The sequence below is a fragment of the Hemitrygon akajei genome, chromosome 2 (assembly GCF_048418815.1).
Source record: "Hemitrygon akajei chromosome 2, sHemAka1.3, whole genome shotgun sequence".
Taxonomy (NCBI): Eukaryota; Metazoa; Chordata; class Chondrichthyes; order Myliobatiformes; family Dasyatidae; genus Hemitrygon; species Hemitrygon akajei.
In genome coordinates, this window is record NC_133125.1 from 191863718 (window position 1) to 191935806 (window position 72089).

At 46.0% G+C, this 72089-nt stretch overlaps 1 long non-coding RNA gene across 1 annotated transcript; it reads left to right on the forward strand.

Annotated features, from left to right (window-relative positions):
* Positions 1 to 10906: 10906 nt before the first annotated feature.
* On the forward strand, positions 10907 to 41548 carry LOC140738137 (uncharacterized). The gene is made up of 3 exons (XR_012101315.1): positions 10907 to 10949; positions 33799 to 33821; positions 40748 to 41548. It is a non-coding gene; the product is annotated as an uncharacterized lncRNA (long non-coding RNA).
* The last annotated feature ends 30541 nt before the right edge of the window (positions 41549 to 72089 follow it).

The window sequence follows — 72089 nt, forward strand, 5'->3', positions numbered from 1 at the left end:
CAATGCCTCTCATCATCTTATACACCTCAGGTCCCCTCTCATCCTCTGTTGCTCCAAAGAGAAAAGGCCGAGTTCACTCAACCTATTCTCATAAGGCATGCTCCCCAATCCGGGCAACATCCTTGTAAATCTCCTCTGCACCCTTTCTATGGCTTCCACATCCTTCCTGTAGTGAGGCAACCAGAACTGAGCACAGTACTCCAAGTGGGGTCTGACCAGGATCCTATATAGCTGCAACATTACCTCTTGGCTCCTAAATTCAATTCCACGATAACGAAGGCCAATACACCGTATGCCTTCTTAACCACAGAGTCAACCTGCACAGCTTCTTTGAGTGTCTTGTGGACTTGGATCCCTCTGATCCTCCACACTGAAGAGTCTTACCATTAATACTATATTCTGCCATCATATTTGACCTACCAAAATGAACCACTTCACACTTATCTGGGTTGAACTCCATCTGCCACTTCTCAGCCCAGTTTTGTATTTTATCGATGTCTCACTGTGACCTCTGACAGCCCTCCACACTATCCACAACACCCCCAACCTTTGCATCATCAGCAAACTTACCAACCCATCCCTCCACTTCCTCATCCAGGTCATTTATAAAAATCTTTCTGCTTTCCAAAAGCTCCAGCACATCTTCTTTCTTAATATCTACATACTCAAGCTTTTCAGTCCACTGAAAGTCATCACTACAATCACCAAGATCCTTTTCCATAGTGAATACTGAAGTAAAGTATTAATTAAGTACCTCTGCTATTTCCTCCGGTTCCATACACACTTTCCCACTGTCACACTTGATAGTGTATTCTTTCACGTCTTATCCTCTTCACATACTTGTAGAATGCCTTGGGTTTTCCTTAATCCTGTCCGTCAAGGCCTTCTCATGGCCTCTTCTGGCTCTCCTAATTTCCTTTTTAATCTCCTTCCTGTTAGCCTTATTATCTTCCAGATCTCTAACATTACCTGGATCTCTGAACCTTTTCTTTTAAGCTTTTCTTTTCTTCTTGACTAGATTTATTACAGCCTTTGTACACCATGGTTCCTGCACCTTACCATAACTTCCCTGATTCATTAGAACATACCTATGCAGAACTCCACACAAAAATCCCTTGAACATTTGCCACAGTTCTTCCGTACTTATCCTGAGAACATCTGTTCTCAATTTATGCTTCCAATTTCCTGCCTGATAGCCTCACAATTCCCTTTACTCCAATCAAATGCTTTTCTAACTTGTCTGTTCCTATCTCTCTCCAATAGAATTATGATCAGTATCTCCAAAATGCTCTGCCACTGAGAGATCTGACACCTGACCAGGTTCATTTCCCAATACCAAATCAAGTACAGTCTTTCCTCTTGTAGGCTTATCTACATATTGTGTCAAGAAACCTTCCTGAACACACCTAACAAACTCCACCCTATTTAAACCCCTTGCTCTAGGGAGATGCCAATCGATATTTGGGAAATTAAAATCTCCCATCACAACAACTCTGCTATTATTACACTTTTCCAGGATTTGTTTCCCTATCTGCTCCTCAATATCCCTGTTACTCTTGGGCGGCCTATAAAAAACACCCAGTAAAGTTATTGACCCCTTCCTGTTCCTAACCTCCACCCACAGAGACTCCGTAGACAATCTCTCCATGACGTCCACCTTTTCTGCAGCTGTGACACTATCTCTGATCAAGAGTGCCATGCCCCCACCTCTTTTGCCTCCTTCCCTGTCCTTTCTGAAACATCTAAAACCCAGCACCTGAAGTAATTATTCCTGTCCCTGAGCCATCCAAGTCTCTGTAATGGCCACCACATCATAACTCCAAGTACAGATCCATGTTCTAAGCTCATCCACTTTGTTCACAACACTCCTTGCATTAAAATAGACACATCTCAAACCATCAGTCTGAGCATGTCCCTTCTCTATCACCTGCCTATCCTCCCTCTCGCACTGTCTACAAGCTTTCTCTATTTGTGAACTAACCTCCTCTTCCCCAGTCTCTTCAATTTGGTTCCCACCTCCCCAACCATTCTAGTTTGAACTTTCCCTAGTAGCCTTAGCAAACCTCCCTGCCAGGATATTGGTCCCCCTGGGATTCAAATGCAACCCGTCCTTTTTGTACAGGTCACACTTGCCCCAAAAGAGGTCCCAATGATCCAGAAATCTGAATCCCTACCCCCTGCTCCAACCCCTCAACCACGCATTTATCCTCCACCTCATCCTATTCCCATACTCACTGTCACATGGCACAGGCAGTAATCCCAAGATTACTACCTTTGTGGTCCTGCTTCTCAACTCCCTTCCTAACTCCCTCTGGTCTTGTTTCAGGACTTCTTCCTTTTCCCTACCTATGTCATTGGTACCAATATGTACCATGACCTCTGGCTGTTCTCTCTCCCACTGCAGGATATCTTGGACGTGATCAGAAACATCCCGGACCCCGGCACCTGGGAGACAAACTACCATCTGAGTTTCTTTCCTGCGTCCACAGAATCGCCTGTCTGATCCCCTAACTATAGAGTCCCCTATCACTGCTGCCTTCCTCTTCCTTTCCCTACCCTTCTGAGCCACAGGGCCAGACTCTGCCAGAGGCACAGCCGCTGTTACTCCCCCCAGGTATGCTGTACCCCCAACAGTACTCAAACTGGAGTACTTATTGTCAAGGGGTACAGCCACGGGGGTACTCTCTAGTACCCTTCCCTTTCCTCTTCCCCTTCCCTCTCCTGACTGTGGCCCACTTGTCTGTCTCCCGTGGCCCCATTGCGACCACCTGCCCATAGCTCCTCTCTATCAACTCCTCGCTCTCCCTGACCAGGGAAAGATCATCGAGCTGCATCTTCAGTTCTTTAACTCGGTCCCTTAGAAGCTGCAGCTCCACACACCAGTTGCAGATAACGGCCGTCCGGGAGGCTGGGAGACTCCAGGACTTCCCACATCTGACACCGAGCATAGGACACCAGCTTCACACACATTCTACTTCCTGTCCGCAATTAGCACAGGTAAACCTATCTCACCTCGTCCCGTTACCGCCTAAACCCCTTCACCCAAAGCCCCACCACTCTGCTGCCCGCTCTGAACGCTGCCTGCTGGATATGGCAATCTTCTTCTTAAACCTTTCACGCTGTACTGGCTGATGTCATGTGCCTGCACAGTCTTGCCTCTCTTTTACCCCGAGTAGTAAAACTGCCTTCGCTCCAGAAATCCTTAGCTGTACACTCGCAACCTTCTTGCTCCAAATTTTCACCATGGATGTCCAATTATAACTTCTATCCCCCATCAAGGCCTTAGAGCTCTCTGTTTCTTTCTTAATAAAAGAACAAACCGGTTCCCCTCCATCTGGAAGGACTGGTGCTCATACTCAACAATTTTCCTTCCGCTCCTCCCACTTTCTCCAGACTCGAGGGCTATCCACGGGCATCTGCATGAGCCCCAGTAATGCCTGTCTCTTTGTTGGCTACGTAGAACAGTCCATGTTCCAGGCCTTCCCCAGTAACACTCCCAAATCTTCCTCAGAAACATTAATGACTGCATTGGTGCTGCTTCATGCACCCATGCTGAGTTTATCAATTTCATCAACTTTAACTTCCACCCTGCACTTGAACTCACTCGGTCCATTTCAAACACCTCCCTCCCCTTTGCCCTTCTCTCTGCCTCCATCTCTGGAAACAAACTGTCAACCGACATATTTTATAAACCTACTGATTCCCACAGGTAGCTTGATTATGCCTCTTCCCACCCTGTCTCCTGTAAAAAGGCTATTAGCTTTTCTAAATTCCTACATTTCCATTATATCTGTTCCCAGAATGCAGTTTCCCCTTCCAGAACATCAGGTATGTCCTCCTCTGCAAAGAACAGGGTTTCCTTTCCTCCACTATTGACGTTGCCCTTACCTGCATCTCCTTCATTTCACAAATGTCTGTGCTCACCTCATCTTCCCTCTGCCTTAACAGTGATTGAGTTCCTCTTGTCCTAACCTACCAGCACATAAGTGTCCGCATCCAACACATCATCCTCGGAAACCTCTTCCATTTCCAAAGAAATCCGACCACCAAATGTATCTTTACCTCCTCCCTTCTCTACTTGGGGACTGCTTTGTCAAACACCTCTGCTCCATCTGCCAAAGATGAAACTTCCTGGTGGCCAAACATTTTAATTCCAATTCTCTGCCCATTCCAACCTGTCAGTCCATGGCCTTCTCTTGTGCGAAGGAAAAACTACGTATATTATGTTTGGGTAGCCTCCAACCTGATGGCATGAATTTTATTTCTGCTTCCAGAAAAAAATTCCGTCCCCCTCCCCTCTTCATCTGTTCCCCACTCTGGCATCTTACCTTTGCCTAACTGACTGTCATCTCCCCCTGCGTCCCCTCCTCCTTCCCTTTCTCCTATGGTCCACTCTTCTCTCATATCAGATTGCTTCTTCTCCAACCCTTTATCTTTCCAACCTACCTGCTTCACCTATCACTTTCCAGCTATCCTCCCTCCATCCCCCCCAGCTATTTTATTCTGGGGACTTCCCCCTTCCTTTCCAGTTCTGAAGAAGGATCTTGGCCTAAAATGTCATTTCCATAGATGCAGTCTGACCTGCTGAGTTCACCCAGTATAGAACAGAGAAAATCTACAGCAAATAACAGGCCCTTCGGCCCACAACATAGTGATGAACATGTAACATACTCTAGAAGCTGCCTAGAATTTCCCTACCGCATAGTGATCTATTTTTATAAGCTCCGTGTACCAATCTAAGAGATTTTTAAAAGACCTTATTGTACCTGGCGCTACCACCTTCACTGGCAATGCATTCCACGCTCCCACCACTCTCTGTGTGGAAAAACTTAACCCTGGCATCCCCTTGTACCTTCCATATAATATAACCATATAACAATTACAGCAATTCCATATAACATAACCATATAACAATTACAGCATAGAAACAGGCCATCTCGGCCCTTCTAGTCCGTGCTGAACGCTTACCCTCACCAAGTCCCACTGACCTGCACTCAGCCCATAACCCTCCATTCCTTTCCTGTCCATATACCTATCCAATTTTACTTTAAATGACAATCTTGAACCTGCCTCTACCACTTCTACTGGAAGCTCGTTCCACACAGCTACCACTCTCTGAGTAAAGAAGTTTCCCCTCGTGTTACCCCTAAATGTTTGCTCCTTAACTCTCAACTCATGTCCTCTTGTTTGAATCTCCCCTACTCTCAATGGAGAAAGCCTATCCACGTCAACTCTATCTAACCCCCTCATAATTTTAAATACCTCTATCAAGTCCCCCTCAACCATCTACGCTCCAAAGAATAAAGACCTAACTTGTTCAACCTTTCTCTGTAACTTGGTGCTGAAACCCAGGTAACATCCTAGTAAATCTTCTCTGTACTCTCTCTATTTTGTTGACATCTTTCCTATAATTCGGTGACCAGAACTGTACACAATACTCCAAATTTGGCCTTACCAATGCCTTGTACAATTTTAACATTACATCCCAACTCCTATACGCAATGCTCTGATTTATAAAGGCCAACATACCAAAAACTTTCTTCACCACCCTATCCACATGAGATTCCACCTTCAGGGAATTATGCACCGTTATTCCTAGATCACTCTGTTCTACTGCATTCTGCAATGCCCTACCATTTACCATGTATGTCCTATTCTGATTATTCCTACCAAAATGTAGCACCTCACACTTATCAGCATTAAACTCCATCTGCCATCTTTCAGCCCACTCTTCTAACTGGCCTAAATCTTTCTGCAAACTTTGAAAACCTACTTCATTATCCACAATGCTACCTACCTTAGTATCATCTGAATACTTACTAATCCAATTTACCACCCCATCATCCAGATCATTAATGTATATGACAAACAACATTGGACCCAGTACAGATTCCTGAGGCACACCACTAGTCACCGGCCTCCAACCTGACAAACAGTTATCCACCACTACTCTCTGGCATCTCCCATCCAGCCACTGTTGAATCCATTTTACTACCTCAGTATTAACACCAGGCACCTTAAAACTATATCCTCTCGAGTTAACCATTTCAGCCCTGGGAAATGCCTCTGGCTATCCACATGATCAATGCCCCTCATTATCTTACACACCTCTTGCACACAGGTAACCTTTCATCCACCATCACTCCTAGGAGAAAAGGCCAAATTCACTCAACCTATTCTCATAAGGCACACTCTCCAATCCAGGCAGCATCTTTGTAAATCTCCTCTGCACTCTCTCTATAGTATCCACATCCTTCCTGTAATGAGATGACCAGAACTGACCACAGTATTCTAAGTGGGGTCTGACCAAGGTCTGATATAGTTGTAACATTACCTCACAGTTCTTGAACTCAATCCCACAGTTGATGAACCTTCTTAACCACACTGTCAACCTGCGCAGCAGCTTTGAGTGTCCTATCGACTCAGACCCCAAGATCTCGCTGATCCTCCACACTGCCAAGAGTCTTACCATTAATATTATATTCTGCTTTCAAATTTGACGTATGGAAATAAACCACTTCACTCTTATCTGAGTTGAACTCCATCTGCTACTTCTCAGCCAGTTTTGCATCCTATCAATGTCCTGCTGTAACCTCTGACAACCTTCCAGACTATTCACAACATCCCCAACTTTTGTGTCATCACCAAACTTACTAAACCACCCTTCTACTTCCTCATCCATTACTTTCTGAATGAGCTTTGCATGGGGAACCTTATCAAATGCCTTACTGAAATCCAGATACACTACATCTGCTTCTTTACCTTCATCAATGTGTTTTGTTACATCCTCTAAGAATTCAATCAGGTTCATAAGGCATGACCTGCCCTTGACAAAACCAGGCAGACTATCCCTGATCAGATTATGTCTCTCCAAATGCTCATAATTCCTGCCTCTCAGGATCTTCTCCAACAACTTGCCCACCACTGGGAAAAGGGGAAGGGATGGTGAAGGAGATGTGGGGGGCATTGCCATGGCCTCCTCCACTGTCGTGTTGAGTCCACGATTATATTCTGTCTGGGTAGCCTCCAGCCTGATTGCATCAACATCAATTTCTCAAACTTCCGGTAATGCCCCCAATGCCTCTCCTTCACCATTCCCCATCCCCCTTTTCCCTCTCTCATCTTATCTCCTTGCCGCCCATCGCCTCCGTCCGATGCACCTCCCCCTTTTCTTTCTTCCATGGCCTTCTGTCCTCTTCTATCAGACTCCCCCTTCTCCAGCCTTATACCTCTTTCACCAATCAACTTCCCAGCTCTTCATCCCTCCCCCTTCAGGTTTCACCTTATCACCGAGTGTTTTTTCTCCCTCTCCCCACTTTTTAAATCTACTCCTCAACTTTTTTCCCCCCCAGACCTGCCGACGGGTCTCTGCCCGAAATATCGACTGTACTTTTTTCCATAGCAGCTGCCTGACCCGCTGAGTTCCTTCAGCATATTGTGTGTGTTCACTGTGAACATCGAGTCCTTCCTGGTGACTTGTGGTCAGTGGTGTTAGTCTGGAGGAACTGTGCCCAAGTTCATTAACGCAAAGTTCACATGCACAGACGATAAACAAAGTTACTGGCAGGAGCTTCCTGTGATTCTGAGAACAAACTCGGCGCTTCCATCAGACTGAGATCCCCAGCTCATGGAGGCGTTCCGTCAGTCAGCAGGACCGGCTCTCATCGGCCGAGGAGTGAGTACCACCCAGTGGGCCGTCCATTGCCACCGGGAGCGAGTGGGTCCGGGACAGGCCGCAAATCGGTAGCTGCACCTCGGGCAAACCGCAGCAACACCGACCGGGGCTGCGAATCTTTTCAGTGGTGGAGGTGAGGAGATTCCGTGAGATGTTCCAGCTACATGGAGGGTGGCCGGCCTTTCCCCGCCGGGGATCTGGGCCTGTTGTCCGCAGCTGCCTGAGGGTGCCCGGCCTTTCCCCGCCGGGGATCGGGGCCTGTTGTTCGCAGCTGCCTGAGGGTGCCCGGCTTTTCCCCGCCGGGGATCGGGGCCTGTTGTCCGCAGCTGCCTGAGGGTGCCCGGCCTTTCCCCGCCGGGGATCGGGGCCTGTTGTTCGCAGCTGCCTGAGGGTGCCCGGCTTTTCCCCGCCGGGGATCGGGGCCTGTTGTCCGCAGCTGCCTGAGGGTGGCCGGCCTTTCCCCGCCGGGGATCGGGGCCTGTTGTCCGCAGCTGCCTGAGGGTGCCCGGCCTTTCCCCGCCGGGGATCGGGACCTGTTGTTCGCAGCTGCCTGAGGGTGGCCGGCTTTTCCCCGCCGGGGATCGGGGCCTGTTGTCCGCAGCTGCCTGAGGGTGGCCGGCCTTTCCCCGTCGGGGATCGGGGCCTGTGGTCCGCAGCTGCCTGAGGGTGACCGGACTTTCCCCGCCGGGGATCGGGGCCTGTCGTCTGCAGCTGCCTCAGGGTGGCCGGCCTTTCCCCGCCGGGGATCGGGGCCTGTCGTCTGCAGCTGCCTGAGGGTGGCCGGCCTTTCCCCGTCGGGGATCGGGGCCTGTGGTCCGCAGCTGCCTGAGGGTGACCGGACTTTCCCCGCCGGGGATCGGGGCCTGTCGTCTGCAGCTGCCTGAGGGTGGCCGGCCTTTCCCCGCTGGGGTTCGGGGCCTGTTGTCTGCAGCTGCCTCCAAAACCCGCCTCCTGCTGCTGGGAGACCGGAGTTGCTGATGGATCTCTGGTGCTCTCACCTCTCTCCTGTGCAATCCGACAGACTGAAGGGCGAGGGAGGACGGGGACCGATGACCCTTTCTGCTGTCCTCAACCCTCCTCCTCTCCCTGGTCACCCCGCTTGGGTCTTGAGCCTCCTCTGGATCTTTTCATTGCAAACAGCCGACGGGACATCAACCATCTCTACTTCACCACTCCTCTCTCCAATTCCAACCTCACTATCTCTGAACGCTCTGCTCTTCACTCCCTCAGCACGAATCCTAACCTCACCCTCAAACCCGCGGATCAGTGGGGTGCTGTAGTAGTCTGGCGTACCGACCTCTACTGTTGAGAGGCCCAGCGACAATTCTCAGACACCTCCTACTTACTTACCCCTCGAACAGGACCCCACTAACGAGCACCAGGCCACTGTCTCCCACACCATCACCGACTTTATAAACTTGGGGATCTCCCATCCATTGCTTCCAACCTCATAGTTACTGCACCTCCCCTTTCTACCTCTTACCCAAGATCCACAAACCTGCCTCTCCAGGTAGACCCATTGTTTCAGCTTGTTCCTGCCCCACTGAACTCATATCGACACACCTCGACTCTGTTTTATCCCTCCTGGTCCAGTCCCTTCCTCCCTACAACAGTGACACTTCACACACTCTGGATCTTTGCAATGATTTCAGGTTCCCTGGCCCCAATCATCTGATTTTCACTCTGGTTGTCCTGTGTCTATACACCTGCACACCCCACCAGGAAGGCCTCAAAGCTCTCCATTTCTTACTGGACACCAAAACCACCCAGTTCTCCACCAGCACGCTCCTATATCTGGCAGAAATTGTCCTCACTCTCAGTAATGTCTCCTTTGACTCCTCCCACTTCCTTCAAACAAAAGGGGTAGTGGCCATGGGCACTCGCATGGGTCCCAGCTGTGTCTGCCTTTTTATTAGCGACATGGAACAGTTTATGTTACAAGCCAACACTGGTGACTGTCCCCCACTTTTCCTACGCTACACTGATGACTGCATTGGTGTTGCTTCCCGTACCGATTCCCAGCTCTTCGACTTCATCAACTTTGCCTCCAACGTCCACCCCGCCCTCAACTTTACCCGGTCCATTTCCAACACCTTCCTTCCCTTTCTCGATCTCACTGTCTCTATCTCTGGAGACACCTTATTTACTGATGCCTGTTATAAATCCATGGACTCTCACAACTACCTGGACTGTACCTCTTCCCACCCTGTTACTTGTAGAAACACCATCCCTTCTCTTAGTTCCTTTGTCTCCACCGCATTTACTCTCAGGATGAGGCTTTTCATTACAGAATTAGGGAGATGTCCTCTTTCAAAAAAAGTGGCAACCCTTCCTCCACTATCAAAGCTGCCCTCATCTGCATCTCTTCCATTTTGTGCATGTCTGCCCTCACCCCATTCTCCTGCCACCCCACTGGAGATAAGGTTCCTCTTGTCATCACCTACCACCCCACCAGCTCCTGCGTCCAGCACATAATTCTCCATAACTTCCACCATCTCCAACAGGATCCCACTGGCAAGCACATCTTCCCTCCCCCTCACTTTCTGCTTTCCACAGGGTTCTCTCCCTACGTGACTCCCTTGTCTATTCGTCCCTCCCCACTGATCTCCCTCCTGCAAACAGAATATGTGGTACACCTCCTCCCTCACTACCATATTGGGCCCCAAACAGGTGAGGCGACACTTCACCTGTGACTCCTGGTGTGGCCTCTTGAACATCGGTGAGACCCGGCGTAGATTGGGAGACCGTTTCGTTGAGTACCTATGCTCCATTTGCCAGAAAAAGCAGGATCTCCCAGTGACCACCCATTTTAATTGCACTTCCCATTCCCATTCCAACATGTCAATCTATGGCCTTTTCTACTGTCGCGATGAGGCCACACTCAGGTTGGAGGAGCAACACTTTATTCTACTTGGGTATCCTCCAACCTGATGGCATGAACATCGATTTCACACCCCCTTCTTCACCATTCCCAATTCCCATTCCCTCTTTTCCTTTATCTCCTTGCCTCCCATCACCTCCCTCTGATGCTCCTCCCCCTTTCCTTTTTCCCACGGCCTTCTGTCCTCTCCTATTGGATTTCCCCTTCTCCAGCCCTGTACCTCTTTCACCAATCAACTTCCCAGCTTTTACTTCACCCCTCCTCCTTCCCGGGTTTACCTCTCACCCTGTGTTTCTCCCTCCCTCCCCCCACCGTTTAACCCTGAATCCTCTTCTGTTTCTCTCTGGTCTTGATTCTGCTGAATTCCTCCAGCATTTTGTGTGTGCTGCAAAGGTAAACTTATGTTTTGAGAAATTAAACTTTATTTATAATAAAATAACTGCAAGAGATTTAAACAGTTCCAATGATCTTTGACATTTTTAATGTCATATGGTCAATACATTCGGTAGTGTTAACACTGTTTAAACTATTGCCATTCAGATCATCTCAGGGATGTTACAACATTTCAGTGTTTGTGGGGCTTCCCCACCTGACCCAGGCCCTCCATGTGAGGTAGCAGAAGGAGCCTCAACAGTGGTCCTCTGCCCAGAGACTTTGCACTGTCTGCCCCGAGATCCTCTGTGTCCCTCAGCACGTCCTCCTGCAGCCTGGACTGTGCCTGTCGACGGCATTCCCTTCCAGACATCTGGCTGTGCTGGGAGACCAACAGGTTTCGGGCAGAACAAAGAGCGTCTCTCACAGAGCTGATGATCTTCCAGCAGCAGTTCCCGTGCTGAATGACTCAATGGAGAACGTGGTGGAGGGATTGTCTACTGAGTCAGTGTGGGTGGAAGTGAGAAACAGGAAGGGAACAAGCCCTCTGTTTGGAGCGAGAGGATTGGGAAGATTTTCAAAACTAACAGAAGGCAATGGAAAAAAAGGGTGATAAAGATGAAATATGAAGATGAGCTGGTCAATAATATAAAGGAGGATATCAAAAGTTTTATCAGATAAATAAGAGGAAAGGAGGGGTGAGAGTGAATATCGGACCACTAGAAAGTTACATTGGAAATGGTGGACAAAGTCATGAAGTACATTGTGTCTGTCTTCATTGTGGAAGACATCAGCAGTGTGGCAGAATTTTGAGAGTGTCAGGGCAGAGAAGTGAGTGTTGTCACTATCACTATGGAGAAGGACCATGGAAAACAGAAAGATCTGAAAGTAGACAAGTCACCCGGAGCAGATGAGTGAGACCCAGAGGTTCTTAAAGAAGCAGCTTAAGTGATTGTGGAGACATTAGTGCTGATCTTTCAGTTTTCACTGGTGGTTTTGGGGGACTGGAAAATTATAATGTTACTCCACTCTTTAAGAAGGGAGGGAGACAAAAGACAGGAAATTATAGGTGATTTCTTCTGACTTCACTGGTTGGCGAGAGCCTGTTATTAAGGATGAGGTTTCAGAGTAATTGACAGCATGTGATGAGCTGAAATCAGCATGGTTTCCTAAAGGAGAAATCTTGCCTGACCAATCTGTTGCATTCTTTGAGGAAATAACAGGAAGGATGGACAAAGGAGAGTCAATAGATGTTGTTTACTTGGATGTTCGGACGGCATTTGACAAGGAGCTGCACATGAGGCTGCGAAACAAGATGGGAGTCCATAGAATTACAGGAAAGATACTAGCATGGATAGAAGATTGACTCTCAGGAGATAAAGAGGTCCTTTACTGGTCGGGTGCTGGTGGCTAGTGGTGTCCGCAGGGGCTGGTGTTGGGACCACTTCTTTTCATTTGATCAGTCAGTGATACGGGTGGCAGAATTGCTGGTTTTGTGGATAATACAAAGATAGTTGGAGGGGTAGGGAGTGTTGAGGAAGCAGGGAGTCTGTAGTGGGCCTTAGATTGCAGAATGGCAAAGAAGTGGCAGCTGGAATGTAGTGTAGGGAAGTACATGGTCCTGCATGTTGGGAGAGGGAATAAAGGTATTGAAGGAATTAGGTGCTTGCAACTAGGTACAGAGGAGATGTCAGGGGTAAGTTTTTTTACTCAGAGAGTGGTGAGTGTGTGGAATGGGCTGCCGGCGTTGATGGTGGAGGCAGATATGATAGGATCTTTTAAGAGACTCCTGGATGGGTACATGGAGCTCAGAAAAATAGAGGCCGATGGGTAACCCTAGGTAATTTCTAAAGTAAGTACATGTTCGGCACAGTATTGTGGGCTGAAGGGTGTGTATTGGGCTGCAGGTTTTCTATGTTTGTATTAAATGTGCAGCAAATTCAGAAATCGGAGGTGGAGGGAGACTTGGGAATCCTGGTGCAGTTTTATTCAAAGCTTAACATGCAGGCTGAGTCAGTGGTCAGGAAGGCAAATGCAATGTCAGCATTAATTTTGAGGGGACAAGAATGTAAAAGAAAAGATGTAATGCTGAGCCTCGATCGTATCAGAAAGGATGTGGTGACATTGGAGAGGGTCCAAAGGTAGTTCAGAAAAATGATCCTGGTAAAGAACGGGTTAGTTAGAAGATGGTTCTGTGCCTGTATTTGCTGGAGTTTAGAAAAATAAGGAGTTATCTCATTGTGACCAATCAAATATTGGATGCCTACAGAGAGTGGAGTTGGAGAGGATGTCTCCAACAGTGGGAGAGTCTAGGGCCAAGGCGCACAGACCCATAATACAAATACATCCCTTTTGTACAGTGGTGATGGGGAATTTCTTTAGCCAGAAGACTGTGAAACTGGAATTCATTGTCACAGAGAGATGTGGGGGCCAAGTCATTGAGCGTATTTAAAGTTGAGGTTGATGGGTTCTTGATTAGGCAGGGCGTCAAGTTATCGGGGGAAGGCAGGAGAACAGGATTGAGAGAGTAAATAAGTCAGCCATGGTGGATTGACACCGTAGACTTGATGGACCAAATGGTGTTATTCTGCTCCAAAGTTCTATGTTCTTCTGGTCAAACTCAGTTTGATACTGTCTGTCAGAAATTTTCCCATCACAGATGTTGGGCTCAGTGGCCTGGAGTTCCCTGGATTGTCCTTCTGGCCCTCCTCATGTTCAGCCACCCTCCAGTAGTCCGGCCCTTCACCTGTGGCTAAGTACGAAGTAAATTTCTCTGCCAATTTTGACCTAGTTTTGATGTCTTCACATGCCCTTGATCAGGCTCCGGGGATTTATCCACCTTAATCGGCTTTAAGATCATCAGTATCTACTCTTCTGTAATGTGAGATTTTCTAAGATGTTAATGTTCATTTTCCTTCATTCAGTGGGTTCCATGATGTTTTCCCTGGGGAACAGAGATGGGAAATATTGATTTCAGACTACTCCCCTCCCAAGCTGCTCCACCTGTTGATAACCACATCAGTGCTTAAGGAAATCTATTCTCTCACTAATTACTCTTTAAATCTCAATGTGCCTGTCATTTGAATGTCATTCAAATTATCTGACAGAGCTATTGCGTGTTCTCCTCCCATCCTCTTCGGTAAGAACAGCAGCATACTCATCCAGCTTCGAAGATGGATCACTGAATACAATCCAGTCCACTGATTTAAAGTAGTCCTGTAGGCACTTCTGTGTTTCCCTTATCCATACCTTCTTGGTCCTCACTGTTGGTGCTGCAGTCTTCAGCCTCTGCCTATACTCAGGGAGTAGAAGTACAACCAGATGATCAGACTTCCCGAAGAGAGGGCATGGAATAGCATGGTTGACATTCTTGATGGTGGTGTAACAATGGTTCAGTGTGTTGTTTCCTCTGGTATTGCAAGTGATCCGTTGATGGTAGTTGCTTAGTGATTTTTTTCAGACTGACCTGGTTAAGATCTCCCAAAACAATGGTGAAGGCGTTAGGGTGCGCTGTTTCGTGCATGTTGATCCCATTGCTCAGATCATCTAAAGCCTGCTTGACATTGGCCTGAGGTGGAATGTAACTGCTACCAAAATGACCCCAAAGAACTCCCATGGTAGGTAAAAAGAATGGCACTTTACTGCTAGATATTCCAGGTCTGGTGAGTAGAATTGAGACAACACTGATATATTTGTGCACAAGAGAAGTTGATCATGAAGCATACTCCTCCACCTCTGTTTCTGAGAGACTCTATAGATCTATCCTGACGGTGTATAGTAAACCCGTCAGTCTGAATCGCTGCATCCGGTATGGAAGGGGTTAACCAGGATTCCATGAAACAAAGGACACACACTCTGATTCAGCACCCTAGCTCTGAGATCACTGATTTTATTTACCAGTTTAAAACCCCGTTTCTTTAAATGCACTTGTAACCCCGCTCTGCACCCGCACTTCCTCTGAGGTGCCCTCCGTGGGTGCTTCCAACCACAACCGGTGTTGTTTCCGACTCCTTATTCCTCACATTGATGTTGTCTCACTTTGTGATGTATGCACGGATTTGTTGTCGCACGGCAACAGAGGCTGGTATCTCATTGGCTGCTGGGTGTCGTGTCGTTAGCAAACAAAGTCCAAGGATCTGGTATAACTCCGTGACCAGTGCACTGAGTCATGTGACATACAGTGCAGAAACAAGCCCTTTGGCCCAGCTCATCCATGCCAATCTATAATGTCCCATTTACCTGTGTTTGACCTATATCCATGTTCCTGTCCAAATGTCTGTTAACTTGAACACTCAATACTCAACACAATAGTACAAGACAGTGCAGGTGCTTTGGCCAATGACATTCTGCTGACTTTTTAATCTGCTCTAAGATCAACCTAAACCTTCTCTTTCACATACCTCTCCATTTTTCTTTTGTCAATATGCCTCTGAGTATCTTAAATGCCCCGAATAAATTTCCCTCTATCACCACCCTTGCAGAGTATTCCATGCACCCACCAGCCACTCTCGGTGTAAAAAAAACCTACTTCTGGCATTCCCCCTATACATAAAGGGCATATAAGGTAGCAAAAGTGAATGGGAAGTTGGATGATTGGGAAGCTTTCAAAATCCAACAAAAGACGGCTAAAAAAGCTATAAAAAAGGGAAAAGAAGAAATATGAAGGCAGACTAGCCAATATTATAAAGCAGGATACCAAAAGTTTTTTTTTCAGTTATATGAAGAGTAAAACGGAGGTGAGAGTGATATTGGACCACTGGAAAATGACACTGGTGAGGTAGTAATGCGGGACAAAGAAATGACAGATAAACAATGAGTACTTTGCATCTGTCTTCACCGTGGAAGATTAGCAGTGTGCCAGAGGTCCATGAGTATCAGATGCAGGAGTGAGGGCCATTGCTATTACAAAGGAAAATGTGTTAGGCAAACTCAAAGGTCTTAAGGTGGATAAGTCACCTGGGCCAGATGGACGACATCCCAGAGTCCTGAGAGAGGTTGCTGAAGAGACAATGGATGCATTGGTCATAACCTTTGAAGAATCACTTGATCTGGCATGGACCCAGAAGACTGGAAGATTGCAAATGTCACTCCATTCTTTAAGAAGGGAGGAAGGCAAATAAAGGAAATCATAGGCCAGTTAGTCTAACCTCAAAGACTGGAAAAGTGTTGGAGTCTATTTTAAAAGATAGGTAAGGTTTCAATGTACTTGGAGACTAACGGTAAAATAGCTCAAAGTCACCATGTAAAGGGAAATCGTGCCTGACAGATCTGTTACAGTTCCTCGAGGAAGTAACAAGCAAGGTGGACAAAGGAGAGATGTGGATATCATTTACTTGGATTTTCAGAAGGCATTTGATAAGGTGCCACACATGAGGCTGCTGAACAAGATAAAATCCTATGGTGTTACAGGGAAGATACTGGGTTGGAGAGCGTAATGACTGACAGGCGGGAGGCAGCGAATGGGAATAAAAGGATCTTTTCTGGTTGGCTGCTGGTGACTAGTGGTGTTCCTCAGGGGTCAGTATTGGGACCGCTGCTTTTCTCATTGTTTGTCAGTGACTTAGATAAATGGGGAGAAGTTTCAAACATCAGAGGTGCAGAGAGACTTAGGAGCCTTCGTGCAAGACTCCCAGAAGGCTAATTTACAGCTTGAGTCTGTGGTTATAAAAGCAAATGCAATTGCCTTTTCCATAAAGACACCTTTACAGAATATGTAAAACTGTTGGATCAGTGGGAGAAGGGGTTAAGACAAGAAGGGAAGGAATTATATTGACTCGACTTAAAATTCGGCATACTAAGCTTAATTATTCCTTGTATCTTTTTGTAAAACTTCACTCTGGGGTGTGTAGGTCTTGTCATCATTATGAAACAGTTGAACATGTTATTTTACAATGTGAAGCTTATAAAGTTGAAAGAGAGCAAATGGTGGTTGCACGACTAACTTTGGGGGTTGGCTGTTTTCAATTTAAAACTTTACTAAGTAAATTTAATGCAAGATATTGTCTTTCATTAATTAGAATCTGTAGGGCTCTTTGGGGTAATTTAGTTTTCATTTGATAAAGAACTAGTAGGGGTTTTATTTCCTAACTCTCAAAACCACACTTCAGTCCAGTTGGTGGTGGGAATGCTTCTTGAGTTGGACTGCCAACCGCCATTAAAAGTCAGAAGAAGAAGAGGAAACGGAACACAGACGCGAGTTTGGAACCGGGAGTGAGTGGGTCTGAGGAGAGACTGGACATCGGGAACTGTACCTCGGGCAAAGGCAGCAACACCAGCCCAAGCCGCGAAAGCTTTCAGTGGCTGGGTGAAGTGACTTCCGCAGAGTTTCCCTGAGTTGTTTCAGCTACACAGAGGGTACCCGGTCTCTGCCTACCGTAGATCGGGGCCTGTTGTCTGCAGCTGCCTCCTGCTGTTGGGAGACGGGAGCTGTACTGTAGAGGCTGCTTGTGGATCTCTGAAGCTCTCACCATTCCCCTGTGCAATGTGACAGTGAAGGCCAAAGGTGAACAAGGCACAAAGGTAAACGTGTTTAATTAAAAACAGACTAGGCCTGTGCACTGTGTTCTTTATTCTTATATTCAAATGCCATTCACTTGATTTAATACAGAAGTCAACCAGTGAACAGATAAAACACACCCTTAGCCATGAATTTAACGAACAGGAATTGTAACAGTTTGAGCGTCATACCTTGGGCCATGTACAGAACAAAAAGAAAATCTCACTGGATCTACTGCACAATCCTTGTTGAGGTGATGTGTGTCCCAGTTTATCATGGCATGGCTGGGTGACAGATGGAGTGAGTGGAAAACAGATAGAAGGAGGGGCAGAAAGAAAACCACACTGACATCAGAGTGTGAGTTTGACCTTCACTCCCTGGTGTGAATCTATTTCTGAACCCTTTCCAGTTTAATGACATTCTTTCTCAGACAGGTAACCAGAATTGCTACAGTACTCTCAGTGTGTTATCACCAGTGTCTTGTCTGGTTTTAACATGACATGCCAACTCTCGAACTTAGTACCCTGACTGATGAAGGTAAGGGTGCCTTCACCACTTTGTCTACCTGTATGTTCAGTCTCAGGGAACTGTCAATTTGTTCCCTTGTGTATCTCTGTTCTACAACAGTTCCTGGGCTCTGCTATTCACTATGTATATTCTTCCTCAGTATAACTTCCCAAAAAGCATCACTTCATACTTATGTGATTTGAATACTCCCTGCCCTTCCTTTGCCCACTTTCCCAGTTGACTGAGGTCCTGTTGTAACTTCAGTCGATCTTCTTCACTGTCCACCACAGCACCAGGTTTGGTGTCACCTGTAAGTTACTAACCACACTACCCACATTCTCATCCAGATTGTAAATATATCTGTGTGTATCAGACCACAAAAGAAATAAAATTGTGATTTATTATTTGATAATTAGATTAATTTAATTTCAGTGAAATAAATACTTAAATCCAGTTACAATAAATGCCAACATATTTTACTTCCTAGCTGTTGCTGTGAATTATACATTTCAAATTCCAATATTATGATCTGAATCACTGTCATACAACCGTTGTGAATTCCATGAATGTCTTACCAGAGCCACATAAAGTCATTTCTGGATTTAATGATGCTGATACCCAGTGTTTATAATGGATGGTGTTAAAACATCACATTGTATAGACCTGTCTGTCCTTAGTTGTCGAGTAATTGAGTCAGGCAGTAGGGTAAAGGGTCCCTCAGGCCATTGGCCCGTACTGACCACATCATACGATCTGTTGGTCCCAGATGCCTGTGTTTGGCCCATAACCCTCCAAGCCCTTTCCCTCCATGTACCTATCCAAGTGCCTCTCACTATAAATAGACAATAGACAGTAGGTGCAGGAGTAGGCCATTCAGCCCTTCTAGCCAGCTCCGCCATTCACTGTGATCACGGCTGATCATACACAATCAGTACCCCATTCCTGCCCTCTCCCCATATCCCTTGACCCCGCTATCTATAAGAGCTCTATCTAACACTCTCTTGAATGCATCCAGAGACTTGGCTTCCACTGCCTTCTGGGGCAGAGAATTCCACATATCCACCACTCTCTGGGTGAAAAAGTTTTTCCGCATCTCTGTTCTAAATGGCCTGCCCCTTATTCTTAAACTGTAGCCTCTAGTTCTGGACTCATCCATTAGCGGGAACATGCTTCCTGCCTCCAGCGTGTCCAATCCCTTAATAATCTTATATGTTTCAATCAGATCCCTTCTCATTCTTCTAAATTCCAGTGTATACAAGCCCAGTCGCTCCAATCTTTCAACATATGACAGTCCCGCCATTCCGGGAATTAACCTTGCAAACCTACGCTGCACTCCCTCAATAGCAAGAATGTCCTTCCTCAAATTTGGAGACCAAAACTGCACACAATACTCCAGGTGGGGTCTCACCAGGGCCCTGTACAGCTGCAGAAGGACCTCTTTACTCCTATACCCAATTCCTCTTGTTATAAAGGCCAGCATGCCATTAGCTTTCTTCACTGCCTGCTGTACCTGCATGTTTGCTTTCATTGACTGATGTACAAGAACACCTAGATCTCGTTGTACTTCCCCTTTACCTAACTTGACTCCATTTAGATAGTCATCTGCCTTCCTGTTCTTTCCACCAAAGTGGATAACCTCACACTTATCCACATTAAGCTCATCTGCCGTACATTTGCCCACTCACCCAACCTGTCCAAGTCACCCTGCATTCTCATAACGTCCTTCTGACATTTCACACTGCCACCCAGCTTTGTATCATTGGCAAATTTGCTAATGTTACTTTTAATCCCTTCATCTAAATCATTAATGTATATTGTAAACAACTGTGGTCCCAGCACCGAACCTTGCGGTACCCCACTGATCACAGCCTGCCATTCCGAAAGGGACCCGTTAATCGCTACTCTTTGTTTCCTGTCAGCCAGCCAATTTTCAATCCATGTCAGTACTCTGCCCCCAATTCCATGTGCCCTAATTTTGCCCACTAATCTCCTACGTGGGACTTTATCAAAGGCTTTCTGAAAGTCCAAGTACACTACATCCACTGGCTCTCCCTTGTCTATTTTCATAGTTACATCCTCAAAAAACTCCAGAAGATTAGTCAAGCATGATTTTTCCTTCGTAAATTCATGCTGACTCGGACTGATCCTTCTACTGCTATCCAAATGTGTTGTAATTTCCTCTTTTATTATTGACTCCAGCATCTTTCCCACCACTGACGTCAGGCTAACCGGTCTATAATTCCCTGCTTTCTCTCTCCCTCCTTTCTTGAAAAGTGGGACAACGTTAGCCACCCTCCAATCAGCAGTAACTGTTCCTGAATCTATAGAACATTGGAAAATGATTACCAATGCATCCACAATTTCTAGAGCCACCTCTTTAAGTACCCTGGGATGCAGACCATCAGGTCCCGGGGACTTATCAGCTTTCAGACTCAACAGTCTATCCAACACTGTTTTTTGCCTAATATAAATTTCCTTCAGTTCATCGATTACCCTAGTTCCTTTGACCACTATTACATCTGGGAGATTGTTTGTGTCTTCCCTAGTGAAGACAGATCCAAAGTACCTGTTCAACTCATCTGCCATTTCCTTGTTCCCAATAATAAATTCACCCGTTTCTGTCTTCAATGACCCAATTTTGGTCTTAACTATTTTTTTTTGGCTATTCACATACCGTAAGAAGCTTTTACTATCCTCCTTTATATTCTTGGCTAGTTTACCTTCGTACCTCATTTTTTCTTGGGTATTGCCTTTTTTGTTATTTTCTGTTGCTCTTTAAAAGTTTCCCAGTCCTCCGGTTTCCTGCTCATCTTTGCTTTGTTATACTTCTTCTCTTTTATTTTTATACTGCCCTTTAGTTACCTCATCAGCCACGGCCGCCCCTTACTCCCTTTAGGATCTTTCTTCCTCTTTGGAATGAACCGATCCTGCACCTTCTGCATTATTTCCAGAAATAGCTGCCATTGTTGTTCCACTGTCTTCCCTGCTAGGGTATTGTTCCATTGAACTTTGGCCAGCTCCTCCCTCATAGCTCCATTGTTCCCTTTGTTCAACTGTAATACTGACATATCTGATTTTCCCTTCTCCTTCTCAAATTGTAGGTTAAAACATATCATATTATGGTCACTACCTCCTATTGGCTCCTTTACCTCGAGGTCCCTGATCAAATCCGGTTCATTGCACAACACTAAATCTAGAATTGCCTTCTCCCTGGTAGGCTCCAGTACAAGCTGTTCTAAGAATCCATCTCGGAGGCACTCCACAAACTCCCTTTCTTGGGGTCCAGTACCATTCTGATTCTCCCAGTCTACCTGCATGTTGAAATCCCCCATTACAACTGTATCATTACCTTTGCGACATGCCAATTTTAACTCTTCATTCAACTTACACCCTACATCCAGACTGCTGTTCGGGGGCCTGTAGATAACTCCCATTAGGGTGTTTCTACCCTTAGAATTTCTCAGTTCTATCCATACTGACTTTACATCCCCTGATTCTGTGTCCCCCCTCGCAAGGGACTGAATATCATTCCTCACCGACAGAGCCACCCCACCCCCTCTGCCAGTCAGTCTGTCCTTTCGATAAGATGTATATCCTTGAATATTCATTTCCCAGGCCCTGTCCGCTTGAAGCCATGTCTCAGTTATTCCCACAACATCGTACTTGCCAATTTCCAACTGAGCCTCAAGCTCATCTACTTTATTCCTTATACTTCGTGCATTCATATATAATACTTTTAATTTGTTATTCCCCTCACCTTTCATATCACTTCCTATTTCACTTGGCCATACTGTATGATCTCTTCTTGAGCTTTCTGCTCCATTGATTCTGTTGTGCTTTTTAACTTTTCCTATTTGCACTTTCCCTTTAACTCCATCTTTATATTTCCAGTTCATCCCCTCCCCCCTACTACTTAGTTTAAACACATCCATGTTGCAGTGGCAAACCTGTCTGCCAGAATGCTGGTCCCCCGCCTATTAAGGTGCAACCCGTCCCTTTTGTACAATTTATCCTTACCCCAAAACAAACCCCAGTGGTCCAAGAATGTAAATCCTTGCTTCCTGCACCAGTTCCTCAGCCACACATTCAGATCCATTATCTCCCTGTTCCTGTCCTCTCCAGCACGAGGAACTGGAAGCAAACTGGAGATAACCACCCTGGAAGTCCTGCTTTTCAGCCTTCTTCCCAGTTCTCTGAAGTCCTGCTGCAGAATGTCCTTCCTCTTCTTCCCGATGTCATTTGTGCCGACATGCACTACCACTTCCGGCTGTTCACCTTCACCCTTGAGGATTCCCTGCAATCGGTCCGTGATGTCCTGGATCCTAGCACCAGGGAGGCAACACACCATCCTTAAATCTCGCCTGTTGCTGCAGAAACCCCTTTCCGTACCTCTTACTATGGAGTCCCCTACTACCACGGCTCTTCCTGATGTCTGACTCCTCGGCTCTGCTTCTGCACCAATTTTCAGCTCACAGACCTGTCCGCCTCTCAGACTGGCAGAATCTTCTGTCCTGACAGCTTCCAAGAGGGTGAACCTGTTTACGAGAGGTACATCCCCTGGGGTCTCCCGTACTTCAAGCATCCTTTCCTTCCTCATCGTCGCCCCCTTTCTCTCTTCCGGTATCCTCGGTGTAACGACCTCACTGTAGGTCCTGTCCAGAAAACCCTCGTTTTCGCGGATAAACCTGAGGTCATCCAGTTCTTTCTTCAGTGCTGCAACATGCTCCTTCAGAAGCTGAATCTGGACACACTTTCCACAGCTGTAGCAGCTGGGGGCACCATCAGTGTCCCTGACCTCCCACATCATGCACGTAGCACACTGAATCAGTTTAACGGTCATGTCTTCACCCTCTCCAATTGTGCCAGGCGTAGTCTCCTCCCTCAGCCTCCTCGCCGAAGACTCTTGAGCCGAAGACTAGCACTTTTCACACCAGGCACTTCCCTCAACCAGGCCACTTCCCGACAGTGTTGCTGTTGTACCCAGCACGACCACTTCCTCTGGCAGCTCCAGGGATTCACTACGCTCTCTGTGAAGACGTTATCCCTCAGGTCTCTTTTAAATCTCTCCCGTCATGTATTGTATCTGTGTGCACCAGTTCTGAACTCTCCAATCCTCTGGAAAAGACCATGACCGTCCACCTTATCCTGACCCCTCCTGATTTTATTAACTTTTATGAGGTCACCTCTCATTTTCCAACACTCCCAGGAATAAATATCCAGTGTGGCCAACCTTTCCAATATCCAGTGTGGTCTGATGGTTTTCTCATAAATCTGCTTTGTACCCTCTTCAGCTGGACCATGCCCCTCCAGTCACAGGATCACCAAAACTGGATACAATACTCCAAGTGTGGCCTCTCCCGTGACTTGTATTACTGCAACATTCCATCCCTACTCCTGAATTGATGAAGGCCAGCATGCTAAGCACTTCTTTAACCACCCTGTCTACGTTCACCCTTTCAGGGAACTGTGCACCCAGGTCCCTCTGTTCCACAACACTCGTCAGTGCCCGGCCATTCACTTTACAAGTCCTATCCTGGTTTGTAAACACAAATTACTCTGCAGATGCAGTCTTCCCACTCTTTACCCTCCTCTGACCCCAGCCCCAACCCTTGCCGTGTCTTCACCATCCCCTCTGACCTTCCCCTCTCTGAGGCAGAGCATTCTGTGCTCAGCAAGGGCCTCACTTTTGTCCCCCTCCGTCCACACCTCAGTGAGTTCCGTGCCCACCATGACGCTGAACTCTTCTTCCATCGCCTATGTCTCCAAGCCTACTACTTTAACAAGGATTCCCCTCCCCTTATTGATGACCCTTCCTCCTGTCTTCAACTGTCCTCCTCCTCCAGGACACCCCATCCGGGCTTTCTATCTGCACTCGATCTTTTCATCTCCAGCAGTCGCCGAGACATCAACCGTCTCAACTTCACCACTCCTCTCTCCTGTTCCAACCTCACTCCCTCTGAACGCTCTGCCCTCCACTCTCTCCGCACTAATCCCAACCTCACCATCAAACCCGCAGACAAAGGTGGTGCCTTAGTAGTCTGGCGGACGGACCTCTACCTCACTGAGGCCAAACGGCAGCTCTCCGACACCTCCTCGTACTTACCCCTAGAATGGGACTCCACCAAAAAACATCAAACCAATGTCTCCCGTACCATCACTGCCCTTATCAACTCCGGAGACCTTCCATCCTCAGCCAAATAACTCATAATTCCAACACACCGCACTGCTCGGTTTTACCTCCTCCCCAGGATCCACAAGCCTGACTGTCCTGGTAGGCCTATAGTTTCGGCCTGCTCCTGCCCACCAAACTTGTATCTACCTACCTGGACTCCATTTTGTCACCCATAGTTCAGTCCATCCCCACCTACATCCGGGATACATCCCATGTCCTCCACCTCTTCAATAACTTCCAGCTCCCCAGTCCTGACAGCTTTATTTTCACCATGGATGTCCAATCCTTATACACTTCAATTCCCCATCAAGAAGGCATCAAAGCCCTCCGCTACTTTCTGGACAATAGACCTCACCAGTTCCCAACACCACCACCCTCCTCTGGTTGGTGGAACTGGTACTCACACTTAATAACTTCTTTTTTGGCTCTTCCCACTTTCTTCAGACCAGGGGTGTAGCTATGGGCACTCGCATGGGCCCCAGCTGTGCCTGCATCTTCGTGGGTTATGTGGAACAGTCTATGCTCCAAACCTATACTGGTACTGCTCCCCAACTTTTCCTCCGCTACATTGACGACTGCATTGGTGCTGCATCCTGCACCCATGCTGAGCTCGTCAATTTCATCGACTTTGCCTCTAACTTTCACCCAGCCCTCAAATTCACTTGGTCCATCTCAGACACTTCTCTCCCCTTTCTCGATCTCTCGGTCTCCATCTCTGGAGACAGACTGTCCACTGACATCTTCTATAAACTTACTGACTCCCATAACTACCTCGACTCCACCTCTTCCCACCCTGCCCAATGCAAAAATGCTATTCCCTATTCCCAGTTCCTCCGTCTCCACCGCATCTGCTCCCAGGATGAGGCTTTCCGTTCCAGGACATCTCAAATGTCCTCTTTCATTAAGGATCATGGTTTTCCCTCTGCCGTCATCAACGGTGCCCTCATCCGCATCTCCTCCATTTCCCACACTTCGGCCCTCACCCCATCCTCCTGTCACCACAACAGGGACAGAGTTATCCTGGTCCTCACCTACCACCCCACCAGCCTCCGGATCCAGCATATTATCCTCCGCAACTTCCGCCACCTTCAACAGGACCCCACCACTAAGCACATCTTTCCCTCTCTACCCCTCTCTGCGTTCTGCAGGGATCATTCCCTCCGCGGCTGCCTGGTCCACACGTCCCTCCCCACGGATCTCCCACCGGGTACTTATCCCTGCAAGCGTAAGTGCTACACCTGTCCCTACACCTCCTCTCTTACCACCATTCAGGGCCCCAAACAGTCCTTCCAGGTGAGGCAACACTTCACTTGAGAGTCTGATGGGGTAATCTATCGCATCCGGTGCGGCCTCCTCTACATCGGCGAGACCCGACACAGATTGGGGGACCACTTCGTCGAGCACCTCCGCTCAGTCCGCCACAACAGACAGGATCTCCCGGTTGCCAACCACTTCAACTCTCCTTCACGTTCCCATTTGGATATGTCCATACATGGCCTCTTCTACCGCCATGATGAGGCCAAACTCAGGTTGGAGGAGTAACACCTCATATACCGTCTGGGCAGTCTCCAGCCCCTTGGCATGAACATTGATTTCTCCAACTTCCGGTAACTCCCTCCCTCTCCCTTTCCCCATCCCACTTTCACTCTGCCCCCTCCTCCAACTGCCTATCACCTCTCTCATGGTTCCGCTTCCTTCTACTAACCATAGTTCTTTCCCCTTACATTTCTTCTTCACCTTTCCTGCCTATCCCCTCCCTGCTTCCCTCCCCCACCCCTTGATCTTTCCCCTTACTGGTTTTTCACCTGGCACCTACCAGCCCTCTCCTTCCCACTCTCTCCCCTCCTTCTTTATAGGACCCGTCCCCCCTCCCTCTTCAGTCCTGATGAATGGTCTCAGCCCGAAACGTTGACTGCTCATTTCCACGGCTGCTGCCCAACCTGCTGAGTTCCTCCAGCATGTTCTACCCTGCTTTGAATGTCCAAAGTATTATCTCACATTTATCAAGATTGAAATCCATTTGCCATTCCTCAGCCCATTCCCCTACCTCAGTGATCAAGATCCCTTTGTAATTCATTGTAACTTCCTTCTCTGTCAACAAGACCCCCTAATTTTGTTACCTCAGCAAACTTGTTAATCATACTGTGTACATTCACATCCAAATCATTACATAATTAATGAATTATAGATATTCCAGCAATAACCCCTCGAGCATCCCACTTCAGTCAGATAATCGACCATCTACTATCAGTGTCTGTTTCTGATCATCGAGCCAATTCTGAATCCACCTCGCTGGCTCCCCCCGAATCGGAATCAGGTTCAATATCACCGGTTTCTGTTGTGAAATTTGTTGTGTTTGAGGCAGCAGTACAATGCAACACAAAATAATAGTTAAAGGACTGTGAATTATTCCAGCATTCAAGAGTGTCAGGGAAGTGAAGTATGTGCAGTGAAAGTTACGACTGAGAAGGTGCTCAGGAAGCTTAATGGTCTGAGAGTGGATAAATCTCCTGGACCTGATGGAATGCAGCCTTGGATTCTGAAGGAAGTAGCTGGAGAGACTGCGGAGACATTAACGAAGATCTTTCAAGAATTGATAGATTCTAGCATTGCACCAGATGACTGGAAAATTGCAAATGTTACTCCGCTATTTAAGAAGGGTGGGAGGCAGCAGAAAGGAAACTATATCCATGTTAGCCTGACATCTGTGGCTGGGAATTTGTTTGAATCGATTGTTAGGGATGAGATTACAGAGCACTTGGAGGCACATGACAAGATAGGTCAAAGCCAGGATGGTTTCCTAAAAGGAAAATCCTGCCTGACAAATCTGCTGCAATTCTCTGAGGAAATTACAAGCAGGGTAGACAAAGGAGATGCAGTAGACATGGTGTATTTGGATTTTCAGAAGGCCTTTGACAAGGTGCTGCACGAGGCTGCTTAGCAAGGTAAGAGCCCATGGAATTACAGGGAAGTTACTAGTGTGGGTGGAGCATTGGCTGGTCAGCAGAAAACAAAAGAGTGGGAATAAAATGATCCTATTCTGGCTGCCTGTCGGATACTAGTGGAGTTCCACAGTGGTCAGTATTGAGACTGTTGCTTTTTATGATGAATGTCAATGATTTAGGCTACGGTATTGATAGATTTGTGACTAAATTTTCTGATGATACAAAGATAGGTGGAGGAGCAGGTAGTGTTGAGGAAACAGAGAGCCTGCAGAGAGACTTAGATAGTTTAGGGGGATGGGCAAAGAAGTGGTAAATAAAATATAATGTTGGAAAGTGTATGGTCATGCCTTGTGCAGGATACCCTAAAGGTTATCCTCCGGGTCGAGTTGGTTGTGAAGAAGGCTAATGAAATGTTGGCATTCATTTCTAGAGGTATAGAATATAAGAGCAGGGATGTGATGTTGAGGTTCTCTAAGGCACTCGTGAGACCACACTTGTAGTATTGTGAGCAGTTTTGGGCTCCTTATTTTAGAAAGGATATACTGACATTGGAGAGGGTTCAGAGAAGATTCACTAGAATGATTCCAGGAATGAAAGGGTTACTGTATGAGGAATGTCTGGCAGCACTTGGGCTGTATTCCCTGGAGTTCAGGAGAATGAGAGGGGATCTCATAGGAACATTCCGAATGTTAAAAGACCTTCTTTTAACAGGTCAGTGCAGGTCAGTGGAACTAGTCAGAAAAATGGTTCAGCACAGCCATGAAGGGCCAAAAGGCCTGTTTCTGTACTGTAATGTTCTATGGTTCTATGGTTCTACTAATCACACTCCTACACTCTCATCAAATTCATTAACATGAATAACAAACAGAATGGAGGCAGCAACAATGCCCGTGGTTCAGCAATCGTCACGGACATCCAGTGTGAAAAACAGCCCTTCACTACTACCCTCTGCCTCCAACCACAAACCAATTTAGTATCAGCTCACCCAGGACCTCATGCCACAGGGGCTGTTGGTGTGGGGTAAAGTTCAGTATTTGATGTTCAAATTATCTCAGCAAAGCCCAGCAACTTCTTCCATGTTTTCCCCACAAGGTCTGAGGATGGACTTGATCAGCCCCAGGAGTTCATCCAGCTTTATGTGTTTAAGTCTTCCAGCATCACCTCTTGTTCGTCATGTTTCAGGACAATACTATTTATTCTCTTCCCGAAGTTCACCAGCTTCCATTCCAGTAAACACAGACGAGGGGAACCAGACCTCACTCATCCCTCTTTGCTCCACACACAGACACTGAAGGGGACCTTTTCTTTCACTATTTCTCTTCAGATCAATGGACAGACTGAACTGAGGGAGGATAGAAAGGGCCGGGGAGTAAATAGAGATGTGGAAAGGCAGGTGTTCCCATGTAAACAGACATCTTGTGAGTGAGGATCCTGAAGAGAGTTTGGAGGGGTTTGGGATCAGCATGTTCCTGTTGGATTGAAGGTCTGCACTGATGGGATGAGGGAACCCTGGCTGACGAGGGTTATTCAGACTCTGATCAGGAACATGATGGAGTTATTTGTCAGGTGAAAATAACTGGGATGAAGTGATTCCTTTGTGAAATAGAAGGAATGTAGGAGTACATTGAAGAGGGGAATCGGGAGGGCAAAAAGAAGACACAAGATTATTTAGCAGATTCTGTGAATCTGAGGAAGAAAAAGAGTGATCAGTGATATGTCCCTTGACGGATCAGTTTGAAGCTGGGGATTTCAGTGAGGAGAACAGTAATGTCCTGAAACATAACATCCTGTTTCAACTTTGACCCTCTCACTTTAAAGCTTTATCCTCTACTAGTGTCCTCAGAGAGATTACACTGCTGGGCCTGTCTCAAAGTTAGAAGAATAAGAGGTGATGTGACCAAGACAGACACAGTCTCTCAGGGTATTGACAGAGCAGAGGCAGGAATGATGTTTCACCTGGCTCAGCCAGAACACAGTGAAACTATAGAATTCTCTCCAAAAGGTTTCTGGATTTCTGGGGCTCCATGATGATGGGGATGGCGCAGGAAAGTGGCACTGAGGTCAAAGATCAGATGTTCTGAGTGAAGGATAGGACAGACACAAAGGGCCGAAGAGCCACATCTGCTGCTATTTCTTAATACACATATCTACATTTATGCCATTTAATATTATAGACAATAGACAATAGACAATAGGTGCAGAAGTAGACCATTCGGCCCTTCGAGCCTGCACCGCCATTTTGAGATCATGGCTGATCAATTCCTATCAATACCCGGTTCCTGCCTTGTCCCCATATCCCTTGATTCCCCTATCCATAAGATACCTATCTAGCTCCTTCTTGAAAGCATCCAGAGAATTGGCCTCCACTGCCTTCCGAGGCCTTCGGTCTGTTGGGTCTCACAGGGGTAACCAATGCACTCTGTGTAGAGCATCCTCTGTATCCCATGTTCACTGTATGCAGTACAAAGTTCAAAGTAAATTTCTCATCAAACTACATATATGTCACCATATACAAACCTGAGATTCATTTTCTTGTGGGCATTCTCAATAAATCCAACAATCACAATAGAATCAATGAAAGATTGCACAAACAAGGCAGACCACCAGTGTGCAAAAGACAACAAACTGTAAGTACAAGGAGAAAGAAAAACAAGAAATAGCGATAAACAAACAAATAAATAAATAAATAAATAAATAAACAAGCAATAAATAGCAAGAACATGAGATGAGGTGTACTTGAAAGTGAGTCCAGAGGTTGTGGGAACAGTTCAGTGATGGGGCGAGTGAATTTGAAGTTATCTGAACTGGATCATGTGGGTCCTGATGGCAGCAGTGGGAAGAGAGCATGGGCCGGGTGGTGGGGGTTAGGGTGAATCTGAACTGGATCATGTGGGTCCTGATGGCAGCAGTGGGAAGAGAGCATGGGCCGGGTGGTGGGGGTTAGGGTGAATCTGAACTGGATCATGTGGGTCCTGATGGCAGCAGTGGGAAGAGAGCATGGGCCGGGTGGTGGGGGTTAGGGTGAATCTGAACTGGATCATGTGGGTCCTGATGGCAGCAGTGGGAAGAGAGCATGGGCCGGGTGGTGGGGGTTAGGGTGAATCTGAACTGGATCATGTGGGTCCTGATGGCAGCAGTGGGAAGAGAGCATGGGCCGGGTGGTGGGGGTTAGGGTGAATCTGAACTGGATCATGTGGGTCCTGATGACAGCAGTGGGAAGAGAGCATGGGCCGGGTGGTGGGGGTTAGGGTTAGGGTGAATCTGAACTGGATCATGTGAGTCCTGATGGCAGCAGTGGGAAGAGAGCATGGGCCGGGTGGTGGGGGTTAGGGTTAGGGTGAATCTGAACTGGATCATGTGGGTCCTGATGGCAGCAGTGGGAAGAGAGCATGGGCCGGGTGGTGGGGGTGTGCAGCTTTCCTGCAACAATGATCTGTGTAGATGTGCTCAGTGCTGGGGTATTGGTGATTCCAGACCAGACTGTGATGCAGCCAGTCAATATGCTCTCCACCACTCACCTATATAAGTTTGTCAAGGTTTTAGATGTTGTGATAAATCTTGGCAAACCCTGCAGGAAGCAAAAATGTTTCTGTTTTCTTCATAATTGTACGGAATTGTGTTGGGCCCTGGTCTGTTCCTCTGAAATGATAACACCGAGGAATTTAAAGTGGCTGACCCTCTTCACTTCGAATTCTCCAATATGGACTGGTTCATTGACCTTTAGTTCCGTCTTCCCGAAGTCAATAATCAGCTCCTCAGTCTTGCTGACATTAGGAGGTTGTTGTTCTGGTGCCTCTCAGCCAGATTTTCAATCTCCTGCGATATGCTGATTCATCACCACCTTTGACTGGCCTGAGATAGTGGTGTCACCAGCAAACTTAACCCTGGCATTGGAGCTGTGCTCAGCCACACGGTCAGGAGTGTAAATCGAGTTGAGCAGGGTCCAAGAACACAGCCTTGTGGTGCATCTGTGCTGATGGAGGTTGTGGAGGAGATATTCTTTTCAATATTTTCATTAATTAATTACTTGCACGGACGAATACAAAATACATTATGATAGTATGGAAACAGAAACAAGGTTAAAATGTCCCAAATCTATGTACAGTAAATTATTGAAAAGGTGTATTTTATTCTAATCTAAAGCAAAATCAAAACCCCATAATAAAAAAAAGAGAGAAGAAAAACAGCTGTTTGGTTAACAGAAAATAAAAAAAATCTTGGACATATAGTCGTAAATTCAAACATATAACAGACATTCCTCAGAAGAAAAAGGTTGATCTAACCATTTTCTATTAACCTCAGGAAGTGAGGGAATGTTTAAACGATTTAGAAACCTATTCATAGCAAAATTGGCTTTAGGGGAATCGGAGCTATACAGTTTAGAGTAAAATTCTCTACAAGTATCGTTTATTTCTAATTGATCAGAAGTTATATCACCATTCACTTTGGAGATTTCCTTAATCTGACGCTTAAGTATTAAAGTTTTAAGTTGATTAGCCAAAAGTTTGGCCGTTTTATCACCATGAACATAAAATTGACTTTTATCTTTTAAAAGTTGAGTTTCAACAGGGTAAGTTAAAACCAGATCATATTTAGTGTTAACTTCAACATGTCTTTTATATAAGACGGGATCCAGATGAGAAGCTTAATTTGACAGCACGTTGCAGGCACCTACTATTCCCTGTATTTAAAAAAAAACTTACCTCATCAATCTCCTTTTAACCTTCTCCTCTCACCTTATATTCACTCCCTGTAGTATTTGACATTCCCACGCTGAGAACAGAGACTCTGACTGTCTATAATGCCTGTGTCAGCTCTTGCTGACTTTTGCCTCGACAGCTGCTGAGTCACCGTGTTCCCAGACTTCTGTACCTTGTGTAACGCCCTGGGTCACGTTTTTCCTGTTCTGCGGTAGGTATTTCATTCAGCAGCTCTGTGAGATCAGTCTGTTCTGCTCTCAGCCTGTTCGGCTCATTGTTCAAGATAAGGGATGATGAGGAATGTGTGTCATCCAGTCAGGATGGTGGAACTAGGGGAGGTTTTTCTGGTGAGGGACACTGAAGTTGGGCTTGGGGCTTTTGTTCGGCGGTAGATGAAGAGAGAAGATGCTGGAGAGAACAGGTCGTGAGATTCGATCCGGTGCGGGACCGTGATTCGATGAGGATGGGTGAATATGGTGAAACGTTGAGCTCCAACTTGTGAACATTTAACTGTTTAATTAAAATGGCCCTTCTCTTTTTGTTTTTCTTTACTAACCCTTTAGTTAAGATTCATAAATATATTTCCTTTATTCGAATGCAGTGTCCTGTCTGTTACTCAGTGGCACTAATATCTAACAGGGTAGCAAATTACACAGCATCCACACAAACCGGGGTTTGGGGTGGGAGAGTCGACTCAACCTCACAAGTTTGACGGGACCGGACAGTATCTTCCCTAGACTTACACAGCCAAGGAAACCAGAGGGTTTCGGTTGTGATCCCCTCAGTCTGTGATGCTCCCTCCCTGGTAAGGACTGGGGTGGGAGGGGGGAAGTTGTATCAGAGTAATTCCCCACAATTCGTGCTGGACAGTGGGGAGCGGCGAGTGTGCACTTGGCATCTGTTGACGCACTCCGTCCCGTCTGGGTGAAAGCAGAGAGTGAGAGCGAATAACTGGAGCAATTCCGCCACCTGCTGGTCGCACAGGGCATAAAGAAAATGATATTTAAGATTCATTCTGTGATATTTTCTGATTCAGCTCAGGGTATTCACATATACATTCACAGATAAAGCAGAAGCTGCACACGTGTTCAAGACCACAAGAAAACACCTCATTAGAACCAGCACAAATGCAATACAGTTAGAAAATTCAAAGAGTCTGCAATAGTTGCAGTACAGAATGAAAATCACGCACTCTGAGATCTCAGGGAAGAAGAGGAGAGGATTCTGAATCCAATGGGAAAAAATCTTCGAGAGATTCAAGAGAATTTAGATTCTATTCAGGAGGGAATCTCAAAGTTACAGGAACAGATAGATCAACAAGAAAATATCACATTCCTCATGGTGAGCGATTTCAGTTTGTTTCTGTAAAAGTGCACCGTCACAAAATGATGCATTTTATCACAAATACTGTAGTTGGAAACTGATTTCCACCATGTGGACATCCTGACTGTTCAGAATTGTCATTGTCCCAAACCGGCCTCCCACAACATCTGTACATCACAGAACAGTCTGCAACTTTCTCGGGAATGAGTTACTCTGATCAGAGCACTGAGCTGGTGATCGTTTCTGTGATTCCCACGTATAATATCCCCTGAGACTCAGAGTAACACCCAGTTACAGTCACAGGCTGTGAGTGTGTTTCTGATATTCTCTTCAACACATTTCTTGTAGGATTTATTAACAACCAACTGATGTTTTATCTTTGACTTTTGGTCTTACACAAGGAGAAATATTTTCTCCACTCCCACCTCATCAAATCCATTCGTATCTTAAATTCTTCCATTTGATCCTCCCTGACATTGTATCCAGATAAAAATGCACAACCTGTCCAGTCTCTCCCGTAAGTTCCATCCTCTCAGTTATGGTATAAATTTTATGCACATTCCTTGTGCTTACTCCCATGGTTCGGTGTCCCTCTTTCTCCGTGTGTGACAGTGGGAGTGAGTTAAGTGGGAATTTTCAGCAGCTTGTAATAACTTGGCTCAGATTCCTGCTGTTCGGATGCCAAGTTAGTCTCAGTCAATTGAGATCTGTGTTTTATTTATTTCAGGAGGAAGCTCGTCAGAAGAGGAGGTAAGAGATGATTTTTACTGAAACTCTGGATGGATTTGTAAAATAGTTCAAATATCACTGATGTTCAGTTTATAACTAGATGTATAATATTTACAGGATTAGTGATGAAGAACAGACATTGTCAGTGACAGATGGTGCCCTGCTGGTTGAAAAATTCTATCACCCCTATTTGTTCGACACAGCATTGGGAGAAGCGTTTGACACCTGCTGGGAGGCATCACTGCCACATGGTCAGCTGAAGATGTCAGACCCTTGAACACACCAAACCAGGGGCAAAGTACAAACAATTCACTGGTCTGTTAGGTGAATCACTGCATCCTGATCCCATTTGCACTGGACAAACAAGCCAATGCACGAGTTTGAATCCTGACATTAAAGGGGATAAAATCTGGTATCACTGTGGTGACAGGGATTGTCAGAAAAATACACCAGTCCTTCGAGCCACTCCCCCTGTCTGACCTGTCCGTGACCGCAGTCTGATTGACTCAGCTCTGCCCCCTGCTGGACTCGCCAGTCTCACTGTTGTGATCAAACCCCCACATTGAGACTGAGCCAGGACACACCAACCAGCTTTAACACTGGTGGACACAGCATAACTGGTCTGGCAAATCTCCCTCACACACATTCACAAGAAGGTTCAGCAGATTGTAGTCAGAGCCTCAGCATTGCACATTGTTAGTCCCCTCAGTAACCTGGTAACTATTCTCTTCAGACACAGTGAGTGGTTTCTATTTGAACAATTCACACATGTCACACATTGTCAACACACACTGGACATGTGAAGACACAGTGTAACATACAAATAGTTCAATGTGCACGCTCACCTTCATTGTGTACACACACTCACTGATATTTGCCACAACCAACACACACGCACACATTGATACATTGATATATTGATAATATGCAAATGCACCGTCAGAGTGGGACACATTGTCAGAGACACAAACACATTTCCCTCTGTTTGTCCCATATCCTTCTAACCATTGCCTATTGTTGTACCTGTCTAAATTGATTTTATAATATTTTAATTTTACCTCTTTCTACGGCTTCCTTTGGCAGCAATTTCCACACGTACCCACTTCCCTCACAGTGAGAAAGTTGCCCTGCAGATCCCTTGAAAAACTTACCCCTCCCACCTTCAATCTCTGCCCTCTAGTTCTGGACTCCCCTGGAGTTCCCTGGTGTGACCTTCCAGCCCTTCTTACGGCAGCACCTGAGCCACCCTCCAGTCTACCAGCAGCTCACCTGTGGGGAAATGTGAAGCAAATATATCTGCCAGAGTCTCTGCAAATTCATCCTCTGTCCTAATGAGGGGCTGTGGGGAGAGGGTTTGTGGGAAAGGAGACCCTTATCACCCATATTCACCCCCCTTCACCTTCTGTTTCCATCTACACACACAGTTCACCACAGGCTTTCCACCCCTCCCCCATCTGGTCCTGGTTCCATCTGCCATTCATCTCTCCCCTAATGGTTCCCATTGTCATAAACAGGAAAAAGTCTGCAGATGCTGGAAATCCAAATCAACAAACACAAAATGCTGGAGGAACTCAGCAGGTCAGACAGCATCTATTGGAATGAATAAACAGTTGATGTTTTGGGCTGTGATCCTTTTTCAGGACTAAAATTGAAGAGGGGTGATGCCAGAATAAAAAGGTGGGGAGAGGGGAGAGAGGCTAGCTGGAAGGTGATAGGTGAAGCAGGGGGGTGGGAAAGTTAAAGGGCTGGAGAGGAAGGAATCTGATCGGAGAGGAGAGTGGACCATAAGAGAAAGGGAAGGAGGAGGGGACCCAGGGAGTAGTGATAGGGAGGTGAGAAGAGGTTAAAGGCCAGAGTGGGGAATAGAAGTAGAGGGGAGGGGATGAGAAAAGTTTTACCTGAAGAAGAAATCAATATTCATGCCATCAGGTCAGAGGCTAACCAGACAGAATACAAGGTGTTCTCCTCCATCCTGAGGATGGCCTCATCTTGGTGCAAGAGGCGACCATGGACCAATATTTTGGAATGGGAATTAAAATGTTTGGCCACTGGGAAGATCCCCTTTGGGTGGATAGAGTAGAACCTCCTTTACTGATAAGATTCCAGCACAGGTTGGCCTTTGTGCTCCTGTTTCTCACCCTCCCACAGCTGTCTCCCACCTTCCCATCTCCCAACTATCCCCGCAACCCCGCTCCGACTAGCGATCAAAACTTTCATTGTGTTGGTCTCCACCTGTCATTCACTTCCCAGTGTCTCCCAACTCCACAGTCCACACTCCCCACCCTTCCACTACCTGGAGCATCGTGCCTGCCATCTTTCACCAATCCTCAGTCCACAGTCACTTCAGACTCCTGTCTCATCACTCTCCTTCTCCTCTGCTCAATCTAACCCCTCATAACCCTATATATCTCTGTTAGATCACCTCCCAGTCCATTTACCTGCATTTGGCCCGTATCCTTCTAAACCTCCCTGTCATCATTTCTCAGTCCCAGGGCTCAACTCCTCTCTGTGCCAGTTCCACAGGGCCCTCAATTCCCCCGTGTTACAGAAGATGACCGACCTCATTTTCTACCACATTACAGAAGCAAATGTGCTGCAGGTCCTAAAATGCAGAAAGGTCGATAAATCCCCAGGTCCTGATCAAGTGTATCCCAGGACATTGTGGGGCCCTTTTGGAGATATGTGTGTCTTCGATAGCTGAGGGTGAGGGGCCCTAAGACATCAGAGACTCTAATGTTGAACATTTATTGAAGATAGGCTGTAGGGAAAAACCTTGGAAGTACAGACTGGTGAGCCTAACGTCAGTGGAGGGTACATTAATGGAGGGGATTCTGAGAGACAGGATCTACATTCATTTGGAAAGGTGAGGACTAATCAGGGAGACCCAGCTTGGTTTTCTGCATGGACGGTACGGTAGCATAGTGGTTAGCACAACGGTTTACAGTACCAGTGACCCGGGTTCATGTCCCGTCACTGGCTGTGAGGAGTTTGTACGTTCTCCCCGTGACCGTGTGGATTTCCTCTGGGTTTTCCAGTTTCACAGTCCAAACCCATACCGGCAGGCAGGTTAATTGGTCATTGTAACTTGTCCCATGGTCAGGCTCGGATTAAATCAGGGGTTGCTGGGTGGTGGGGGGTCATTGTAATGTCCCATGGTCAGGCTCGGATTAAATCAGGGGTTGCTGGGTGGTGGGGGGTCATTGTAACTTGTCCCATGGTCAGGTTTGGATTAAATCAGGGGTTGCTGGGTGGTGGGGGTCATTGTAACTTGTCCCATGGTCAGGCTCGGATTAAATCAGGGGTTGCTGGGTGGTGGGGGGTCATTGTAACTTGTCCCATGGTCAGGCTCAGATTAAATCAGGGGTTGCTGGGTGGTGGGGGTCATTGTAGCTTGTCCCATGGTCAGGCTCGGATTAAATCAGGGGTTGCTGGGTGGTGGGGGTCAAAGGGCCGGAAGGGCCTATTCCGTGCTGTATCTCAATAAATAAATTACAGCTGATGGAAGTGCAGTAGACATCGTCTCCATGGAGTTTAGCGAGGGATTTGACAAGTTAGCAGAGAGTTAGATCACATGGGATACAGTACGATCTGGAATAGGACACAGAGTTGTCTGGGTGGAGTCCTGTGACCAGTGGTTGTTCTGCAGGGATCGGTGCTGGGTCCACTGTTTCTCATCATTCATATGAATGATTTGGAGAGAATGTAGGTGACGTGTTCAGTAGGTTTGTGACGGACTCTGGTGGTTTCATGGACAGTGAAGAGGTTACAGTTGAAGTCAGAAGTTTACGTACACCTGAGCCAAATACATTTAAACTCAGTTTTTCACAATTCCTGACATTTAATCCTAGAAAACATTCCCTGAGTTAGGTCAGTTAGGATCACTATTTTATCCTAAGAATGTGAAATGTCAGAATAATAGTAGAGAGAATGATTTATTTCAGCTTTTATTTCTTTCATCACATTCCAAGTGGGTTAAAAGTTTACATACACTTTGTTAGAATTTGGTAGCATTGGCTTTAAATTGTCTAGCTTGGGTGTAATGTTTTGGGTAGCCTTCCAGAAGCTTCTCACAATAAGTTGCTGGAATTTTGTTCCATTCCTCCAGACAGAGCTGGTGTAACTGAGTCAGGTTTGTAGGCCTCCTTGCTTGCACACGCTTTTCCAGTTCTGCCCACAAATTTTCTATTGGATTGAGGTCAGGGCTTTGTGATGGCCATTCCAATACCTTGACTTTGTTGTCCTTAAGCAATTTTGCCACAACTTTCAAGGTATGCTTGGGGTCATTGTCCATTTGGAAGACCCATTTGTGACCGAGTTTTAACTTCCTGGCTGATGTTTTGAGATGTTGCTTCAATATATCCACATAATTTTCCTTCCTCATGATTTTATGAAGTGCACCAGTCCCTCCTGCAGCAAAGCACCCCAACAACATGATGCTGCCACCCCCATGCTTCACGGTTGGGATGGTGTTCTTCGGCTTGCAAGCCTCACCCTTTTTCCTCCAAACATAACAATGGTCATTATGGCCAAACAGTTCAATTTTTGTTTCATCAGACCAGAGGACATTTCTCCAAAAAGTAAGATCTTTGGCCCCAGGTGCACTTGCAAACTGTAGTCTGACTTTTTGTGGTGGTTTTGGAGCAGTGGCTTCTTCCTTGCTGAGCAGCCTTTCAGGTTATGTCGATATAGGACTCGTTTTACTGTGGAGATAGATACTTGTCTACCTGTTTCCTCCAGCATCTTCACAAGGTCCTTTGCTGTTGTTCTGGGATTGATTACACTTTCGCGCCAAAGTATGTTCATCTCTAGGAGACAGAGTACGTTTCCTTCCTGAGCGGTATAATGGCTGCGTGGTCCCATAGTGTTTATATTTGCATACTATTGTTTGCACAGACGAACGTGGTACCTTCAAGCATTTGGAAATTGCACCCAAGGATTAACCAGACTTGTGGAGGTCCACAATTTTTTTCTGAGGTCTTCACTGATTTCTTTTGGTTGTGTTTGTAAACTTCTGTCCCACTGGAATTGTGATATAGTCAATTAAAAGTGAAATAATCTGCCTGTAAACAATTGTTGGAAAAATTACCCGGGTCATGTACAAAGTAAATGTCCTCAATGTCTTGCCAAAACTATAGTTTGCTAATGTGAAATCTGTGGCGTGGTTAAACAATGAGTTTCAATGACTTCAACCTAAGTGTATGCAAACTTATGACTTCAACTGTATTTATTTACTTAGAGACAGTGTGAAACAGGCTGTCCAGACCAATGACCCGCTCCACCCAGCACTCCAGCTATTTGAAACTAGCTTAATCACGGGGCAATGTACAATGACCATTTAACCTACAAACCGTTATGTCTTTGTATGAGCGTCACAGAGTGATAGAAACTAACAGCCCAGGCCCTTCAGCCCACCTGGTCTGTACCGAAGCATTTAAACTATCTGCTCCCTTCGACCTGCACCAACTCCGACCATCCATGTACCTGTTCAAACTTCTCTTAAGTGTTTAACCATGTAACCATATAACAATTACAGCACAGAAACAGGCCATCTCGGCCCTTCCAGTCCATGCCCAATGCTTACTCTCACCTAGTCCCACCTACCTGCACTCAGCCCATAACCCTCCATTCCTTTCCTATCCATATACCTATCCAATTTTTTTTTTTAAGTGACAAAATCGAACCTGCCTCTACCACTTCTACTGGAAGCTCGGTCCACACAGCTACCACTCTCTGAGTAAAGAAGTTCCCCCTTGTGTTACCCCTAAACTTTTGCCCCTTAACTCTCAACTCATGTCCTCTTCTTTGAATCTCCCCTACTCTCAATAGAAAAAGCCTATCCACGTCAACTCTATCTATCCCCCTCATAATTTTAAATACAGGTACTTCTATCAACCTTATATGCTCCAAAGAATAAAGATCTAACTTGTTCAACCTTTCTCTGTAAATTAGGTGCTGAAACCCAGGTAACATTCTAATAAATCTCCTCTGTACTCTCTCTATTTTGTTGACATCTTTCCTATAATTATTATTATAATTATTTAAATCGAGCTTGCATGTACCACTTGATCTGGCAGTTCATTCCAGACTCTCACAACCCTCTGAATGAAGCAGTTTCCCCTCATGTTTCCCTTAAACTTTTCATCTTTCACCCTTAACCCATGACCTCTGGTTGTAATCCCACCCAACCTCCATGGAAAAAGCCTGCTTGCATTTACCCTATCTATACCCCTCATAATTTTGTATACCTCTATCAAATCTCCCCTCAGTCTTCTATGTTACAGGAATAAAGTCCTAAACTATTCAATCTTTCCTTATGACTCAGGTCCTCCAATCTCAGCAACATCCCTGGAAATTTTCTCTGTACTCTTTCAAACTTGTTTACATCCTTCCTGTAGGTAGGTGACCAAAACTGCACACAATATTCCAAATTAGGCGTCAACAACATCTCCTACAACTTCAACATAACATCCCATCTCCTGTACTCAATACTTTGATTTATGAAGGCCAAAGAAAAGCTTTTTTTTAATGACCCTATCTACCTGTAACACCACTTTCGATGTATTCTGGACCTGTGTTCCCAGATCTGCTGTAGAACAAAGTCCTCAGTGCACGACCATTCACTGTGAAAGACCTACACTGGGGTCCTACCGAAGAGCAACAGATCACACTTGTCTGCATTAAATTCCAGCTGACACTTCCCCAGCTGCTCCAGATCCCACTGCAGTAATGACCACTTCTCCCCAGTCTGAGGGATGAATCGGGAGCACCCGGAGAAAATGCACAAGGGGGAGACCGTACAAACTCCTTACAGATGGTGTCACAATTGAACTCTGAACTCCAGAACGCCCCAAGGTTCAACAGTATTGTGTTATCCACTACATAATTCGCACTGCCTGAGTCTCCCTCCGATCCCCGGGGACTCTCTAATTCTCTGCTTCTCCCCCCAGTCTCTGTCACCCTGGATGTGGAAACGGCGCATCCACAGCTCGAGGTGTCTGAGGATCGGAAGAGTGTGAGACTGACCGGGACCTGGAGGATTCTCCCTGACACCGGGAAGAGGTTCACAGTCTGGCCTTGTGCGCTGGGATCGGAGAGATTCATATCGGGAAGACATTACTGGGAGGTGGAGGTGACGGGGAATCGACGCTGGGGTCTGGGAGTCGCCGCAGAGTCTGTGGAGAGGAAGGGATGGGTCACACTGAGTCCAGAGACCGGATTCTGGACCATCGGGCAGGTTTGATGATGTGATGAAGGTTCTCACCTCCCCTGAATTCCCGTCTCCCTGCCGGACCCATCCCCGGGAGGGTGGGAGTTTATCTCAGTTACGAGTCCGGGACAGTCTCATTTTACAATGCGGAGACCAAATCCCATCTCCACACCTTCACTGGGAATAAATTCACGGGAAAACTTTATCCTTATTTCTGGATTTGGAATGAAAACCAGTGGCTGAGAATCTACTCCGGTTCCACTCCGGGTCTGTAAACGGGTCGGGTCCGGGATCGGCGTCAGGAGTAATTTAGTGTAAATATAAATGTCCAGAGAGTGAAGTCCCATCTCCACACCTTCACTGGGAATAAATTCACGGGAAAACTTTATCCTTACTTCTGGACTTGGAATAAAAACCATTGGCTGAGAATCTGCTCCGGTTCCACTCCGGGTCTGTAAATGGGCCGGGTCCGGGACCGGCGTCAGGAGTCAGTCAGTGTAAATATAAATGTGCGGAGAGTGAAATAAACACGATGTGAGAATTATCGATCCATTAATTTTAACTCATTCACCGCATCCGTCAACGGAACAGAAACACTACGGATTCAGCAGCAGCCGCGGGCGGCGGGTCCTGAGCTCCCCGGCTCCCCTGGGTGCTAAAGTCCACCCGCACCGAGACAGGTGAAGTGGGACAAGTGGTGTTGACTGAAAGAGGGAGGTCAAGGTGAATCCTGGTAACAAGGGACATGTAGTTTTGGTAACACACAAAGCACCAGAGACTCCCAGTGTGTCAGATAATATCTATGGAGGGATGATGTTGACAGTTGACGTTTTGGCTCGAGGCCCTTCATCCGGACTGAAAGTCAGAGCGGAGATGACCTGTGCAGAATGGTGGAGAGAGGGATGGAGACAGAGCTGGCAGGTGATCCAGGTAGATGAGGGAGGGGTGGAGTGTGGAAGTGAGTCAGAAACTGGGAGGTGAGAGGTGTCAGTGACAAAGGGCTGAAGATTTTGGAATCTGACAGGAGGGGAGCCTGGAATAAAGGGAGGGAGGTGGGGAGGAGTGTGTGGGTGATGGGCAGATGGAGAGGGTGGGGAGGAGGGGAAAGAGATAAGGTGATGGGGCTGGTGGGTCAGGAGGAGAGAGACGATTAAACAGGAAAAGTGACAGAGGGAGCGACTACCAGAAGTTTGAGAATTCGATGTTGATGCCGTTAGGTTGCCGGCCACCCTGGTGGAACATGAGGAGCTGTTCCTCTAATTTACGAGACAAATAGAGTCGGGATCTCTACATTGAATCAGATATTTATTTTAAGACCATAAGATACAGGAGCGGAAATAGGCCATTCAGCCCATTGAGTTTTCTCTGCCATTCAATCATGGGCTGATCCGATTCTTCCAGTCATCCCCATACCCTTTGATGCCCTGGCTAATCAAGAACCTGTCTATCTCTGCCTTAATGATTTGGCCTCCACAGCTGCTCGTGGCAACAAATTTCATAGATTTACCACCGTCTGACTAATAGTCTGCCATTTATTTCTTCAACCAATGTGCATGATCATACACCTTCCAACGACCAAACACATTCCATAATTTGCCATAGACTTTTTAACATTGTAATTTATTTGCCACTTCTTTCCCCATTCCCTGAAATTATCTAAGTCTCTCTGCAGGTTCTCTATTTCCTCAACACTACCTGCTCCTCCACCTATTTTTGTATCATCGGCAAAGTTAGCCACAAATCCATTAATCCCATAGTCCAAATCATTGACATACATCGTAAAAGCAGCGGATCCAAATTCGACTCCTGTGGAACTCCAGTGGGAACCAGCAGCCAGCCAGAATACGATCCCTTTATTCCCACTCTCTGCTTTCTGTCAGACAACCAATACTCCACCCATGCTAGTAACCTCCCTGTAATTCCATGGGCTCTTATCTTGCTAAGCAGCCCACCCCTACACCCACATTACACATATTTCTTTTGGTGATGGCAGAACCTTTATACCTGTGAGCATTCCACGCAGCTGTGTGATGCTTGTAATGGTGGAGCAGCCAGCACAGCTCTGAGCCATGCCCCAGTAGAATGATGGTAAACTAGAAAAGGGATCGGGATGTAAGAAATGGAGAATTGGAGATGAAAGTTCAAGTTCAAGTTTATTGTCTTCTGACTGTACATATATACAAGCAAACAAAACAAAGTTCCTCTGGATCATGGTGCACCCACAAAACATGTAATACACACAGCATATAAACCAAATTATCACCACACATTCAAAATATAATTCAAAATACATTTAGTAGACAGCACAAGTAAACAATAAGCAGTACAATAAACAGGAAATAGTTCACTGTTGAGATCGGTGGACAGGGATATTGTGTAGATCCAACTCTACTGCAAGAGATGTTATGTCCTTAACAAGGATATTCATTCTCTTTCTCTCTCTCCCTTTCCCTCTCTCTGTTTTTCTCTCCCTCTATCCTTCTATCACTCTCTCTCTCTCTCCCTCTCACATCCACCTTCTGTCTGCAATCAGCGACCCTCTGCAACAGGTACAGGGATAATGGGTTGGGAGAGATTGAAAGAAAAAACAGGGAAGTGAGAGGGAGATAAGGGTAGAGATTTGTACATAGATGGAGAAGGGGTACATGATATCTTTGTTTCTGGGAGGCTGGGGAGAAAGGTTTTTTCAATATGCTGCATGTCTTGGTCAAAGGTACTTCCTGAACTTTTTATTATCCACATGCATTCACGTTTAACACTGTTCAAAGGACAGAGAAGAGATTACTCACTAAGTCAGGAGCTGGGCGATTGAAAGCTATAAAGTCCACAGATTCCCCACTCTAGCTAAAGATCTTCCTCCTCATCTCTGTTTTAAATTGTCGTGCCTCTACTCTGAGACTGTGCACTCTGGTCCGAGACACCTGCGATAGGAAACATCCTCTCAACATCCACTATCTCGGCCTTTCAACAGTTGATAGGTTTCAATGAGATCTCTACTCATTTTTCCAAATTGTGGAATCCTGCATGATAACTCCCAAGGCTCTTTGCAGCTCGAATTTTTTCATTTTTCTCCATGATTGGAAAATAGTCTATGCTTGTATTCCTTCCACCAAAGTGCACGACTGTACACTACTTGACACTGAATTCCATTTGCCACTTTTTTGCCCATTCTCATCTGTCCAAGTCCTTCTGTAGCCTCCCTCCCTGCTTCCTCTGCACTGTTTGCCCTTCCACCTATCTTTGTATTGTCCACAAAACCATAAATTCCATCATCCAACCATTGACATACAACCTAAAAAGAAGCGGTCCCACCACCAGTCCCTGCGGACCACCATTAGTCACCAGCAGCCAATCAGGAAAGGCTCCCTATATTGCCACACTTTGCCTCCTGCTTATCAGCCATGCTAATCTTTCCTGTAATACTATGGGCTGTTAGCTTGTTAAGCGGCCCATGCCGCACCTTTTCAAAGGCTTTCTGGAAATCCATGTAGACCACATCCACTGATTCTCCTCTGTCTTTCCTGCTTGTTATTTCCTCAAAGGATATGGCGAGAAGGCAGGTGTATGGGGTGAGTGGGATCTGGGATCAGCCATGATGGAATGGTGGAGAAGAGGCAGACCCAGTGGTCTGAATGGCCTATTTCTGCTTCTATGTCTTACGGTCTTATGGTACACACTAGAAAAGTGTTTCAATGCTTTCCATTGTCTTATTCTTTGCTATTCTGACTGAAGTTTCAAGTTTCAGGATTCAAGATTGTTAAATGTCATTTCCAGTACACAACTGAACGGCACAAAATTATTGTTACTACAGATTCGATGTTGCACAAAAAACACAATAAGATAAAGGAACACAATGATAATATAAAAACACAATAAATATTAGTATGTGAGATAGCTTATATACATAGATTAATTGTATGTCCATAATGTGAGGCACAGTAGTGTCTGAACATAAGGTAACTCTGACAGGAAATGATAAAGTGGTGGTTATGGGGAATGTTCAGGGGTGGGTTAGTGAGTGGAGGTGTTGCTCAGCCCTTCAGCTTGCCGAAAGTAATTGTGTTTGAGTCTGGTGGAACTGATGTGAATGCTACATAGCCTCCTCTGTTATAGGAGTAGGACAAACAGTCCATGAGCAGGGTGGGTGTGTTCCTTCATGATGTTACTGGTCCTCTTCCAGCACCTTGCTGAATATACGTTCTTGATGACCGTGATTCATTGGGCAGTTCTGACTGTTGTGAAATCTTATCTCGCTCAACCTTTCCTCATAAATCATGCTCCCTAACCTAGACAGCATCCTGTAAGTCTCTGCACCCTCTGCGTATCTTCAGCTATTTTATTTACAACTTGTAGAGCACGGACCTCCCCACGGATGAGTAATGTTGGTTGGTGCAGGAAGCAGAGTGTGAGAGAACCTGGTTCAATCCCGACCACAGATTCTGGTTGTGAATGGCTTGGACCTCGAGGATGAAACGGTCAGTTTGTTTCTCTCCCCAAAAATTCTGCCTGACCCACTGAGTGCTTCTGGCATTTTCTGTTTTTATCTCAGGTTTCCAGCTTCTGCATTTCTTTCACCCTCTAGTTCATGAATCCACATCTCTGAAAAAGACTGCGCATGAAAATCGGAGTCAGGTTTTATCTCACTGGCATACGTCATGACATTTGTTGTTTTGCAGCAGCAGTGCATTGTAATACATCGTAATAATAAATAACTAAGTTACAAGAAGAAATGTATATAAAATAAAACAACACACACGAAATGCTGGGAACACAGCAGGCCAGGCAGCACCTATAAGGAGAAGCACTGTCGATGTTTTGGGCCGAGACCCTTCGTCAGGACTGACTGAAAGGAAAGATAGTAAGAGATTTGAAAGTAGTGGGGGGAGGGGGAAATGCGAAATGATAGAAGACCGGAGGGGGTGGGATGAAGCTAAGGGCTGGAAAAGTGATCGGCGAAAGTGATACCGAGCTGGAGAAGGGAAAGGATCATGGGACGGGAGGCCTCGGGAGAAAGAAAGGGAGGAGGGAAGCACCAGAGGGAGATGGGATCAGGCAAACAACTAAATATGTCAGGGATGGGGTAAGAAGTGGAGGAGGGGCATTAACAGAATGTTCATGCCATCAGGTTGGAGGTTACCCAGCCGGTATATAAGGTGTTGTTCCTCCGACCTGAGTGTGGATACATTTTGACAGTAGAGGAGGAATAAAATAAAAATTAGTCCTTGGTGCAAAAACAGAGAAACATGTTGAGTAAGTGTTCATAGGTTCACTGTCCATTCAGAAATCTGATAGTGGACGGGAAAAAATTGTTCCTGAAATATAGAGTGTGTGTCTTCAGGCTCCTGTACCTCCCTCTTGATGGTAGCAATCAGAAAGGGGCATGTCCTGGGTGACTGGGGGTCCTTAATGATGAGTGCCGCCTTTTTGAGGCATCACCTGCTGAAGATATCCTCGATGCTGGGGAATCCAATGTCCATGATGGAGCTCGGTGAGTTTACAACTTTCTGCAGCTTTTCCCGATCCTGTGCAGTGACCCCTCCATACTTGATGGTGAGACAACCCATTAAAATGGTCTCCATGGTACATCGGCAGAAATTTGTGATAGTCATTGGTGTCTGTGTCCCTCACAATTTTACACACCTCTATAAGTTTACCCTTCAGTCTCCTGCACTGTGAAGAATAAAGTTCAGCCTGGTCCACCTTTCCCTGTGACTCAGTCCCTTGACAACTGACAGTGTCCTTGTAAATGTCTTTTTGTCGTGCTGGGCTCATCAGGAGTCATTCACTGTGGGGACGACACGTGACTCCCTGGCGTGAAGCACAGGGTAATGTCGATGGAGCTGAGGGCTCGAGAAGAATGATAAATGTAAGTGATTCTGTAGATTCCTGATATCCAGAGCAACACACACACTCACTCACGCACGCGCACACACACACACACACACACACACACACACACACACACACACACACACACACACACACACACACACACACACACACACACACACACACACACACACACACACACACACACACACACACACACACACACACACTATGGACGTTGCATCCTAGCTGTCTACATTGCCGGTGTGCAGGTCAGGGCAGTACGATATGGAGAAAAGCTGTTGTCCAGGCAGGAGGCTCCCACTCTCCGTGTAGCTGATGAATCTCGAGGAAGAGCAGAGACCGATACAGTCTGACACCAGCATCGTTGCAGGCTTTGCCAGTCAGCATTGAACTCAACGTCGAACTGCCTCAGGGACTCCAGCTCAGGATTTTTCCTCGGGGTTTACCACCGATGCCTTCCCCATGAGTGGGTATAGCTGCAGAGCAGGGGAGGTGAGAGATCAGAGTTTTCCTTCTCCTCTATGAGCTACCAGCCACAGGTGACTCGCTCCTTCTGCCCGAAAGGCAGCATCTATGGAGAGGAATAATCGACATTTTGGGCCATGACTCCACATCGGTGTTGCTCTGGGAGAATGAGCTCCACTGAGAGTGTACCACACCTTTGATCAGGCCAGGGTTTGGTTCTCACCCTCTGGGGAGGCAGTTGGAGCCCACACCCTGTGTACATGGAGGTTGGAGTGGGTGTGGTCCCACTCCCCAACCCCATGGACTGAGATCAGTTGAGTTGTGTGGCTTCTGCCTGTCCTCTCCTGACACTCTCTGTGAGGCAGTCTGGTCCATACGACCCAAACACATTGGAGCAGAATTAGGCCTTTCATCCCATCCCCTCCTCTCTGTCATTCCAACATGGTGGATTTATGATCCGTCTCCAACCCATTCCCCGGCCTTCTTCCCATAACCTTTGATACCCTTACTGATCAATAACCTATCAACCTCCATGTTAAACGTACCCAATGACATGGTCTCCACAGAAATCTGTGGCAATGAATTCCACACACCCACAACCATATGGGGAAAGAAATTCCTCCTCATCTCTGTTCTGAAGGGGAGTCCTTCCATTCTGAGAAGGTGACCACTGGTCCCAGACATCCCGTGACAGGAAACATCCTCCACATCCACTCTATCAGGGCCTTTCAATATTCATTTAGTTTAATGAGATCCATCCACACCCCCTATTCTTCTAAACCCTTGTGAGTACAGGGCAGAGTCATCAAATGTTCCTCAGACATTAACCCTTTCATTCCTGGGATCATCATTGAGTACCGTCTCAAATGCCATCATATTCTATGTTAGATAAGGGGCCCAAAACTGCTCACAATACTCCAGATGCAGTCTAACCAATGCCTTATAATGCCTCTGCATTACATCCGTGATTTTATATTCCAGGCATCTTGAAATGCATATATATATGCATTGCATTTGCATTCCATACCACTGACGTAAACTGCAAGTTGCTCTTTTGTGAATTCAGCGTGATGACCCACTGAATTCACTCCTCTTTTGAAATACTCTATTCCTTTATTCCTTCTACCAAACTGCATGACCATTAACGTCCTTCACTGTACCCGCCACTTCAACGAGGCTTTGGATGCTGAAATCTGAAGCAACACACAAACAGCTGGAAGAACCCAATGGGTTGTTTATTTTCTCCGTGGAGAGATAATACAAAAATCTGAGGTGCAGAGGGGCTTGGGAATCTTTGAGCTTGATTCCCTAAAGGTTAATTTTCAGGTTGACCCTGTGGTGAGGAAGGCAAATGCAATTTGAAGAGGACTAGAAGGTAATATTGAAACTTTATAAAGCACCGGTGAGACCTCACTTGAGGTTTTGTGAGCAGGTTTGCTCCTCTTTCAGAAAGGATGTGCGGAAACAGGAGAGAGAGTTCAAAGGCAGTTCGAAGAATGATTCCAGGATCGAATGGCTTGTCATATGAAGAGTGGTTGATAGCTCTGGGCCTGTATTTACTGGAATGCAGAAGAGTGGGGGAGACATGACCTCATTGAAACCTATTCAATGATGAAAGGTCTTGATAGAATGAATGTGGAGAGGATGTTTTCTATGATCTAAGACCAGAGGACACAGCCTCAAAATAGAGGTGCGTGCTTTGAGAATGGAGATGAGGAGGAATTTCTTTAGCCAGAAAGTGATGAATCTGTGGAATTCTTTGCCACAGGCAGCCGTGGAGGCCTGGTCTCTATGTATATTTAAAGCAGTGGTTGATGGATTTTTGATTGGTCAGGGCAGGAAGGAATACACAAAGAAGCAGGAGATTGGTGCTGAGAGGAAAATTGGATCAGCCATGATGAAACAGCAGAGCAGACTCGATGGGCCAAATGGCCTAATTTAGCTCCTATATCTTAAGGTCATATGAGATGTTCAAATGATAATTAAGCACCACTGTCCACCACACAACCAATGTTGGTGTCATCTGCAAGTTTAGAACATAGAACATAGAATAGTACAGCACAGTACAGGCCCTTCTGCCCACAATGTTGTACTGACCCTTAAACCCTGCCTCCCATATATCCCCCCAAATTAAATGCCTCCATATACCTGTTTAGTAGTCTCTTAAATTTCGCTAGTGTATCTGCCTCCACCACTGACTCAGGCAGTGCATTCCACGCACCAACCACTCTCTGAGTGAAAAACCTTCCTCTAATATCCCCCTTGAACTTCCCACCCCTTACCTTAAAGCCATGTCCCCTTGTATTGAGCAGTGGTGCCCTGGGGAAGAGGCGCTGGCTCTCCACTCTATCTATGCCTCTTAATATCTTGTATACCTCTATCATGTCTTCTCTCAACCTCTTTCTCTCCAAAGTAAAGCCCTAGCTCCCTTAGTCTCTGATCATAATCCATACTCTCTAAACCAGGCAGCATCCTGGTAAATCTCCTCTGTACCCTTTCCAATGCTTTCCAATACTGATCACTTCACCCACATTCTCATATAAATCATTAATGTATCAGTCAATATATCTGAACATAAACGAAACAGGATGATGCAAATTTTATTTAATAATTAGATGAATATGATTTCAGCAAAGTTCTATTAAAATCCACCTCCGCTTGCAGCTTTTTCCATCTTCTCTGTGGAAAAGAAGGATAGGGTAAGATCTACGAGCATTTGGAGAAGTACAGTCTACTCATGGATAGTCAGCATGGCTTTGTGAAGGGAAGATCGTGCCTCACGAGCCTGATTGAGTTTTTTGAAGAGGTAACAAAATAAATTGATGAGGGTCGGGCAGTGGATTTGGTCTACATGGACTTTAGTAAGGCATTTGACAAGGTCTCTCACAAGAGACTCATCAAGAAAGTCATGAGGCATGGGATAAGTGGAACCTTGGCTGTTTGGATAAAAAATCGGCTTAAGGGAAGAAAGCGGGGGTAGTTGTGGAAGGAAAGTATTCTGCCTGGAGGTCGGTGACTAGTGGAGTGCCGCAGGGATCTGTCCTGGGACCCCTGCTATTTGTGATTTTTATAAATGACCTGGATGTAAAGGTGGAAGGATGGGAGAGTAAGTTTGCGGATAACATGAAGATTGGAGGAGTTGAGGATGGAGCTGTAGGTTGTCGAAGGTTACAAGAGGATATAGAAAGGCTGCAGAGTTGGGCAGAAAAATAACAGATGGAGGTGATCCATTTTGGAAGGACAAACCAGAAGACTGAGTACAGGATTAATGGTCAGTTACTTAAGAGTGTGGATGAACAAAGGGACCTTGGGGTTCAAATCCATACATCCCTCAAGGTCGCTGAACAGGTTTATAGGATAGTTAAGAAGGCCTATGGGATGCTAGGCTTCATTAACAGGGGGATTGAGTTCAAGAGTAGAGAGGTCATCTACAAATCTCTGGTGACTTAGAGTATTTTGTTCAATTCTGATCACCTCATTATAGGAAGGATGTGGAAGCTATGGAGAGGATGCAGAGGAGACTTAGCAGGATGTTGCCTGGTTTGGAGAACAAGTCATATGAAGCAAGGTTAGCAGAGCTGGGACTTTTTTCTTTGGAGCATAGAAGAATGAGAGAGGACTTGATAGAGGTCAATAGACAATAGGCAGTAGATGCAGTGTAGGCCATTCGGTCCTTCTAGCCAGCATCACCATTCACTGTGATCATGGCTGACACAATCAGTACCCCGTTCCTGTCCTCTCCCCATATCCCTTGACCCCGCTATCTATAAGAGCTCTATCTAAATCTCTCTTGAAAGCATCCAGAGACTTGGCTTCCACTGCCTTTTGGGGCAGAGCATTCCACATATCCACCACTCTCTGGGTGAAAAAGTTTTTCCGCATCTCTGTTCTAAATGGCCTACCCCTTATTCCTAAACTGTGGCCTTTAGTTCTGAACTCACCCATCAGCGGGAACATGCTTCCTGCCTCCAGCATGTTCAATCCCTTAATAATCTTATAGGTTTCAATCAGATCCCCTCTCATCCTTCTAAATTCCAGTGTATACAAGCCCAGTCGCTCCAATCTTTCAACATATGATAGTCCCGCCATTCTGGGAATTAACCTTGTGAACCTACGCTGCACTCCCTCAATAGCAAGAATGTCCTTCCTCAAATTTAGAGACCAAAACTGCACACAATACTCCAGGTGGGGTCTCACCAGGGCCCTGTACAGCTGCAGAAGGACCTCTTTACTCCTATACTCAATTCCTCTTGTTATAAAGGCCAACATGCCATTAGCTTTCTTCACTGCCTGCTGTACCTGCATGCTTGCTTTCATTGACTGATGTACAAGAACACCTAGATCTCGTTGTACTTCTCCTTTTCCTAACTTGACTCCATTTAGATAGTAATCTACCTTCCTGTTCTTGCCACCAAAGTGGATAACCTCACATTTATCCACATTAAACTGCATCTGCCATCCATTTTCCCACTCACCCAACCTGTCCAACTCACCCTGCATTCTCATAGCATCCTCCTGACATTTCACACTGCCACCCAGCTTTATGAGAGGCATAGGTAGGGTGGATAATCTAATACAAGATTATGAGAGGCATAGATAGGGTGGATAGTCAGTACCTGTTTCCCAGGGCACCAATAGCAAACACCAGAGGGCATATGTACAAAATTAAGGGTAGGAAGTTTAGGGGAGACATCAGGGGTAAGTTTTTTATATAGAGGGTTGTGAGTGCCTGGAATGACTTGCCAGGGATGGTGGTGGAGGCTAGAACATTAGGGGTATTTAAGAGCCTCTTGGACAGGCACATGGATGAAAGAAAAATAGAGGGTTATGGGGTAGTGTAGGTTTAGTACCTTTTTTTAAAGGATTATATGGGTCGGCACAACATGGAGGGCTGTATTGTGCTGTGGTGTTTTATGGTTCTATGGTTCTAAAATGTTTCCTTACAGCTCTTCCTAAATATTTTTTCATCCATAAAATTACTGGCCATGGTGAATATTTTATCCATTTGGATAGTTGCCCCAGGATCCCATGCTGAATGGCCTGATCCTGTGCTGTACTGTTCTGTTTAATGTTCCATATATCTCAGCTGTGTCCCCAGCAATTTCTTCCCTGGATCCCCACAAGTTCCGAAGATGCAATCGATCAGGCTCCAGGGATTTATTCAATTTTGTGTTTAAGACTGACAGTACCTCCCCGTTGTCATGTTTCAGAGCGTTACTATTCTCTTCCCTGAATTCCCACCTTCCATGTCCTTCTCCACAGTAAATACAAACGAAGAATCAGACCTCACACATCTCCCATAGCTCCACACACCAATGACCAAAATTATCCTTAAGGAGACATTTTCGCTCCTGATTTAACCTTTTGCACATAATATACTTAAAAAAATCTTTTATGACTCTCCATTACTTGAATAAAACCCTGTCCCATGTCCTCTGTTTGCCTCTTCATTTCCCTCTCAGTGTACTCCCACATCCCTTATTCTCTTCAAAGGATTCACTTGATCCAACCTGCCTTCAGCTGACCTGACACATTCCTGTTTCTTCTTCCTGATCGGTGCCTTAATATCCATCATCTATCATGGTTTCCTAATCCTACCGTCCTTGCAGTAACATGCTGAAATGAATCTGTGAACAGCCTCGACCAATCAACCATCACGTTCCTGTCTGATCCCATCAACATCTCCCTTTGTTCCAATTCAGGATGAGTCCGCAAGTATTTCCATAAATATTTTATATCTAACAGAATGATGGTCACCGGTTCCAATATGACCCTCGCCCCCCCCCCCCCACTGACACATCACACAATTGCCCAGAATCATTTCCTGAGAGGAGGTCAAGTGTGACCCTCTAGTCGGGCAACTACACGTTGCTTGTGAAATATTCGAATCCACACTCACAAATCCTACCCCGTCAAATCCTTCAGCACTATGTCTGTCCCAGTCAATATTAGGGAAGCTGAAGTCTCTGTCTATTACAACCCTGATATTCCAACAGTTATCTGCATTCTCACTACACATGGGCTCTTCTGATTCTCACTGACTTCTGGGATCCTATAGTACAATCCCAGCAAAGTGACCATCTCCATCTCCTACCAATAAACTCTCACTGGCCTTTCCCCACAGGGATCTCTCTGAGTGCTGTGGTGATGATCTCCCTAATCAACATCACAACACCCCTCCTCACTGACCTCCACTTCTGTCGCGTCCTTTGCATCTGTAGCACAGTGAGGTGGTTTTGATCTTATTCAATGAGAGAGCAGGTGTGAGGGGCTGAACAGCCTCCTCTTGCTTCTATTTATGATGTTCAGAGCAGTGAACAGACAGTGAACAGAACAGTGAGGGAGGATAGAAGGGGTCAGGTAAAAAAATGGAGGTGTAGAACAGGACGTTGTTCCCAAGTAAATGGATATCTGGCAAGTGAGCGGCTTTAAAACTGAGTTTGTAAGGATACAGGATCAGACGTGTCCCTGCTGGAGTGAACAGCAAGACTAGCAGGATGAGGAAACCCTGGCTGATGAGGGTTGTTGAGGCTCTCGTGTGTCAGAGGAAAGAGGCTGGGATCGTTGAAGAGAAGAAGGGGTGTAGGAGAAGTTAAAAGGGAAAATCAGGAGGGCAAAAAGGGGACATGAGATAGCTTTAGCAGGCAAGATTAAGGTGATTCTGAAAAAAGATTCTGAGAGTCTGTGGGAAACAAAAGGGTAACTGATGAGGGAATATGTCCCTTGAAGGACCAGTGTGGTCATCTATGTGTGGAGACACAGCAGATGGGTGAGGTCTGAAATAAATACTTCTCATCTGTATTTACTGTGGTGAAGGTGATGGAAGTTGGGGAATTCAGGCAGGAGAATATGAATGGAGCCCTCTCTCTCTGTTCATTTCCCTGGTTAAATGCCTGTTAAGCATCATGATCATATCTGCTTGCACCACTCCCCATCCCAGCTGTGTATTCCAGGAAGATACCACTCATTGTGTCCAAAAACATGCCTTGAACATCCCGATTCAACTTTGGCCCTCTTTCTTTAAAGCTTTACCCTCCAGGAATAAGACACAGACACAGTCTCACTGGGTATTGGCAGGGTAGAGGCAGGAATGATGTTTCCCCTGCATGGGGTGTGGAACCAGGGGTCACAGACTCACAATCAGGGGTCATCGTGATAAAGTATGTGAAGAGTTAGCATGGTCGCTTAAACATAGCAGTCTGGTTTTCTGCAGGAAACCGCTGATGATTAACAGATGTGCTAACCTCGGCATTCAACGTTGAGCCATATTTCTTCTTGCAATCAGACAGTTAGTGTTTCAAGGTCCTTGTTTCTTTGTACTGTCATGCACGTAGATAAGATCGGCTCCAGCTTGGTATATGTGGGTGTATGTGAGCAACTATATCCATTCTGTAAGAGGAACTGCTAGTTAGTTGGTGGACCATAGGGGAACAGTCACTGACTGTTCCTGTTTGAGCAACCAACCAAAGTGCCCCGGAGGCTTTGAGTAAAGGGTTTATACTTATACGGTCTCTGAGTGACTTTATCCCGATTCGACTTTCACAACCTCAACAGGACTCAGATGAGGAAAATTTCCTCACCCAGTGTGTGGTAAATCTTTAGAATTCTCTACAAAACATTTCTGGATTTAAGGGGAACAGCGATGATGGGATGGTGCAGGAAATTGGCACTGGGGTCAGTGATCAGCCATGTTCTGAGTGAAGGGCAGAGCAGGAGAAAGGGGCCGAATGGCCACAACTGCTGCTGTTTCTCATTTTCTTGAAACACAAATCGATCTTTGCATCTATTAATTTTTTGGTCTTCGGTCTGTTGGATTACACAAGGGAGTGGTAACCAATGCACTCTTTGTAGATCATCCTCTGTACCCCGTGTTGACTGTATTCACTCCACTGTCCCCAGTGTTTGTAACAGGATGCAGAGTTTGTTGTGTTCATTGTTTTTGTATCCAGTGAGAAACACGTCTGTGTAAACACCCGGGACACTTTACTGCATTTACACAGCGACTGTACCTAAATACCAGTTGTTGTTGTTGACTGCTGCGTCAACAGCTGCTGAACATAGAACATTGAGCAATACAGTACAAGAACAGGCCATTCGGCCCACAAGTCTGTGCTGAACATTGTGCAAATTCAATCTCATCCCATCTGCCTGTACATGGTCCACAACCCTCCATTCCCTGTCTGTTCATGTGTCTGTCTGAATGTCACTGAAATGTTGTTGTTGTATCTGTTTCCACCATCTCCCCTGACAGCACGCTCCGGGCACCGACCATTCTGTGTAAAAAAACTTGCCTTATCAATCTCATTTAAACCTTCTCCTCTCATCTTACATTTACTCCCTGTAGTATCTGACATTCCCACACTGAGGATAAAGAGACTCCGACTGTCTATCATGTCTGTGCCAGTTGTTGGTGACTGTTTCCTCGACAGCTGCTGAAGCGCCGTGTTCCCAGACTTCTGTAGTTTGTGATCCCCTCGGTCTATAATGCTCCCACCCGGGTAAGGAGTCAGAGAGTGTGGACTAAAGTAATTCTCCACAACTCCTGTTGGACAGTGGGGAGCAGCGAGTGTGCATTTGGCTTCTGTTGGCAGAATCCGTCCCAAATGGGTGAAAGCAGAGTGTGAGAGCGAATAACTGGTGCAATTCCGCCACCTGCTGGCCGGACGGGGAAATGCACCTTCTTCTCCAGCAGTCTCCCAGATTTGGCTGTGAAGCTCAGAGGATTTCAGAATTATTTTGAGAACAGAAGTATAATTAGGGAAATTAAAATGTTCCCTTCAAGATCAGTATCTGTGTGTGGAGCTATGGGAGATTGCTGAGGTCTGATTACTTGCCTGTGTTTAAAGTGAAGATGGGTGTGGGAGCTGGGGAACTTGTTGAATTTTCCATCTCCTCTGATGTCCTATTGCTTTGTAAAACGGTAGTATATCGTTTAAATGTCCTGAATTCAGGACTCCGTCAATCCAGCTGATAGATATCCGGAAGTTCGGTTCGTGCCGCCTTCGAATGGAGGATGGGGATGATATGCAGAAGATTTGTGGTTTTGTGTCGCAGAATAAGATCATAACACCATAAGATATAGGAGCAGAAGTAGGCCGTTCGGCCCACCGAGTTGGCTCTGCCATTCAATCATGGGCTATCCAATTTTTCAAATCATCCCCACTCCCCTGGCTTCTCCCCATACCCTCTGATGCCCTGGCTAATCAAGAACCTATCTATCTCTGCCTTAAATGCACCCAATGATTTGGCCTTCACAACAGCTTGTGGCAACAAATTTCACAGATTTACCACCCTCTGACTAAAGTAATTTCTCTGCATCTCTGTTCTAAATGGACATCCTTCAATCCTGAAGTTGTGCCCTCTTGTCCTGGACTCCCCTACCATGGGAAGTAACTTTGCCATATCTAACCTAGTCAGGCCTTTTAACATTTGTAGCGTATCTATGAGATCACCTCTCATTCTCCTGAGCTCCTGGGAATACAGCCCAAGAGCTGCCGGACGTTCCTCATACGGTAACCCTTTCATTCCTGTAATCATTCTCGGGAATCTTCTCTGAACCCTCTCCAATGTGTCACGTACCCCGTGACCGGGTTAAAGAACCAGCAGAAATGGAAAACACTTGGGAGTCTGGCATTACTATAAACTAATAGTGTTTATTAGGAACTAAGCAATACAGTAATATAAATTCAAATATATTGAACCGGTTAGCAATGATATATATATATATGTATATAAATATATATGTGGAAATAGGAACAAAACTAGGCTCTTTCAAACCCAGCAGTAATTAGGTACAGTCTTACGATGATGAAGAGAGTTCAGTTCAGTTCGTGGTATTTAGTTGAGTAACGTTGGAGAGAGAGAGAGGTGAGAGGTGATGCCGTCGATCTTTCCGTTGTTTTCCGAAGTCCCGTTGTAGTCACCGAGTATGACCAGAGCACGTACGACCGTTCTTCAGTGGTGGAATTATCACCCAGGCAAGGGAGGACACACAAATAATTCCCCACCGGTCGCACCTTTTCACACTGTGAGCCACTGATTGATTTCCCCGAATCGATCCTCCAAAACCCCACCTTCGTGTGGGTGCAACAAAGCTCATTCAGTGTCTGACACTGTGTGTGTGTCGTGGTTCGCCCTCGGTGTGTCTGTCTGTGGCCCAGCGAGTCTACTTTTTTATCTCCACATGCTGGACACCAGCTGTCCATCAACCGGCTCCGCCATTTGCTTTCTGCAGGAATTCTACAAGCAGGCAAGTAAACACGCTGGCAGAGAACCATAACAATCAACCTTTCGGGCAGTTTCAGTCTCTCTCTCTCTCTCATTGCTCTGGACGCCTCCCCCCTTCTCTCTCTTAATAGCAGCACAGTTCATAGGGTCTCTTCTGGACCCCTTTCCTAACTAGGGTGATCCTTAACAAATGTCAGTATATGCTTTCTAAAATAAGGAGCCCAAACCTGCACACAATACTCCAAGTGTGGTCTTACGAGTGGCTATACAGCCTCAACATCACATCCCTGCTCTTATATTCTATACTTCTAGAAATGAATGCCAACATTGCATTTTCCTTCTTCACCACCGACTCGACCGAGAGGTTAACCTTTAGGGTATCCTGCACAAGGACCCCCAAGTCTCTTTACATCTCGGCATTTTGGATCATCTCCCTATTTAAATAATAGTCTGCCCGTTTATTTCTTCCACCAAAGTGCATGACCATACACTTTCCAACATTGTATTTCATTTGCCACTTCTTTGCCCATTTCCCTAAACTATCTAAGTCTCTCTGTTTCCTCAACACTACCAGCTCCCCCCATCTACTTTTGTACCATCGGCAAATTTAGCCAGAATTCCATTAATCCCATAGTCCAAATCATTGACATACATCGTAAAAAGCAGCAGTCCCAACACCAACCATTGTGGAACTCCACTAGTAACTGGCAGCCAGCCAGAATAGGATCCCTTTATTCCCACTCTGTTTTTTGCCGATCAGCCAATGCTCGACCCATGCTAGTAATTCCCCTGTAATTCCATGGGATCTTATCTTGTTAAGCAGCCTCATGTGTGGCAACTTGTCAATGTCCTCTGAAAACCCAAGTACACCACGTCTACTGCGTCTCCTTTGTCTACCCTGCTTGTAATTTCCTCAAGAAATTGTAGTAGGTTAGTCAGGCAGGATTTTCCTTTCAGGAAACCATTCTGGGTTTGGTCTATCTTATCATGTGCCTCCACGTACTCTGTTATCTCATCCCTAACAATCGGTCCCAACAACTTCCCAACCACTAATGTCAGACTTCCACCCTTCTTAACTAGCGGAGTAACATTTGCACTTTCCCAGTCAATGATGGAATCTATCAATTCTTTAAAGATCATTTTTAATTCCTCCACAGTCTCTCCAGCTACTTCCTTCAGAACCCGAGGGTGCATTCCGTCAGATCCAAGAGATTTATCCACCCTCAGACCATTAAGGTTCCTGAGCATCTTCTCAGTCATAATTTTCACCGCACATACTTCACTTCCCTGACACTCTTGAATGTCCGGTATACTGCAGATGTCTTCCACTGTGATGACTGATGTAAAATACACATTCAGTTCCTCTGCCATCTTTGTTTTTTCATTACCAAGGTGATCCAAGGGGACATTATTTTGTGGATCCAGAACTGGCTTGCCCACAGAAGGAAAAGAGTGGTTGTAGACGGGCCATATTCCGCATGGAGGTTGGTGATCAGTGGTGTGCCTCAGATGTTCTGGGACCCCTACTCTTCGTGATATTTATAAATGACCTGGATGAGGAAGTGGAGGGATGGGTTAGTAAATTTGCTGATGACACAAAAGTTGGGAGTGTTGTTGATAGTGTGGAGGGCTGTCAGAGGTTAGAACAGGACATTGATAGGATGCAAAACTGGGCTGAGAGGTGGCAGATGGCGTTCAACCCAGATAAGTGTGAGGTGGTTCATTTTGGTAGGTCAAGTATGATGGCAGAATATAGTATTAATGGTAGGACTTTTGGCAGTGTGGAAGATCAGGGGGATCTTGGGGTCCGAGTCCATAGGACACTCAAAGCTGCTACACAGGTTGACTCTGTGGTTAAGAAGGCATACAGTGCATTGAGCTTCATTAATCGTGGGATTGAGTTTAAGAGCCGAGAGGTAATGTTGCAGCTGTATAGAACCCTGGTCAGACCACACTTGGAGTACTGTGCTCAGTTTTGGTCGCCTCACTACAGGAAGGACGTGGAAACCATAGAAAGGGTGCAGATGAGATTTACAAGGATGTTGTCTGGATTGGGGAGAATGTCTTATGAGAACAGGTTGAGTGAACTTGGCCTTTTCTCCTTGGAGCGACGGAGGATGAGAGGTGACCTGATAGAGGTGTACAAGCTAATGACAGGCATTGATTGTGTGGATAGTCAGAGGCTTTTCCCAGGGCTGAATTGGCTACCTCAAGAGAGCATAGTTTTAAGGTGCTTGGAAGTAGGTACAGAGGAAATGTCAGGGGCAAGTTTTTTCCGCAGAGAGTGGTAAGTGCATGGAATGGGCTGCCATTGTGGAGGCAGAAATGATGGGGTTTTTTAAAGAGACTCCTGGATGGCTACATGGAGCTTAGAAAAATAGAGGCTATAGGTAAAGCCTGGGTAGTTCTAAGGTAGTGGCATGTTCAGCACAGCTTTGTGGGCCGAAGGGCCTGTATTGTGTTATATGTTTTCTATGTTTCTATGTTACAAGACCTCCAGCGTCATTTTCTATTGGTCCTATATCTACCCTCAGCTCTCTTTTACCCGTTATATACTTAAAAAAAGCTTTTCGTTTCTTCTTTGCTGGTGTCACCACCTGCTGTTGTAAACTGGTACTGCAGGAAGGGTCAGAATAAAATGCTGCAACCCTCAGCTTGATCAAAGTTCACTGTAAATTTATTGTCAGTGTTTACAGCAAAATAAAGAAATTCAATAGAATTTAGGGAAAGATATACGTAATCAAAAAGAAGCACAAAAGGAGATCATTGCTGCTAATAGGTATAAACTCACAGAGAACTACAGCAGGCAAACAGGCCCTTCGGTCCATCTAGTCCATGTTAAACTGATATTCCAAATCAGGCATCCCCAATGTTTTATACACCTTCAGCAGCACATCCCAACTCCTGTACTCAGTAAATACTTTGATTCCGAAAAGGGCAATATGCCAAAAATTCCCTTCACAACCTTTCTACCTGTGATGCTACTTTCAGGGAATTCTGGATCTGTGTTCCCAGATTCCTCTGTTCTACAACACTCAGTGCACTGATGAAAGTCCTACCCTGGTTTGTCCTCCAAAATGGGCACCACCTCAGCTGTTTGCATTAAATTCCATCTTTCAGGTCCCGCTGGAAGCCTCTGATATTCCTTTCCACTACGTCCCATTCTTAGTGTAGTCTGCAAATTTGATTAGTCGGTTGACCATACTATCATCCAGATTGTTGATGTTGAAGACAAACTTTATTTCCCTCAATCGCAGGACTCTGAAGACAGTGGTGTGGACAGCCCAGCGCATCTGTAGATGCAAACTTCCCACTATTCAGGACATTTACAGAGACAAGCGATTAAAAAGGGCCCACAGGATCACTGGGGACCCGAGTTACCCAACCACAAACTGTTCCAGATGCCACCATCTGGGAAAAAGTAGTGCAGTATTAAAGCCAGGACCAAAAGTCTCCGGGACAGCTTCTTCCACCAGGCCATCAGACTGACTAACTCACGCTGATACAATTGTATTTCTATGTTATATTGACTGTACTGTTGTACATAATATTTACTCCTACTATTTATTATAAATTACTATAAACTGCACATTGCACATTTAGACAGAGGCGTAACGTAAAGATTTTTACTCCTCGTGTATGTGAAGGATGTAAGAAATAAAGTCAGTTCAATTCATTTCAATTCATTCTCTCTGCTTCAGGTTTCCTTTCCCCAGGAAAAGGGTTCTGGCTGATTAACATATCGGCCGTTCCTTCATTGTCGCAGAGTGCAAATCTTGCTGTCGAGCAACAGTTTGCGAACTCGTTCACCACGCAGTAAATGTTGGTCCTGCTGACGATGTCCACATTCCATAAAAAGTAATTTCTTGGTTCTGTTCCAGTCCAGAGTTAACAGCATTTTGGTTCTGCTCCTCCTGCAGTACTGGTTTTCAGCAGCAGGTGGGGCCCTGCACCGGGAAACTATATATCTCTTTGTGATCGAGACGCTGTGAACCGATTGTCCGAATGGTTACGCTCTCAAATACATGAAGTGCTTGCACAGAAAGAGAACATCAGAGTTCCGTAGAGATCTTTTCCTGCACTTTACGTAAGGATCGCTCTCTACAAAACTCCCTTGTGCACTCGTCCCCCACCACTGATCTCCCTCCTGGCACTTAACCCTGCAAGCGGGCCAATTGCGACACCTGCCCCTGCCCCTCTTCCCTCACCGCCATTCATGACCAAGCAGTTACACTTCACCTGTGAGTGACACCTGTCGGGGTCACCCACTGTATCCGGTGCTCCTGGTGGAACCTCCTCTGCATCAGCGAGACCCGGCGTAGATTATGCCTCCCCCCCCCCCCACCCCCCCAGATGCGCTGAACAAATTCTACACTCATTCTGAGGCGGAAAATGACATGGTGGCGAGGAAGACCATCCGTCCTCCCAATGACCAGGTGATGTGTCTCACCGTGGCCGATGTAAGAAAAACTCTATGCAGGGTCAACTCACAGAAGGCTGCTGGACCAGACAATATTCCTGGCAGAGTGCTCAGATGATGTGCAGACCAATTGGCAGATGTTCTCACTGACATCTTCAACATTTCCCTGAGCAGCGCCACCGTTCCAACGTGCTTCAAGGCCGCCACCATCGTCCTTGTGCCGAAGAAGCCTTCAGTGTCCTGCCTAAATGACTACCGTCCCGTTGCACTCACATCCATCATCATGAAGTGTTTCGAGAGGCTCGTCATGAGGCACATCAAGACCCTGCTGCCCCCCTCATTGGACCCCCTGCAGTTCGCATATTGTCCCGACCGTTCAACAGAAAACGCCATTGCCATCACCCTCCACCTGGCCCTAACCCACCCGGACAAAAAAGACACATACGTTCAGATGCTGTTCATAGATTTCAGTTCAGCATTCAACACAATCATCCCTCAGAAACTGATTGGAAAGCTGAGCCTGCTGGGTCTGGACACCTCCCTTTGCAACTGGATCCTAGACTTCCTGACTAGGAGACCTCAGTCAGTCCAGATTGGGAGCAGCATCTCCAACACCATCACACTGAGCACGGAGACTCCCCAGGGCTGTGTGCTCAGTCCACTGCTGTTCACTCTGCTGACCCACGACTGTGCTGAAACACACAGCTCGAACCACATCATCAAGTTCGCCAATGACGCGACCGTGGTGGTCTCATCAGCAAGAACGATGAGTCCGCTTACAGAGAAGAGGACAGGTACAGAGCCAACAACCTGTCTATGAATGTGAACGAAACAAAAGAGATGGTTGTAGACTTCAGGAGATCACGGAGCGACCACTCTCCGCTGTACATCGACGTCTCCTCGGTAGAGATCGTTAAGAACGCCAAATTTCTTAATGTTCACCTGGCAGAGAATCTCACCTGGTCCCTCAACACTAGCTCCATAGCCAAGAAAGCCCAGCAGCGTCTCCACTTTCTGCGAAGGCTGAGGAAAGTCCATCTCCCACCCCCCATCCTCACCATGTTCTACAGAGGATGTATCGAGAGTATTCTGAGCAGCTGCATCACTGCCTGGTTTGGAAATTGCACCGTCTCGGATCGCAAGACCCTGCAGCGGATAGTGAGGTCAGCTGACAAGATCATTGGGGTCTCTCTTCCCACCATTACAGACATTTACACTACACGCTGCATCCGCAAAGGAAACAGCATTATGAAGGACCCCACGCACCCTTCATACAAACTCTTCTCCCTCCTGCCATCTGGCAAAAGGTACCGAAGCATTCGGGCTCTCACAACCAGACTGTGTAACAGTTTTGTCCCCCAAGCCATCAGACTCCTCAATTTCCAGAGTCTAGTCTGACACCAACACACACACACACACACACACACACACACACACACACACACACACACACACACACACACACATACACACACACACACCACTCCCTTTGCAATTTTTGCTCATTTCTTTCTCAATTTCTGCTAAAACATTGTTTACATATACATTTACATCATTTATTATTATATTGTAATTTGTCTTCTACTGTGCCTATTGTCTTGTTTATTAATTATTGTACTGTCTTGCACTATTTTGTGCACTTTATGTAGTCCCATGTAGATCTGAAGTCTAGTGTAGTTTTGTGTTGTTTCAGGTAGTCTAGTGTAGCTTGTATTATTTCATGTAGCACCATAGTCCTGGAGGATCATTGTTTCGTTTTTACTATGCACTGTACCAGCAGTTATGGTTGAAATGACAATAAAAGGCGACTTGACTTGACTTGATTTCTGATGAAGTGCCTCAGTCTGAAATGTCGACTGTTTATTCCCCTCCATAGATTCTGCTTGACTTGTTGATTTCCTCCAGCACTTTCTGTGTGTTGTTCAGTGTTTATAGCATCTGCAGAATCTCTTGTGTCAGATACACTTTGTTGTCTGAATCAGATGTTTGAAGAACTAAAATAAAACGGAACAGTTGAAACCCGCAGCAGGTCAGGCAGCATTTGAAACAATTCTGTGGAGGTTATCCATGGTAACGCGAACCCTGTTCCTTCCCCAACGGACCCTGACTGACCTGATGCACCTTTCATGTATTTCCTCTGAATTAGATGGGTTCAAAATCGAAGAGAAGATTATCTGCGGGAATCCCAGCTCAATTTGTCACTCCCCACTGAACTACCAGGCACTCATTCCTGAAAGTGGGACAAGTGTTAAACCTCCCTCCTCTCCACCATTCAGACCCCAAAACCGTCTTTCCAGCCAAGGTGCTACCTGACCAGTGAGTCTGAATCCGGTGTGGCATCCTCGACATCCGTGAGGGACCGTTTCACAAAGCATTTTTGCTCCATCCGTCACGGAGAGCGGGATTTATCCATGGCTATCCATTTAAATTCGACTTGCCATTCCGATCCTAATATGTCTGTCCAGAACCTCCTCAACTGCTATGATGAGGCCACACTCAGGTTGGAGGAGCAACTCTTCATATTCTGTCTGGGTAGCCTCCAACTGAAGGACATGATATTCTCTTCTCCTCACCTACCCATCACCTCCTCCTGCTCTTTCCCTATCTCCCATGGTTCACTGTCCTCTCCCACAAATTCCTTCTTCAGCACGTTATCTCTTCCACCCATCACCTCCCAGTTCCTACCCACCCTTCTACACCAGTCTTCTCCACTCTTACTTCCAGCCCAGATAAAGAACATCGAGCCCAACCGGTCCATTTGTCCATTTCCCTATGTCGATGTTGCCTGAATACTTTACCCGTGAAGGAATGGGCCGTATCCACTACTTTTGTAGGATTTTCTATTCATGGGCTTTGGTGATTCCATACCAGGCCATAATGGAACCACTGAACATATCTCTCACCATACATGTGCCGAAGTTTGTCAGGGGTTTAGATGCCATGATGTATCTTCACAAGCCTTTAAGGAAGTAGAGACACTGCTGTGCTTTCTTCATAACTACAATTACATGCGAGGCCCAGGGCAGATCTTCTGAAACGATAACAATGAGGAATATAAGGTGGCTGACCCTCTCCTCCTGAAGTCAATAATCAGCTTCTTTCACTTGCTGACATTGAATGTGAGGTTGCTGTCGTGACTCCACTCAGCCAGACTTTTACTCTCCCTCTCATAACTCACCCCATGGCTACGGCCTGCAGTCATCGGGCTCCTGAACCAGTTTCCCTCGCCTCAGTCAATGTGCCAGTGACTCGTGACCACAGCTGTGCTTGAGCTGAAATTGATCCTCAGACTCTGAAAATTAAGCAAGGAATCCTGAATGGTTTGACAGCAGAGAAAACGAGTGTGGATTCCAGGTATTGATTGTACTTCCAGACTTTGAAATTACTCTCCTCCATTGCTGGGTCGTTGCTGATTCACAGCTTCCATCACTCCACCGCTGGCGTTCCTACCCTCAGGGTCTGGTTAGATCCCAAGCCCTGGAATTCTGCCCCTTAACTATACCGCTTCTGCATCCTCCGGAATCTGATTCTCTTTATCTTCTGATCATCTGGAGAACAGTATCATCTGGAGAACAGTATCACTGGGTCCCTCCTGTAACTAATAAAGTGGCCACAGAGTGTATGTTCATGGTCTTCTGCTGCTGTAGCCCATCCACTTCAAGCGTTGACGTGATATCCATTCAGAGATGCTCTTCTGCACACTGCTGTTGTAACGTGGTTATCTTTACTGTCTCCTCCCTGTCAGCTTGAACCAGTCTGCAAGTCTCCTCTCCCTCTCTCATTAACAAGGTGTTTCACTCACGGAACTGATGTTCACTGAATGTTTTTTTGCGTCATTCCCTGAAATCTCCGGGGACTGTTGTGTATGGAAATCGCAGATCAGCAGTTTATAGACGGTCAAACCACCCCATCTGACACCAACAATCATTCCACAGTCAAATTCGTTAACATCACATTTCTTTCCCATTCTGGCGTTTGGTCTGAACAACAACTGAACCTCTTGACCATGTCTGCATGCTTTTATGCAATTGAGTTGCTGTCACACCATTGGCTGATTAGATATTTGCATAAACAAGCAGGTGTACAGGTGTACTTGATGAAGTTGTCACTGAGTGGATTTTAACAGGAATTGGTTGTTCTGTGAACCAGTGAAATTCATGATTCCATTTGAAAAAGGACTGGGTATTTGCCCAGTGTTCTGAATCGTATCAACCCCTCAATCAGTTTTGATTAAGCAAATATCCATATCTCTGTATAAATAAAATACAGCATTTGCAGATTGTTACATTATAGTTACGATAGTTACGACAGTAGATTGATAACTTTGTTCCTACATCCCACATCCATGGCAGCGGCTTTAAGATCCTTCATCGAAAATCTCACTGGAACATCGAATTAGATGGGAAAGGTTCCATAAAATACACACTTCCTGTCTTAAGCCCATCACGCCTTCTGGCCATTGGCAGCCGATAACAGATCGCCAGACTCCTCTGTCCTGGGACAGTCTTTCAATCTTTTATGGCAAAGATCAGTCCTCCTGGAGGGAAGCAGCCATGTAGCATCCACGCCAGAACCACCAGGCTCAAGAACAGTTACTTTCCCCGGCAGTAAAACTGATCACCACCTCCACCCACTAACTGTACCACTGCTATATCATTTCCCATCAGACATCTCATGTAGGGCCTTGAGTCACTTTATGGACATACAAACAATCTCTGTATTTACGTGTCTTGTTTTAGTATGATTATTATTAAAGTCATAGTAAAGTACAGCACAGAAACAGGCCCTTTGACCCATCTAGACTATACCAAACCATTTAAACTGCCTTCACCCATCGACCTGCTCCTGGTCCATAGCCCTCCATACTCCAGCCATCCATGTACCCATCCAAACCTCTTAAACATTGAGATTGAGCTTGCAAGCACCATTCGTGTTGGCAGTTCCTTCAACACTCCCACCATCCTTTGAGTGAAGATGTTTCCCCTCAGTTCCCCGAAACCTTTCACCTTTCACCCTTAACCCATGACGTCAACTGGTAATCACACACAACCTCAGAGGAAACAGCCTGATTCTATTTACCCTATCTGTACCCCTCAGAATTTTATGTACCTCCATCAAATCTGCCCCCAATCCTCTACGTTCCAAGGAATAAAGTCCTAACCTATTCAATTTTTCTTTATAACGCAGATCCTCCAGCCCCGGCAACATCCTTGTAAATTTTCTCCAGTCTTTCAAACTTAATATTCCTGTCTCACACAATACTGCAAAGTAAGCCTCAGCAACATCTTATAGAGCTTCAATATTACATCCCGTTTTCTGTACCCAGTACTTTGATTTAGGAAGGCCAATGTGCCAAAAGCTTTCGTTATGACCCTATTGACCTGTGAGGCCACTTCAATGAGTTATGGACCTGTATTCCCAGATCCCTTTGTCTGCCCACTCCTCAGTGCCCGACTGTTCACTGTGTAATATCTACCCTGGATGGCCGTACCAAAGTGCAACACATCGCACTTCTCTCTAATAGATTCCACCTTCCATTTTCCAGTCCATTTTCCCAGCCAGTCCAGATCCCGCTACAAGCCATGGTAGCCTTCATTGTCCATTACACACACAATCTTGGTGTCATCCGCAAATTTGCTGATCCAGTTAACCACGTTATCATCCAGATCACTGATAGAGGTGACAAACAACAACAGACCCAGTACTGATCCTTGCTGCACACCACGAGTCACAGGCATCCAGTCAGAGGCAACCATCTACTATCACTCTCTGGCTTCTCCTACAGAGCCAATGTCTAATCCAATTTACTGCCTCACCCTGAACGCTGAGCGACTGAACCTTCTTGACCAACCTCCCATGCAGGATCTTCTTGAATGTCTTCCTAAAGTCCCCGTAGACAACATCCTGCCCTTCCTTCATCAACTTCCCTGGTAACTTCTTCAAAAATCTTGATAAGATTGGTCAAACACAACACCATCATGAACAAAGCCATGCTGACTGTTTGGAATCAAATACTCATATACCCAGTGCTCTAACCTTCCAATATCTTACCCACAAAGGATGTCAGGTTCATCGGACTATAAATTCCTGTTTTATTTATAGAGCCTTTCTTAAACACCGGAGCAATATTAGCTATCCTCTAATCCTCCTCCGATACCTCACCTGTTGTTAAGAATGATGTAAATATCTCTGATCGGGCCCCTATAATTTCTGCACTTGTATCCCACAGGGTCCAAGGGAACACTCTGTCAGGTCCTGGGGATTCAGCCACCATAGTTTGCCTCAAAGACAGCAAACACCTCCTCCTCTTCAATCTGCATAGGGTCAATGAACTCGATGCTGCTTTGCCTCACTTCTATAGACGCTTGTGGTCTTCTGAGTAAATATGGATGCAATAATTCCATTTCAGATCTCCCCCATCTCGTTTTGCTCCACACATGGATTAACATTCTGATCTTGGAGCAGACCAATTTGCTCTTCGCATATGTGCAGAAACCCTGAGGATTCTCCTTCATTTTGTCTGCTAGAGCAACCTCATGCCTTCTTTTAGCCTCCTGATTTCTTTCTTGGGTTCTCTTGCATTTCTTATGCTCCACACATGCTTGTTCCTGCTTGCCTTTACCTGCTATGCACCTCTTTTTTTTCCTTAACCAGGACCCCGATATCTCTTGGAAACCAAGGTTCCCGAAGGCAATTATCTTTACCTTTTATTCTGACAGGCACACACAAACTTTGTACTTTCAAAATTTCACTTTTAAAGACTGACCACTCACCAAATACACCATTGCCAGAAAACAGTCTGTCCCAATCCACACTTGCCCTCTCCTTTCTGACAGCATCAAAATTAGTCTTTCACCAGTTTAGAATCTCAACCCGAGGACCAGACCGATCTATTTCCATATTTACTTTGAAACTAATGGCATTATGATCCGTAGATGAAGTCTTCCCGTACACAAAGATCTATCACTCACCCTGTCTCATTCCTTAATAGCAGATCCAGTATCTCACGCTCTCTCGTTGGGACTTCCCTGTTCTGATAAAGGAAACTTTCCTGAACACACTTGACAAACTCTATCCTATATAGTCCTTTAACAGTATGGGAGCCACAGTCAATATGTGGAAAGTTAAAGTAATCTACTTTAACAACCTTATGTTTCCTGCAACAGTCTGTGATCTCTAGAAATCTGATCGTCTGAATCCCATGGACTACTTGGTGGTATGTAATACAGGCCCACTAATGTGGTCATACATTTCTTATTCCTCTATTCCACTCATAAAGCCTCACTCAAAGTTCTCCAGTCTGTCCTGGCTGAGCACTGTCCGGACATTTTCCCTGACTAATGACACCATTCCTCCTCCTTTAATCCCTCCCGCTCTGTCATGTGTAAAACAACAGAAACCCAGTTTAGTGAGCTGCCAGTCCTTTCCCTCCTGCAAATAAGTCTCACTAACGGCTACAATATCGTAATTCCATGTGTTGATCTAAGCCCTGAGTTCATCTGCCTTTCCTACGACACTTCCTGCATTGAGATATCCACACCTCAGGACATTAGACGCACCATGCTCAACCTTTTGATTCCTGACTTTGTCTGAGGATTTAGGAACATCTATCTCCACAATCTGGTTCCCATTCCCCTGTAACTCTAGTTTAAACTACCCCCACCCTCCACCCCACCCCGTGCAGCACTAGAAAACTATCTACTGCGATATTAGTCCCTTCCAGCTCAGGAGCAAAGCGTTTCTTCTGTACGTTCCCACATTCCCTGTAAGAGTGCCCATTGGTCGAAAAATCTGATGACCTTCCTCCTGCACAAACTCCTTCTGCCCTCACGAGCACATTGCACAGGTAGCATTCCTGAGATCACGACCCTGCAGTTCCTGCCCTTTAACTCCCTGAACTCACCTGGCAGAAGCTCGTCACTCTTTGTGCCTCTGTCATTGGTACCTACGTAGACCACGACCTCTGGCTGCTCACCCTCCCACTCAGTCTGAGATGTCCCAGGCCCGGCATCCAGGAGGCAACATATCACCTGGCAATCTTGTTCTCATCCACAGACCACTTCCTGTTCCCCCCAAAAATGGATCTAAATCCCCAAACAGGAGGATGAGAAGCAGTCAGGAGGGAAGCTCCCCAGTTTCACGTGTTTTAACTGTGGGAAGACCGGTCACATCGCTTCTAAGTGTTTTGCTCCAAAAAGAGAGAAAGGAAAGGGAAAGGCGACAACCCCGACTGCCTGCGTTACGCCGGCTGAAATTCCGCTAAGGGAGGAGGGGTCAAGCCGAGTTCAGGAAGGATGCGAGAGGTTTATTTCGAATGGGTTGGTATCGGTAAAGGAGGGGGCACCCCGGTGCCAGTGAGTATCTGGAGAGACACTGGGACTTTTCAGTCCTTAATCCTAAAAAAGGTGTTGGAATTCAGTGCTGAGACAGAGATTGGTGACTTGGATGTGATAGATGGTATTGGGAAAGGGACCGAGGCCGTATTGTTGCATAAAATATTTTTGAAATGTGACTTGGCATCCGGGCCAGTCACGATAGGGGTGCGGTCTGCGGATGTGGATGTCTTACTTGGGAATGACCTGGCAGGTGGGGATGTGTACTCAGCCGTTCAGCTCACAAGCAAGCCTGCAAGTGCTGAGGACCCGCCATAGATTCTGAAGTTTATCCCGCCCACATGGCGAAAAACGCTGCTGAGACAAACAATGGTCTCTCTGAGAATTTCTTACTGTCCCTGTACCAACAGGATTTAGGGGACAGGAAAGCTGAGGAGAGGAAGGGGAACGAGGTCAATTTATCGTTGTTAAGGAAAGGCTTTGTGAAGGAACAGAACAAAGATGCAGAACTCCTGACTTTGAAAGAGACAGCTCTCTCCGAGGAGGGAATTCAGAGTGAGCCAGTGGGATACTACATTAAAGATGGAGTATTAATGAGAAAGTGGAGGCCGGCTACAGTGCCCGCAAATGAAGATTGGGCGATTGTACACCAGGTGGTGGTTCTGAAGGTTTATCGGGATGAAATTTTGAACCTGGCCCACAGGATACCCCTAGGTGGACATTTTGGAATAAAGAAAACGGTACATAGAGTTATAAGGGAATTCTATTGGCCGAACATGAGGAGAGATATTGTTAATTATTGTAGAAGGTGTCACACGTGCCAGGTGACTATGTTTTGAAAGTCTGGTAGAGTCTTAGTAAGATCTGCGACATTGCAAAGAAAAATCTACAAGACTCCCAAGTCAAAATGAAGCAGTGGTATGATAAACGAGCATGAGAACAGGTGTTTCAGGTTGGCGATAAGGTCCTGGTTTTATTCCCTTTAATGAGCAACCCCCTCCGAGTGAGATTCCAGGGTCCATACAAGGTGATTAAGAAGACTGACTCTTTGAACTATGCTATTGAAACCCCTGATAGACGCAAGCCTAATCAATTAGTCCACGTAAATATACTTAACCCTTATTATGACCCCAAGGCAGTAGTAGTCGGTGCTGTCGTGAAAACAAATGAGGTTGTGGAATCTGATAATGAGGGGCAAGAGCATCTTAATAAGTTAAATATTGTATCCACCAGACTGGAGAATTCTGTTATTTTGACCAACTTTACTGATAAGGCCTGTCACTTAGAGACCACACAAAGAGAGCAGCTGACAAAGTTAATTAACCGGCATACAGATTTATGACCAGATGTCCCGAGGCGATGCACGGTCACAGTACGTGATGTAATTGTAACATCAGCTCAGCCAATTAAGCAGCATCCCTATATAATGAATTTAGAAAAGAGCAAATTAGAGGAAAGAGAAATTGAGCACATGCTAGCTGCAGGTATTATTTGGAGATCTACCTCGGATTGGGCGTCGCCGTGCGTGATTGTGCCGAAGCCCAACGGTAGTGTGAGATTACAGAAAAGTAAATGCCATCACAAAGACTGATGCCTATCCTATCCCGCGGATAAATGATTGCATTGATAGAGTGGGAAAGGCTAGGTACATCACGAAGATTGACTTGCTGAGGGGGTATTGGTGTGTCCCTTTAACTGACAGGGCGAGGGAAATCTCTGCGTTTGTAACACCGTCAGGGCTGTATGAGTATAATGTTTTACCTTTCGGAATGGAAAATGCTCCA